We start from the raw sequence: 72,089 nt of genomic DNA on the forward strand, positions 1-72,089 counted from the left end.
TAATATACCCATTCTCCGTTTCATTTATTTTTTCAGGTGTTCAATCTGGATATAAACAGCAATTACTCCACAGCAAAATGAAAAAGACATTTCATCCTGCCATAAATCTTAAATGTGTTTTAACAAACAAGCTGACAGCACAGATGTAGCAGGTAAATCCAAATTGTTGAATTTAGATATAACAACATTTGAGAACCAGAAGTCCATTAAATAGTTGTTCTGGGGCTTTTAGTAACTTTATAGTGCATCACACTCCCATTAGGAGACACAGTTTAGCCAATATGAACTCGCAGATGTTCAAGTTTCCATTTTTCTAAGTTCCCTTCCCCATCTTCCAATGAAAACTGTGTGACAATCTAAGACATGTATAAAAACAAAGCATTTTTGTAGTTCAGTGGTGGATCTAAGTGTAAATACATACAGTACTGTGCAAAAGTCTTGAGCCGTGAAACCATTTTTTTAACACTTTGCTTCCAAAGAGTCAGACTTGCAATCTTTAAAGTGGTCTTAAGTAATAGTTCTCCATAGTTTTCAAGGTCTTCCAAAGTTTTTTGTGACATTGACCATCTTATCAGTCATTTTCAGTCTAGTCCTTGTACCCGAGGATTTTCATAAGATTAATGTATCTGTGTATTTATTTATTCTGTTCAACCACTTAACACTGACCTATGAAACATTTGTGTAACAAAGAAAATGCACCTCACTTGAAGGATGAACCAGAACCACACTTTATTACTAACTGCCTATCACAAACATATCCATAGATTCCAAACATACCGCTAGTGCGGTAAAAGCATACCTGCATGGAACCCCCTTCCCCAAAAAAGGCAGCCAACATCATAAGTAGTGCTTTTAATGTCCTTCAAGAAGCTTGGAAAACTATTCCCAAAGACAAATGAAAGAAATTACAAGGGAGCCTTCCTAACAGAGTATAGGTTGTGTTGAAGAATAAAGGTGGTCATACCAAATATTTACTTTCGAGCTTGTTAAATTTGCACAAACTCTGTTTTTGCCTTCTGTGCTGTATTTCCATGTGTGATTGCACATGTTTCAATAAATTGCTGCATCAATTTCCCATTTTCCCCAAAAATATAAAGAGATGAGGGGTGGCTCAAGATGTTTCGCAGTACAGTACAGTTGTTGAAGACACACACACAGGCGCACACACGCACAAAAAAAAGGCCCTTTCATTGCACGGGGACACTGAGCCCAAAAGTCATAAGATTTTCTGTCAACACTGGTAGTTTCATGTGAGCCAGAGTTCTGAATCACATTCAACTCTGATGTCTTGACATCACCAGTGGTCTGCTATACCACACCAAAGATGGTTAAGCCAAGAAGCTGTGCCAATGCATTTCATTGTGGTGATACTTTTTGCATCGACAGTGGGCTGCCTTAATGTGGAAATAATGAATATTTTTCTCAAAATATATAGGGCTGTATGGTGTCTATTGTGTACATTAGCAGCAGCTGAGGGTGTGGAAGCAGGGCATGTAAATGTTTATGAAATATGAACATCTTCAGAATGAGTTTGTGATTCTTCAAAATACGTGAGATCAGATTGCTCTGTGACCTACAAACTAAAATATGTTTGAGACTTCTGCATTATGCAATTAAAGCAGTCATCATTTTTATCTGGATGATAGAAACACAGACTATATTGTTTTATCTTCTTTGTCACTGATTTAATGAGTCACATTTTCACATATACAAAAAATCAGCTTTTTATCTCACATCTAAAATAGTCTAGGTCATACTACGGCACATGATTACCACACAGTCTATTACTACATAATACATAGAAATAGAAGCTTGAGTATCTTATTGGATTCATAATTTCTAATAAAGCGCTCTCTATTTTCATCCATCTGCTGCTAAATACCACTCAGTCCCAGCCATAAGTAGTGATGCGTTTGCGTCTATCGCGTAAAAGAGAGCTTTTATTTCCTGCCGTCACGTCACGTCTCCGTTTAGCAGCGGCTGTGGATGTGGAGGCGGGGAGCGGCTGTCCGTGGTGCTGATGGGAATGATGCTCTCCAGTTCTGTGCAGCCGCTACTGCGCATGTTGCATGACAGGTACACGCAAGCCTCCATCTTGGGCATCCCAAGCTGAGGCGAAAGGGCAGCAGCCATATACACGTTGATTTAAAAATAACAACAAACGGGCTCGGAAACCAAAACAAAACAAACAAAAAAAAAAAAAATTGGCAATTTGCCGAGATGTAACTTTTCCCCTCAAACCAATTGAACTAATCGCTTCAGTGCAGGAAGACGGAAACAGAATGGAAAAGAAAGGGAGCGAATGGTCGTGGAAGCTCTGTTAACCACTGTTTTCACTGTCAGCTTGAGTGGATCGAGATTTCTGAGGAATTGACAGGTGACAAAGCCAAACGGTAAGCAGAACTGCGTACCGTGTTTCGCGAGAGATGACTTTGTGTTATTTATGTTCATAGCGTGCGCTCGCATGTAGTGAAATCGCATGCTCGTGTTCATATGTGTTGGCATCTTCTTTCTGCATCCCCCACCCACCCCCGTCATGGTGGTCGCTGTATCCTCTGCTCTTCTGATGCTCAGGCTTCGGGCGAGTGTCAGCCTCTCTTACTTACTTTTCTCTTGTTAGAAAGAGACCGAATGCGACGTGCAGCCACAGGTTGTGAGAACACCGGTAGTGTGCGGATTTATTTTGCTTTGGTTCCATTTCAGTATTTTTCTTGAATACATCTGAGGTCTTTCCTCGTGGATTATTGGATTAAGCAGTAATAAATAATAATCTAGTTTTAAGTGGTGATATTACCAGGAATATGACCTATACTTATATACATATCTCAGTTCCACCAAATGACATGGCCGGACTGTTATATCATCAACATTAATATAATAAATAAATATTCGTTTATTTACCTAAATGTAAACCCTCTTCCCGGCAGAAATAATTTTAGGTGTTTTGTTTAATGTCCAGAATCTTAAAAAAAAAAGACACTCTGCTCTAGTGGCAGATTGGCTTTAATTGTTTATTATCCCATGACCCGTAGGGCAAACCATGTAACCCGCTTGAGTCACTGTCAGCCGTTGCATGACAAAGCCTCTGCCGTTTTAACTTTGCCCCTAGTAAAACAGAGCTAGGGCAATGTTCTTCAGTGGTGGCACACAGATGAGTCAGACAGTGCCAAGGTCGAGTTATAGTTTCAGCTGAACTCACATTTATGCTTTAATATCAGTCGGATGGACGCGTGATTGAGGGTTTTGTTTTTTTTGTTTTTTGATTGTACACAATTATATATCGACTGGCTTCTCTAAGCTCCACTTTGGGACTGGGACCCAAAAGAGATGTCAAAATAGATATATTTTGACAAAAGCAGATCACTAACTTCTCTCTTCAAGTTGTATAGGTACACGCTTCAAAAGAAGACAAAATAATGCAACTATGATAAGAAGACACATGCATAAGGATTAAGCTTTCACAATCCCAACAAATATTATGAACCAGTGCGATAATGTTCAGCACTATCAAGAATTTCAAATATGTCTTATTTGGTATTCAGACTCTTTTATTCGCTACAGTGCAATGCATACTAGTTGTATACCTGCCTCTGCTTCATCCTTCTCCTTATCAGGTAGAATGTGGAAAGAAGCTGAGATTTCACCTACAGAAGCGCAAAGGGGAAGATTGCATAGAGAATTTGTAGGTTGCATAAGAAATTGTTTCTCAGAAATGTGGTTGAGTTGTGAAGTCCAACATTTGACACTGCTCCAGCTGTTGCCATCTGAGACGTGTGGATTAGCTTTGACATTATGCTGGCCAGGCGAGTAGTATCCAGCCCTCTGGTTTTCAGAAATCTTCCAAATCGATAAACCAATGTTGTCTTCGTTTGGGCAACTTGTTTGCATGGAGCCAAAAGGCATTGCACTCTGTACAGTTCTCAGTGCACTCAGGAAAGGATTTCTGTTGAGGAAGATGATGATCGATGTGAAGGCAAGGAGTAGACAGGGAGTTGCTGGGTCAAGGCAGTGAGACAAGGAGAGAGAGACAGACAGAGTATTTCTGTCTAGACGGCCTCAGTTAATACACAAGATATATGTTTGGATGAGTGTGTGTTTGTAAGCTGGTGTTGCTGCCTTGCTGTTGGTCTCAGTATCCCAATGCAATGAAAGGGCAACACTTCTAGATGGACAATGAATCACACAGGTACTGTGGTTGCAAGGTGATTAATGGCCTCTATCAAGAAATGCAAAAATGCTCTGTGTGTTTGTGTAAGTGTGCATTTGTATAGTTTTGTTACTGTAAATACACAGGACCATATTATCTGTTAGTTGCCTTCACTTTAGTATGTTGTAAGAAATGACTGACCAACAGGGAGTGTTGGTCATAACACTCCAAGGGTTAGAAATCTAAACATGATTGTTGAAATCTAAAAAATACATTTAGAAAAAAGTCCTATTGAGCCTTTTTGATGTAAGTTCTGGACTAAACTGAAGGATATTGTAGGCGATATTTATTTCAGCTATCCTTTAAAGGTCACATTCAGCTGACGAGTCCTCAATGACCATTGTTATTCAGGTGCAATGCTTCAGTGATTGAATTTATGCTTGAACTTGCTCTGCTTTATTAAACCTTGTCAGACTGATTCATCTGTATTTCAGACATTTACTGTATGTGACATGCATCTAGAGGAAATATGAATCGATGATGTTAAAAAGAGTAAGGGGCAAAGTTGCAGTGTTCAGGAAACAACAAGCTCTGAAGCTTTAAGCTCTAGCCAACAAGGAAGCCATAGAATTACTGTCACATAACAGCTGAAATGTGGAATGTGAGAAAAAAAATTATTGGATTCACAATTTCAAATCATTTAAAGCTTTCTTCTTTTGTTCTTGTCCCTCCGTTTTTATTTTATTTGTTCATTTTATTCACAATTTTTATTATTATTATTTTTCTTTTACACAGGTTCAGAATGGGCACAAGGAAGTTCGCCATTATTCTCCTAGTTCTCTTTCTTTGCTTAGACGGAGGATTTGCCAAAGAAAAAGGAGCAAAGAAAGGAAAGAAGAAAGGGAAGCATGTTTACTGTCCATCGTAAGTACCGTGTGGAATAAACAACATCGTGTTGTGTCATATTGGCCTCTGGCGTATTGACTACACATGTTAGCTTGATGGCTCTATACACAGTAATGCATACGTTTTTCTTGTATACAAGTCGAATAAAGAAGTAAGTTTTGTTGTTGTGAAATTTGTTTGCAATCTCTGTTTTAAATCCATTCACTTTAATCTCTTAGAAAACCTAAACATTTTCTATGAGTAGAATTTGGTTCTGCTTGATTGGTTTCAGTCAATCAGCATTAGCTCTTGCTAATGATGTTTCTTCAGCCTTACATGTCCATGAGAGCGTCTTCGGATCTAACTGTTCTTGGTGGAAAGTTGACTAGTCAGAGATTCTTATGGAAACACCCTGCTCTGTGCAGAGGCAGGCACCGTTTGTCAGGACGGTGCCTGCCTCTACTTTTTGGATCAGGAGCGTATGCAGAGACTTCCTTGGATACCATTTATATGATTTTTCTCCACTGAAAATGCTCAGGAAGGACTTAGTCAACATGTTCATCTGAGGCAGCCATGGCCAGTGACCATTACAAAATGTATGGTGCACTCATCTAGGAATGGAGAGCAGTTCCTCAGCAGATCGGGACACTTGTGGAGCCAATAGACAGATGGGGAACTACTGTCCTTTGTAGAGGAGGCTATACCTCATATAAAACATTTTCTATATACATATATTATAGTGTTGGTCTATTAAATCTATTAAAAACACAAACTTGCATTTATTTATTTTAGTTCTGAAGCATATTTCTGACCATTTGGTAAATAAATTGGAGATAAATTATCTGAATACCGCATCTCAATTCATGTTTAAGCCATCTGCCTTTATCTACTAAAAATGTTGTCAAACCTAAACTGAGTATGTGGGTACAGATAGTAAAATGGTTGTTATCCTAATAGCAGAACAATTAGGAACGTAGGTTTGAAAAATCATATTACGAAGGTGCATTGAATAGCACCAGCAGCTCAAAGCTAGACGGTTCTGGGTTTGAAACTGCTGGCCAGGACTTGGAGTTTTAATGTTCTCCTGTGCCTGTGTGGGTTTTCACCAGGTGCTCCCACCTCAATGACTGTAATTAGGCTAGGCAGTTAAGAAAATGGATGAATGGCTATTACAGTGCCTCTTTTCTATTTGGGTGTAAAACATCTTAGGGGTGGACAACAATTACCCTTTGTAGGAAAAACCCTGACCAATGTTGTCAGTTCAGCATGGAGCTGAAGCATGTCTATTTTACACCTGATGGATCTTACTTTCCAGTCTCTCCACCATACACATACATAGATCTCAGGTTGTCATTGCCTCTTCAGTGCATGCCAAAAGGTGATTCTCAGGTTATGGTTTAAACTATAGATGTAAATACTGTAGATCACAAAAGGAATGTAACGTAATTGTGTCCTGCACGCTGAGTTAAGTGTAATGTAGAGCTGCGCTATCTTCTTCCTTAAATGGTAACAAATGTCTCTACAATGAAGTCTTGAAATGTGGGATAAACTGTTTGATGTAGAAAATTGGCAAGTGGAAGCTGTATGACATGCTTTGTGTTTAATGCTGCAGATGCCTTTGCGGATCAACTAAAGCACTTGGTTCCAGTTTAGCTCTTGTGCTTGAGATTGTCAGGAAGGTCTCTTAAAAAAAGAGGAGGAAAAAAAGCGGTTTAGCGGATGGGAATTGGGTTTTACTTTGATCAGGGGAACCGCTGAACATATACACACTGCGCAGCATTCTTGTGTAGCACTTTAGCCCATCCTCAGTGCATGATAAGGTTTACATAATAATATGTATTGAGAAGGGGGAATTCTTTGGCAGAAGCATTCATTGCCACCCAGGAGGAGGATTTTTGTTTCCCCTTTCTCTCTTGCCAGATCCCCTCCTCGTCCTTTTCTCTCTGTCCCACTGTATTTTTCATTAGTCAAGCACATGAAAACAAATGATGTTTGACTGATTGTCGTCATGTTGTTGGTGATATTTTTACCAAGCACTGTTAAGTTTTTTCAATTTTGTAGGAACATTTGAAGTAGACTTAAACAAAAAGAACTACATAGCACAAAAATAGATTATTTGTCTTGACAAGTCATTTATACTTGTCACCTGTGCGGCAGATTGATTCATTCAGGGGAAAATCATTTCAGTGGGTTACTTATTGGCTTGCTTACTGAACTAGTGCTGTTTTTATAAAGATAGTATAATATGTGCTTTGATCAAGCGTTTCACTCATTTATCTTAAAAAACCCTTGAATGATTTTAAAATGAAATATTTTTGCATCCTTTAGAATTTTTCACATACCCACATGTTTTATTTATGGATGATTAAATGTCAGTACAACTTAAACTGCCCTGTGTTTACTGCTCAATAACATATATTTGTATGAAAACATGTTGAGATGATGAACACTGCAAATATTTCAAAATTCAGCATGTTGAGAAGAGTCTTCCATTAGCCCAAGGGATCTTGTCAACTTCCTCAGTCATAATCTGGAAACATCCCATAATAGCAGCACATTTCATTTCTAAACATTGTCTCAGTCTAACAGTTCCTTGGTGGTCCAAATCTTAAAAGCCAATTTAATCCCAGACTGGTAGCTCTCCCAGGTTATAGTTTAATCAAAGAGTATACAGAGTAGAAGTGAGTGCACTGTGCACTTTGTCTGTTCATCTGCCAGGAATTTGACCTGCTAATGTAATCGTGCCTCAAGTTCTCTCTCTGTCTTTTTATTTGCAGACAGCTGTCATCTGAGGATCTGGCCCGGGTTCCTGCAAATTCAACCAGCAACATCTTGAACAGGTTACTGATCACCTATGATCCCAGAATAAGGCCCAACTTCAAAGGCAGGTTTTCTGTTCTTTATCTGTTTCTGTCTCGTTTTTAATTTACATTCTAGCTGCAGTGCTGTCATGCTAATTAAAGAAACACGTGCATGTGTACCTCCAGATTTCTTCTAAGAGTTTAATGCTGGAGGTAGGAATGTGGAGGCATTAATCAAAATGCATTCCCTTGCAAATGTAACTTGTGCTTAAACAGTTACAGAAGGCTTGTGTTCCTGGGTTGACTTCTTGCCGATACTGCTGCATGGACAGATTTTAATAGACACTCGTGCATAGGACAAGTTGATATTTCTAAAATCTGTCTAAGGTTAGGAATCAGATTAATCAAAATTACTAAAGCTAGCTTACAGACAAATGCACAAGTAAAAATTTGATTTTGAAGTGGAAGCATGCCTCATCTGTTACCTTTGTACAGTCATTTCTTTTTCATTTTTCATTTTTCAAAGCCCAAAAACCATCCATCGTCAGTGTTTATAGTGTACTGTACACATCACACTGCTGGGAGTACTATGTTTGTCTCACAGAAACAGCCATGAAAATAACAAAGAGGTGGCTGGTGGCCTCTTTGTCTGACTGATCGTCTCCCCAGTCTTCAGGTGGATCTGTAGTTTCCTTGCTCTGGCACTTGGCACCAGGAGCTGTATCTGGGACTTAATGTTTGATGTGTAGTGAGCCGACTTAGCATTCTCCCTCACTCCCTCCGACTGGTCCAGCAGCCAAACATCTGCTCTCCATTTCAGGGTGGCCTGAAATCCTCATCCATTAGCATCCATATCCTAATCTCCCAAATTAAGAACTAAACTATGCCTTATGCATTACTTCGCTGTAACATGGCAAGCTGCTTTTATGGGCCCTATAGAATAATAGAATATAGTAATAGCAGCATTACCTTTGAATATTAATTCAAGTTAATTTTTGATTTGTTACATTAATGCAACAAAGATGTGAGCTCTATAACACGCCATAACTTGTGCATTAATTTTGTGACCTGCATGGTAGAATTTATCCAGTGAAACTTGTGAGCCTCAAGTAAACAGATCAAAGGAAATAATTTATTCAAAGCAGGGTGAGCAGTCTGCATTCATCAACAGTTTTATTAGTTTATGCAAAAGGATGAGTGGGGAGGGGTGCCAATATACAGTAAATGTTTACAGCGTGAGCTTGGCAAGAAGATGGGATGATTTTGAGAAGGGATTTTTATTATTTTGCAATGCTGGGCCTTTCACAAAACCTGACCATTAATATAATCAATTAAATCACTAGGTACAATATGTATGGTTTAGGAATGCATTTACAGGGATTTACAGAACAAATGTATTGTAAACTGCGGGCGCAGTACTTGATAACTGCTTTGCTTTGAGACATGGGCGAAGCAGTTATTAGACACAGGGAATACAGTTTTCAAAATTACAATTTTCTTTCTCTTTCTAAATCCAGGAATTCCTGTGGAGGATAGAGTGAACATTTTCATCAACAGCTTTGGCTCAATCCAAGAAACAACCATGGTAAGGACTTGCTGCTGCAGCTTGACAGTATTGGTAATCAATACTTCTGCCAATCAGAAGCAGTGAATGAGAGCTGAAAACTGCTTTGGCCAGCAAGTTTTAGGGAGAATTCATGAGCATGTTTTCTAGATGGTATTAGATCATTTAGCAGTGAATCATTATGAAGACTGTGGTTTGCATGCCTCATTTATCTGATGGCTTAATTGCTGATCAAGAAATGCAGTTTGAATACTAATTACTAGATTAAACTCAAGGACGAAGCTGGGTTGACTCTTGATCACTTAGAAAGCAATAAATGGAAATTCCCAGTTTCTAATAAGTCTGGTTCACCTGGTGTGATACATCCAATCATTCAACAGTGTAATGTCACAAATTACCAAAATCAACAGTTTTATTTTATTCTTCCATGTGTGTTTTACAGAAATTAATCCAGGATGTTTTTATTACAAAAAACAAACCTTCTTCCCACTTAGCGTTAGTATGATTTGTCACATTGTCACTCATAAATCATTTTTGTGAGATAAATTTGACTTTTTTTTCCATATAAGTACAATCACATTTTTACTCAAATGGAAAGTTGATTAATAAAAATGTAAAATTTGTAGTTGTTCTAAGGCTGACACATGTAATATGTATATGACCTTCTTTCAGACATTTAGCAGTATTTATGTGTGTGGCAGCCAACATGCATTTCAGTGTCCTTCTCCATGTCCTGTTATTTAATGTTGTATAACTGATCCTATTTTAGTTACAGAACCTAAAGTTAGGTCCATCATTATTTTGACAAAGAGACATTATTTGATTATCGATTTTTCTTAACTTTGCCTCAGTACACAAACACTGTGAATTTAAAATCAAACATGTGATTTATATGCAGATTTTGAGCTTTAATTCAAGGGCTTTTACAGACTTTTTGCATCAACTGTTGAGGGATTACAGTTATTTTTATACCTGACCACCCATTTTCAGAGGCTTACTTACATAATTTTAAGATTAGTTTTGAATATTTTGATGAAAACCCTTTACAGTCAATGACTCCCTTGAAGTCTAGAGCCCACTGACATCACCAAATGTTACATTTAGTTTTGTATTAAATATCAGAAAAGCGATCTCTGTTTGGTTGAGATGGTGGAATTGACTTACCCATCCAAGATTTTTTCACTGCTTGGCCTTAAAAAAATTCTTGCATTTCTTTTGTGGTGTGCTTCGGCTCATGATCAGTTTGCACTGTGAGAGTTTGCCCTATGTTTCACAGCATTTGAATAAATCTCTGCAAAGAGTATAGAGCTGTACACTTCAAAATTAATCCTGCTACCTCACTCAGCAGTCATATCATCAGTAAGCCCTATTGGCCCGGTTCCACTGGCAGCCATACATGCCAATGCTATAAAATTGCCTTCCCCATGTTTGATAGGTAATATAGTATACTTTGGCTCGTAAGCTGTTGCTTCTCTATATTTTTTCTCTTCCCATCATTCTGGTAAAACGTAGTCTTGGTTTCATCTAACCAAAGGTTTTGTCAAAACTGTGCAGGCGCTTTTAATTCTGGCAAAGTCTAATCTGACCTTCTTATTCAGGAGTTTAAGTTGTGAGTTATCTTTTTGACATCTCTCATTTGATTGCTCCATTTTTCACAAAATATCAAGGAAACTGGCCTTACATGGCTATTAAACTGCTTGTTACTCAATTTTCCAATTAGTTTTTGAGAACTATGTAAAAAATGGTTTTAGTTCCTAAACATTTTTTTTGTAAAAACCCCTTCAATTAAAGTTTAAAGTCTGCATGGCAACCACATTTTTATTGTTATATTTAAAATACACTGTGGTGATGTACAGAGACAAAATTACACAAATGTCTTCGTCTTTGTCCAACAAATTATGGACCTTGCTGTATTGCCATTGAAACAACCAAATGTCCAAGAATGATCAGTGTTCAGCAGGGTTAAGTGTTCCATCATGCTCACTTTTATGAGTCATGGCACTCTGAACAAAGTCTTGGATAATATATCCTGGAGCTGGCACTGCTTGAAAATCTGCCACACGGGGAAAAGATTGGCAGCAGATAGGTAGTGTGTATTTGCTTATAAAATACTCCAGTCAAGAGTTTCACTCTATTATAGACCACTTAGGATGATAAGTGGAAAATCCTTACAAATCACAGGACCCAAAGATGGTGGAAGAAAATGAACACATCAGGAGGAAACAAACAAAGAAGAAGGGTAATGAGGAAGAAAGACCTGAGGAAAACAAAGACCTCGAGGAAAAAGTTTTGACCAGTGAAGGAAAGTGTGAAAAACAGACACCATGTTAGAGAGAGAGAGAGAGAAAGACAAAGGTAAAGTGAAATGGATGGGAGAAAGAAGATTAAATCAGACAGTAGGAGGCCAAAGATCATTAAGACGGATAATGGAAGACAGGGATGAGGAAATTGAGTAGTGAAAAAGAATAAGATAGAGGAAGCGGGAATAAAATTAAAAAGTGTGATGGTTCAAAGTGTGATGAAAGCAAAGGAATAATAAAGACCGCAAATGGCGAGAATAATCTGAAGAAAGAGACCATAACAGCGAAGACAAAAAGGGAGGATCAAGAAAGCAAGAACAAGAGCCAAGAAAGACAAAGTGGAAGAGAAAAATGCACAACTCTCAAAAGGGTAGCTTGTTCCTTTCTTCCTTTTTCCCCCTGGACACCCAGCCTAGGCATAAACTGAATGAAAGTGAGGAAGGTTTGAAACAAATCTAGCAGAAGGAGGAAGAGACAGCTGGTCACCTCTACCCTCAATTTTTCACTCTGTGGGGTATCTGATCTCAGGAAACCTTCTTTCATTATTCACACCTCCCTCCACCAAACACTCACTATATTTAACATACCTATTTTCACATTATGATTATAATCTTTAGAAAACAATGACTAATTTTCTTCGGAGATGGAATAAATTGTCGCTATATATGTTTTTTTACTGCTTCTCAGCTTTAGTTTCCCTCAGTGGTTATAGAAAGTTCTTGTGTTAAATCTCTCTGGAATCGAATGTTGTACTGGCAGCTTGATTGTGAGCCAGAAGCAAGATATATTTCCTTGTCTCGTTTTTAGAGAAGGAAAAGGTGTGGGAATTGGCCCGTGTCTCCCTCAGACAGAGAAGAGCCACCAGAAGCTATTCATGTTGTAGCTCAAGGACTAGTTCGACACAGGTGTCTAAAATGTGGTTGTATAGAAATGACATCTTATAAAATAAGATATCAACAGCTTGATTGCAAGATTCCCCTTTCAAAAGAAAATAATGCATCATATGGGCCACTCCTTAACTGTTTATGCCAAATTCTGACCCTGCCTCCGACCCTGCCAAGTATTTGCATATTTTGGTTATTAAATAGTGGTTGAGTTACTTTTGCCTCCCTATCAGGTTAAAACAGTCTTTTCATTCTCCTCTCACCTCTGGCATCAACATTGGATTTTTACCCAGAGAACTGCAGCTCATTGGAGATTGTCTATGTTTTGGACTGTTCTCTGTAAACCCCAGAGATTGTTGTGTGAGAGAATCCAAATCCAGCAGTTTTTCAAATACTCAGAGCAGCACAACAACCTAGAAAGGCTCAGAGTCACTTAAATCTCCTTTCTTTGCCATTCTGATCCTTGGTTTGAATTTCAGCAGTTTTTTTCTTTGACTAACTCTACATGCCTAAATGCACTGACTTGCTGCCATTAGATAAAATATTTACACTGGCAATTTAACACATGTACCTAATGATTTGGCAAGTGAGTGTATAAATGCTGATGGACAGTGGAAAATTCCTCAGTAAAGTTAAAATTTGTTTTGGGGTACATAAAAGACACAAATAACCCTTAAAATCTACAATTTAACTGTTTTTGCTCAGCGTTAATTGACATCTCTGCACTGGCTGAAATAATAATAACAATATCTATGTTCACCAGCTAGCTAGGTGCCAAACCATGTGAGAAGTGAGTGACACGCAACGTGTCACAATCATATCAGAATTTCTATTGGCCCAAACTTGGCAGATTTGTGTAGTCTATAAACACGTATATTCTATTTATGTCAACTGCTGTATTTTGACATTGCCGGTAGCTTAGCTGTAGCATTTTTACCTGAGGGCTTCAGCTTCCGGGTAACAAGGAAATGACGTCATTCACGTAGATTACTCGAAATTTTAGTGGCGGAAATGGGCTTCCATAATTTTGACATTGCATCATTTATGTATTGCAAGTGTAATGGCCATGGGCAGTTTTTTTCCTTGTAATAAATACTAACATGTTTTAAATTGCAGTAGATGCACATACAGTGGGGCAAAAAAGTATTTAGTCAGCCACCGATTGTGCAAGTTCCCCCACCTAAAATGATGACAGAGGTCAGTAATTTGCACCAGAGGTACACTTCAACTGTGAGAGACAGAATGTGAAAAAAAAAATCCATGAATCCACATGGTAGGATTTGTAAAGAATTTATTCATAAATCAGGGTGGAAAATAAGTATTTGGTCAATAACAAAAATACAACTCAATACTTTGTAACATAACCTTTGTTGGCAATAACAGAGGTCAAACGTTTACTATAGGTCTTTACCAGGTTTGCACACACAGTAGCTGGTATTTTGGCCCATTCCTCCATGCAGATCTTCTCGAGAGCAGTGATGTTTTGGGGCTGTCGCCGAGTAACATGGACTTTCAACTCCCGCCACAGATTTTCTATGGGGTTGAGGTCTGGAGACTGGCTAGGCCACTCCAGGACTTTCAAATGCTTCTTACGGAGCCACTCCTTTGTTGCCCGGGCGGTGTGTTTTGGATCATTGTCATGTTGGAAGACCCAGCCTCGTTTCATCTTCAAAGTTCTCACTGATGGAAGGAGGTTTTGGCTCAAAATCTCACGATACATGGCCCCATTCATTCTGTCCTTAACACGGATCAGTTGTCCTGTCCCCTTGGCAGAAAAACAGCCCCATAGCATGATGTTTCCACCCCCATGCTTCACAGTAGGTATGGTGTTCTTGGGATGCAACTCAGTATTCTTCGTCCTCCAAACACGACGAGTTGAGTTTATACCAAAAAGTTCTACTTTGGTTTCATCTGACCACATGACATTCTCCCAATCCTCTGCTGTATCATCCATGTGCTCTCTGGCAAACTTCAGACGGGCCTGGACATGCACTGGCTTCAGCAGCGGAACACGTCTGGCACTGCGGGATTTGATTCCCTGCCGTTGTAGTGTGTTACTGATGGTGACCTTTGTTACTTTGGTCCCAGCTCTCTGCAGGTCATTCACCAGGTCCCCCCGTGTGGTTCTGGGATCTTTGCTCACCGTTCTCATGATCATTTTGACCCCACGGGATGAGATCTTGCGTGGAGCCCCAGATCGAGGGAGATTATCAGTGGTCTTGTATGTCTTCCATTTTCTGATGATTGCTCCCACAGTTGATTTTTTCACACCAAGCTGCTTGCCTATTGTAGATTCACTCTTCCCAGTCTGGTGCAGGTCTACAATACTTTTCCTGGTGTCCTTCGAAAGCTCTTTGGTCTTGGCCATGGCGGAGTTTGGAGTCTGACTGTTTGAGGCTGTGGACAGGTGTCTTTTATACAGATGATGAGTTCAAACAGGTGCCATTCATACAGGTAACGAGTGGGGGACAGAAAAGCTTCTTACAGAAGACGTTACAGGTCTGTGAGAGCCAGAGATTTTCCTTGTTTGAGGTGACCACATACTTATTTTCCACCCTAATTTACGAATAAATTCTTTACAAATCCTACCATGTGTCTGTCATCATTTTAGGTGGGGGAACTTGCACAATCGGTGGCTGACTAAATACTTTTTTGCCCCACTGTATGCTAAAATTGAGTTATTAAAAATTCTAATGGTTTCTCATTGACTTTACTTTAGATTTAAACAAGCTGCCATGTCAAATAACAAAAATGTCAAGAATAATATAGTTTCAGGTAATAAAAACTAAAGAATAGAAGGGGAGAGTATACGTTTAAGGCATATTTCCTACACAAGACTGAACACATGCAAAGCTGATATTTCAGCCATTGTATTTGACATACCATCTGTCTTCAACCTCAGCTTAATAGCTCACCTGCTCCCAGAACAGCTTGAGGCCCACCATCAGTGTGTGCACAGAGATGTGTCCCAAAGCTCACAGTGATACTTTCCCACCATCAAGAATGTGGACATTTTACTAATATGTGCACTAATGAGGTACTTGCTGTTGCTGTGTTGATAACATTTGACCCTTGGACTGTGCAGTTTCTTGTGTGTTGACCGCTTTAAAGGCATTATGTTGCAGATGTAAACTGTCACTCTGCACTTAAAGTAATCTATATGTTATTATTCATTATTCAAACATATTTAGCAGGCTTAAAAATGTTTTTGTTACCCTGTTAAAGCATCTCATTCATTCCCACAGAAAATGCACTTTTTGTACCATCCCCCTTAAAGCTTCAGAAAATGTTAGCAGAAAGATTAGCATATGCTTTATTTTATTCCATTTAGAGAGTTTGCCTTTTGGGCATCATTTACCGTGAAAGCACCCAAACTGTGTCCAGTTGAGTTTACATGGAAGTAACATTAACTGTGTTTGTACTCGCCTGGTGTTACACTTAACAGGATTACAGAGTCAACATCTTCTTGCGGCAGCGCTGGAATGACCCCAGGCTGAAACTGCCAGACGACTTCAAGTCTGATTCTCTCACTGTTGATCCCAAGATGTTCAAATGTCTCTGGAAACCCGACCTGTTCTTCGCTAATGAGAAGAGCGCCAACTTTCATGATGTTACCCAAGAAAACATTCTCCTCTTCATCTTCCGTAATGGAGATGTCCTAATCAGTATGAGGTAATTTATTTACTTTTTTTTTTTTACTTGTTTTTAATCAGTGTACTTGAAATGTCGTTCAGTCTTATGTGATTCGTTGAAAATAGTCACTTCATCAGATATGCAATAATCCAGGAAAATGCAGCATTACTGTAAATTTTGCTATGACTTAGTATCTGGTTTAATTCAAAAGTCCTTTCGACAGTACCACTCAATTTTAGTTTGGGCCATAAGTCATGAATCTTCAAGTTTAAAGCTGATGAAAAAAAAAACTTTAAGTTAAGTAGAAAGGATTCTGTCTGCAAACAGATCTCATACAGTCTAGGAATGATCTTCACAAATATTTTATCAATACCAGCATTGATTTATGATACCAAAACATATAGCTTATGATATTGATATAGCATTCTATATTTTTTACTAAATGGCTTAAACAGGGTGTATTTATGCTTTTGCCATATTCGCTGATCTTTATTTCAAGTAATTATGAGGTTGTTTTATCACTTAGATCTGGGGTCAAGCCCTGTGATCCCTACAGTTTAAAACAATTGGAGATAAAGTACCAGAATTTCAGGAGTGGGACCGCGCCTCCAAACACGCTCCTCCTGATTCTTATCTATGTAGTTTCCCCCAGTTCTACAACCTGTTAATACTCGTTTACGTTCCTCACCCTCCCTCCTCTTTTTAATTCTTTAACTTCTTCACTTCTAATTAGTACACGGGGATCTGCTGGGTCCGGGAGCCACCACCAGTGGCCTTCCCTAAACCCCAGCTCAATTCACGTCCTCGGCATTCACCTTTATCTACTAATACGCTTTCAAACCTAAAATGAGGACGTGGGCCCAGCTAGTGAAAGTAATATAAAATGTGTTCTTTCTGTTTTACTACCTAGCAGTTAGGCTTTTTGCATTTCTAAATATTCGGTGACAAGCATACAACAACTGAAATAATTTGACTCCAATTAAGGAATGAAGGAACAGCAATTCAAATTTCCTGTCTAGTTTTCTCTTATCTAGTTATTGAGACTGGAGCTCATTTGGTTGTTTGAGTGTTATCCATTTATACTGCACTTAAGCGGTGGCTGTTGCCTAAGTACTAATTAGAAACATCTACAAAGCACTAAAAGTCAGTTCTGTGTCCTGCATTGATAACTAGAGACTAATTTTTAAAAAAGGATAGCGTAGCGTTACCCTGCCTATCTTGAAGTCAAGTCAGTCACAACTCAATTGTTGGAGCTGGGAGGCCATACTGAAGACACAGCCTTTTCAGCAGCCTTTTAGCTAAAGGAGTCCAATATGCTAGATATTAGAGTTATTAAATCTTGTATTTGAAAGGGATCATTAGGGTGTTACCTTACATCTAGCTTTCTATAAACAGTATACATTAAGCTGTATTTCAGGCTATTAGAGTTTATTATTGGCCATAGAACAAAGAATGCAAACACTTACATGACTTCAAAAGTAATCACTTCATAATGGCAGCTTCATAGTGGAATATTTAGAAATTTGTAAACCATGTTAGGCCTCAGTCCCAAGCTGGCGATTCCCTGACAACCTCTGCTTGCTATGAAAGAAATGTGTGTTCTTTAACTGGTTTGCAAGTGGTTCTTAGGTGTTGCTGGATTTTGCTAAGAGAAATCAGTTGCAATGAAGATACCCCTTTGTGACTGCTTTGGTCACCAGCAGATCATCAGGGTCACTTGTGTTTTCCATGGAACAAACCGACTTATCTGCAAATTCACCACCCTGTAGTAAAACTTGCAAAATTGTGGCACAAACTGGAATCGGAGAACATTGGCCTTCAAAATAAGAGTTGTGCTTTACCACTGAAACCAACACATTTCAAAAGATGCATCTGACTTCATGAATAGTCTCTTCACAGTTTCACTACACTTCCATCCACACTACAGGGAACCATGGCAATCATGGCTTATCACTACTTATCAATACTTCAACCAGTTATCAATACCCACTTCTAAGTTATTACCTGGTTGTGTGTGCCTTGAGGGCTGTATCCCTGGATACAGAAACAATTGACCATTAAGATTGTCATATTATGTCAAAACACTAACTGTTCTTTTTAGGCTTTACTATGGCTTTTATGTCAAATAAAAAGGAGACACCTCTTGCTACTATTTAGAGCAAAACAACCTCCCCTGAACAAAAAGCTGGCTAATTTGGCATAATTTCAGACTGAATTAATGTAGCATCAACCTTAATAGTAACCAAATGACTGCTTAGTGTTCTCAATATTAGACTACATAAAAGTGCAAAATTATATTATGTAGCTGTGGACACATCTGTAGACTGAGCACATTAAATAATTTTTGACCCAGCTGCATAGAACTATTACCTGTAGTGCTGCCAATGTATTTAATCATGGATCATTTGTGTCTATGACCTGAAGTACTGCAAATTCACTCTGATATGTTTTAGTCTATACTGGAAATATTTGCCCGTGTTTTCTGTCCTTCTTTACTTTATTTTAATCTATTTTCTTCAGTAATTAAGACTGTAAAACTGGAAACTCAAAAGATAAAACTGTTTACATGCACAAGATTTAGTGGAAAATAGATTTGTACCCCGCCTTTTATCTTACAACAAGTAGAATAGGTTCCAGGCCCCCATGTAACACAAAACTGGATAACCAATAGAAATGTGAATGTACAGACTTAATCTTCAAAGGGATTGCTGCCAGGTTTTAGTCATCTCCAAAGAGAATTGTCTGTATGTTTGCATGTACCATTTTATTCCATGTTAATATATCACTCAGAAAAAAAACCCTTTCGGGTTAAACCCTTGGCTCCAGTGTAATCTAGAGTTTCATCTTGTGAAGTGTATACAATAATATATGCAATGAATACAATAAAGCAGCCATAAACAAAAAAAATAAATATCTTCTTCCTCCGACAGGTTGTCCGTCACCCTTTCTTGTCCGCTTGATCTGACCTTATTCCCTATGGACACACAGAGGTGTAAAATGCAACTTGAAAGCTGTAAGTTTTCCTAAATTAACAACTCTTTAAAGTATCTCATCAGCATACACATGTGCTTGCTGATATTTTAGACATTCAGTATTTATGAGTTGGGAATATAGTTGTTGTTTTTGTAAAGTAGTTGGTTTTAGGGTAAATAAGAGCATTTTGCTTGTGTTTAGCAGCCAATTCCAGTGGTGAACACTTAGTGCAGTAGAATAAATCATCATATTTTAGGGTTGTTGTGAGAGTCTCATAGCTAATTGAGCTTGACATGTCTTTACTGCATCTTGTTTACAAAGCGGTTAGACTTAAATAAGCAACATAACTTGAAGCCATTACCCTGTAAAGCCAAACCTGACTGCTGAGATGTATCATATTCTGGATGGCTTCATGCATTTGAACTGTTATGTTCATTGGAAGGGTGGTAACGGTGGGCTTAAACTATATATATATCTGTTGTGTTTGACTGTTTTTCTATCTCTGTATCTGTGCCCTCCTGATTTCCAGTTGGTTATACAACAGATGACCTGCAGTTTATGTGGCAGACAGGAGACCCTGTGCAAATGGATGCTATTGCTCTGCCACAGTTTGATATCCGACAAGAAGATATTACTTATGGAAACTGCACCAAATACTATGCAGGCACAGGTACTTTCATCGTTATGAAACAATATAAAGTGATAAGAAAGTTAAAAAGTTTTGACCATCCAAAGAAAGTAGTTACGCTCAGCTGACAGTAAAAATGTACAGTAGAAGTCTGAATGGGTATATTGAACTACTAAATTACTTTTTTCCCTGCGCTGGCTATGAACATTGTTTTAAGCAATATTAATTTTTTTTTTAAAGAAAATTATCCTCAACCTAAAAGTATAGTCATATGGATATGTCTGCCATTAACTGTAGACTATCTCCCTCTTGGGAAGCCACCAAAAATCACAGTCACTGAGCAGACAGATGTATCAGATAACTTGATAAATATTACAAATTTACTTATTCATGACTGAAAGGTTACTCTGACTCTCCTCAAAGTAAACAAAATAATAATATTAGCACACGCTGTAATTTGAAACATGGAGTGACTTTGAGTTGTCACAGTGCAAACTCCTCTCATTCATATTATTTCTATTTCATGATGTGTTATCAGTAGTCAAACCTAATGTGCAAGTTTAAAGTGATTTAGAGTTTAAAAAGACAAACCACAGGGAAGGTTTTGCTCATGGTTAAATAAAATGTAAAGATAGAAAAAAGAAACAAAAAACCCATTGAAATGTATTTAATTTTTTATGTGAATGTGTTCCCTGGGCCCAACACACCAACACAAGTCGCTGTTCAAACTAGGACACAGATGACTCTTCTCTTAGTATGCTGGCTAGCTTAGCATTGGCATGCTGTCTGTGCAGACTCTTGCAAAAAGCTGAAGTTGTGTGACCAGCATAATGCAGCTTTTTCTGTCCTGGATCTATTTTTCACTTTACCATGAAAATCTCATCCGTTTGTACAATAAGAATAAAAGTAATCTCTGAAGAATGTTTACAGGATTTTGAGAAATCTCTGCTATGAAGATTTATGGCAGTTGTAAAGGCCAAAGTGGGGTGAATGTAGTACTAGCAAGGTGTAGCTAATAGGTTGTGCACTGAGTATAGTAAAAATAACAGTGGTAACATTCAGTTTTCCAAGAATATCTTTTAATTATTTGGCTTCAATATGTCCATTACAGCCTATTATTTTAAACAGTCACACGAAGGTGGTTTCTTAAGGAAGTTAACCAAGTTTTTTCTAAGTGTGTTTTACCAAAAATTCTGATGTTATCATCAAATGGCCAAATGTACAACAAGGACTACACAGGATAAGATCTGTTTGTTCCCATTTGTCATGAGAAGAATTAAAAAAAAGAAAAAAAGCTATTTACTATATAAATATGAAATAATAAAATTGTTTATTATTTCTAAAAATCAGATTTATCCCCAGGTGGTGATTTTATGTTTTCATCTGCCGTCTTGAACTGTGTTTGAAGCTAGCAAATTAGGTGTGCAGCATCAGTTATCATGACAGTGTGCCCTGCCAGAAGTGAACCACCTACTGGGTTATCCTTCTTGGTCCTAAATATTGAATTGCATTACAGGCCTCAGTACCCTTATATACAATTATGTGGTCCTTACTGAATATTGTTGCTAAGAGGTTTCTTCTTTTTTAAATGTGTCTAAATACCAGTGAAGGGTAGCAGACAGCTTGTAAAAGTTGCCATTTTCCAGGCTGCTAGCCGAACTAAGAATAATAACTAATCCTGTAATAAAAGAAGTAAAACTGCAAAAAAGAAAAAGGTAATGGTACTGTGGTATACACTCATGCAGACTTATGTGAGTACAAAATGAATTCACAATGAAATGGAAAAATCTCTATCAGCCAACAGAGCTGGTATGACCTCAATGCTCTCACACTTGGGGAGGCATACTGCTGGCGATGAGTCAGGCTTTTAACTGGTTGCCATGGCTACCTGGCCAGACACAAAGATCACCTCTGTCTACGACTGGTTCAAGCCTGCTTGGCGACACAGGCGGCCCTTATATGCTGTATAAAAGCTCCAGAGATCCCTGAGCTAGTTAAATATTACTTCAGCCCACCCACTCTACCATCCCATTAGACCGACTAACTAGGCTCTATATTCAGAAACAAAAGGCTCCTGGAAAAGGTCTGAATCTTATGGATTCTTATTCCTCAGGCTTACTAATGATGGCTTTACTTCCAACAGGAATGAGTGATTGAAAAATAGATAAGTTATTAGTAGGAATGTATATAGTACTTTCAAGCAAAATCACTTAAAAAAAAGAGAAAATGGAAGTGCCAATTCTAACAGTAATAACTCGAAGGATTTGGGGCAGGTTCAGACATCCTACACATTTGGCACATTCACAGTAGGAAGCAGTATTTTCTGATGTGCGACCTTGAGTGCTCAAATAAGTCTCAGCTTTAACAAAGTTATGTGAAATTATATTAAAGTCCTTAGGCCTATTGGCTGTTGTCTTCTCTTTTTGCTTTCTCCATGACAAATGATGCACACTACTGCAGTTTGCTTTTCTCTTTGGCCAAAGGACGAAGTAGAGTGCATAAAGAACTTACCTTACCTCCTAATGCCTAATGTGGCTTTTATAGACCGTTCAGTGAAGTGCCAGTTCTCTCACCTGCTCTGTTTCAGTTAAGGGACTGGATGCTCTGAAGACCACATTTCAACCAATACGTAACATTTTATTTTTTCTTATTGATCTTAAAACTACTGCTGGCTATTGTCTCTAATTAATTATGCTTTATGGGAAAAAGGTAAGGTGGAGCATGGGCTTCATATAGTGCCATTTCTCTGAATTGGGACACATAAATCATGTGCATGAAGGCACTGCCAGTGCCATCAAGCACATGCCTACTTAACTACCTTAGCTATGTTTTGATGAAATCATGTTTTGATATGTACCCATTGTTTCCATTGTCATGCAGGGTACTACACTTGTGTAGAGGTTATCTTCACCCTAAGGCGACAGGTTGGCTTCTACATGATGGGTGTTTATGCCCCTACGCTGCTCATCGTAGTCCTTTCATGGCTTTCCTTCTGGATTAACCCTGACGCAAGTGCTGCCAGGGTTCCTTTGGGTATGGATTACTTGATAAGTTTCACCGATCTTTATCAGTACACATTATCTGTGAACTATTTCTTGTGCTTCCATCCAGGGATAAGTGCATAATTAGATCAAAAAGAGTGATGGGTGAGAGTGGATTTTTTTTTTTTTTTTGGAGGAATTAGACATTTAAACTACTGTCTAAAAGGATTTCTATCGGGCAAAAGGCTATAGTAAATAAATAGAAACCACTCTAAAGTATTTGGATGTTTGTATGGATCACTGACCTTATCCATCACTTTGACACCATGAAGGACTTATCTGTCGAGGTTGGTGTCATAGCCATCGTTTTTCTGTATGTGACAAATCATTGAATGTCGCTGTAATTGACAGATGGGACCCATGAAGCAAGAACCCTTGTCCAGTGTAAACTAAATACACATGAATCAGAGCTGAGAGCTTAAACCCATGTTTAAGACCAATAACTGCCCCCTTTGCTGGTTAGCCAGTTGGTTTATGCCTAATTGTCATAACTTTGGTTTCTCTTTGCTGTTATGTTTAAAATCTAAAACATTCATCCACTCAAGCTATTTTTCCTATTTAGACAAGAAGCTGATTCCTATAAACATCCACTGATAAAATGCCTTTTGGTAAATTTTAGCTTATTATTGCTGGAGGCAAGGCCAGGCTCTTGTCTTTCACTTAAATTCTTATGTTATTGCGTGCAGTCAATAAAGTGTTACGGAGACAGTGGGAATGCAGAAGCTACTTGAGCTGGCCAACAGGGCACACCTGATCCCTATTAACCAAAGTAATGAAGGAGTGTGCTGAAGCACACAGGTGCTGTTTTTTTCCAAATTAAAGAAGCACACGTTGTATCAAGCCTGAGGGAGGTTCAGGTAGATTACTAGTGTGACAAGGATTGTCTGGTACTGGTAGTACTTAGATTATAGTGTGACTTCGTATATGTACTGCATAAATCACAGGACCCAGATGAACAATATCTAGTGGCCCCCTTTTTATAACACTGATTGTTGACACAATTTGTCTTTCGCTTAGGCCTGTATGTTGGAAAAAAGGAACTAGGTTAATATATTCTAAGCACAGGCTGGCACCACTGGCTAATATGAAGTTGTCAGTTCTTTTTAACAGTCGTTTCCTCAGCTAAAACACACTCTTCTCATAGCATCTTTATAGTTTTTTTTAAATTTCTTTGTCTTGCCCCGTGGATGCCCTTCTGTCTTGTGTCTCTACTTAATGGATGTCCTCAAAACATGTGACACCTGGAACTGATTAACTAACCTGGTCAAATTGTAGCTTAATGTAACTTCTAATGTGGTATGGTACAATACATAACAGTGATAAACTTACCACTCAAATGCTCCAAATCACAGGCTCCACTGTGATTTTTCACATTCAGTTTAATGAAATAGCTGAATAAGTAATTCGGCTATTTCAGAGAAGGCCATCTCTGAATGATGTTACAACTTGAAATTCAAGTCCTGAATGTAAAAATACTCAGATAAAGACACTACTACTGTCACATGAATGAATGTAGTGAACTAACAATCTTAACACTATTTGTACAGCAGACATATTTCAAGTATGTCTTACATGTACCAAATATAAACATTTTGGCACACCCTTATGTGTTCAGATTAATTAGAAAAATGCCTCAAGCAAGGTTATATATCACTGTATAGATGTTATATTTGCCTATTTCTTATAGATGTTTATGCATTATCTTTCCTTCATATGCTGTAAATGCTTATATACTACACTTTACAAACACTACGCTTTTCAGAATTGACAGAGTATTTGTAGATCTTGTGCTGGCTTGAGAAAAAAATCTTTCCATTTGCTTGTCCCCCTCCTTCATAATTCAACCTGTGTGTAATATGTCAGTGTCACCCACATCCAGTGTCACACTGGTACGTCTGTGTGTGTGTGTTCAGGGCTGCACAGATAAGATAATCCATTGTTATCCCACTCCAGTCTTCCACTGCTTCCTTTTTTCCATCCTTCCCCCAGTTGTTTATCACCACTTTCATTCCATCATCACTCCAACTCCTCCTGGAAGCCTCCCCTGACTTCTCTCTAAATGGGATCAGTCCAGGTCAGTTAGCACCCAGGTGTGGGAATACTCTCATTTATAGCTCTGTGCTGTGTGTGTGTGTGTACATGTGGATATACTGTATGTGTCCATGTGCTCATTGAACTGAGGTGTGTGTTTTTATGTTTAAACAGCATGTATTCCTGCCGCATAGGGAGTGTGAACAGATGTAACAATATAACTTGGTTTGCCATGACACAACAGAAATTTTCTGTACAGTATGTTGTTCCTGTTTTTCATTCTCACATAAAGCCCAAGTTTGTTTTTTTTTGACTGATGAACAAGACACCAATATTGCCACTTTCATATTTCTCTCTGTTCATTGTTAATAGGTAGACTTCCACGATTCTGTAATTAAAGTTTATTCCAGTGAGAAAGAAGCAATTTGTTTAGAAATCCTGAACCCAGTATGAACCTTTTGTTGATGAGTGACCCATATGAGGCCTGGAGGCAAAACCTAGTAACTATTTGTGTTTTTTATTGTGTCCCTGAAGCAGCACTATTATTTGAAAAAAAAATGTGCAAAGCTCTTTGTCAGTTGTTAGAACACCCTCTAAAGGCTGGCTGTAATTATTTCTGCTGTATCCTGTAGTGATGGGATTTCCGGCTCTTTTTAGAGAACCGGCTCTTTCGGCTCGGCTCACTAAAAAGAGCCGGCTCTTTCGGCTCCCAACCGGCTCCCAACCGGCTCTTCAGGTTTTTTTGTTGCTTTAATGAATTAATTATCAACAACAATATAAAATTATGCACAAAAGGAATTAGTAATGTGAAAAAACGTGGTTTTCTTTATGTATGTTTATGTATAAATATTTATGGGGGCCCCTAGAGATGAAACACGTACAAACTCCAAACACATTTCTAGCGTTAACTGAACTTCCAAAACAGAGCTACCTAGATCACTTAAATTACACAATTGAAAGCATATGTGTATTGTTTTTGTATTAATACACAAACACTCATATATATATATATATATATATATATATATATATATTTATTAGGGGTGCAACGATACACAAAATTCACGTTTCGGTTCGGTTCGATACTCTGGTGTCACGGTTCGATATTTTTTCGATACAAAAAAAATGTTCATGCCTTTTTAATTTGTCATTTATTAAAATTATAAATATATATTTTAACTCAAAGGTAGTTTTTAAATTTAACCCTAACCCTTGTGCGTGTTTTTTATTTTGACAGCGAATGCGCACCTGCGGACCACTTATGTGTAGCCCTGGTTATTTAGCTCGTCATATTGCAGCCACAGAAATTCTTTTGTCCATGAAACCATAAAGCTGCACTTTCTTTTTGCCTTATAGTCTGATTTGTCATAACTTCTCCGTTTTGTGGTAAGCTTTTCTTTGGCTGTCACTTCTTCACCCTGACCTGTCTTATTTGGCTCAGCAGAACTAAAATATATATCGTGCTGCTTTTACACGCGCACTCACATAAGCTCAGCGATTCTCTGCGCGATCAACCTCTCACATGTTTAAGCTTGCTGCGGGAGATTTCACTTGTCATGTTTGCATAGTAAGCTAACGATTAATAAGACGATGTCAGAGGAATTGGTACACAAATTATCATCACTCACAGATCAGTGCTGTCGCTCTCTATACACAGTTCGCACGATTGCAAAGTGAAAGCAAAAAAACAAGCCCAAATTCAAACGCGATTTCAATATGTCACATATTGACAGTGGCTCACCGATGCCAATGACATAATTACCCAGCTACATTTCTGAAAGAATGCAAAAGCATTGACATATATTTTCCTTCCTACAATAGCCCGACGGGCAGGGCAGAGATAGATTTTGGTAAACCGACTGAAAAAATCGCTAGCCCCGGGACGTCGAGCTAGCGATATTGCAAGCCCTGTATCTGATTGAGGAATCACTCATCTTTGGAAAAGAGAGTTTATTACAGAGAAATGTCTCTTTCCAAAATAAAAGCTATACTATCCGCTTCTTCTGGGCTATATTCTCAGCAGCATATTAAACATATAAGGAGAATCATGTGCTAACAGCTGTCTAAATGACTCGGCTAAAGTTAGTAGCATGCTTGTTGTTTTTGTCTTTGCACTAGGATGATGTCGGCGTAAATGTGCAGTCATATTCGTTGTGTTCCCACTAGTGCTTTCAGGTTAATCTCGTTGAAATGACCTTAACGCCACAACACGGCAAATCTCCGTTAACGAGCTACCGCCGATCGCCCCGTGCATGGGGCTAGACGGCCAACACGTTAACGAGCTAACTGCGCTAACACACTAGTTCCCACCCATGTAATTGAGCATTGCGTGGCACATCCAACATACTGTTTTACTTTAGTCCATGACTCGCTTACCTTCAGGGTCATACGTCACATGAAAACCAAAATAATTCCAAACGCCAGATCTGAATGAGAGTGGGGGAGGTTCATGTTAAAAGGTGAGCTTAACTTCTGTCTCGCTAGCTTGCCCTGCGCTCTTCCTTCTGACGATGCTGTCTGTGTTGAGCGCTCAGTGAATCTGTGTTCGACTACTCCGCCTAGGCTGCACTGTCGAGCGCAGATCCACTGAGCGCTCAACACAGACAGCATAGTCAGAAGGAAGTTGATAAAATAAATTACAAATGTTGTATTGTTCGATACATATGCGTACCGAACCGAAAGCACTGTATCGAACGGTTCAATATCGATACGAATATCGTTGCACCCCTAATATATATATATATATATATATATATATATATATATATATATATATATATATTCAAATAATTAAAAAAAAAAAAAACTTCATTTACCTGTTACTACCACACACCCAATCCGATTGTTGGTACTTCCTGGCTTGTGTAGCCACTAGGTAACAAAAGCTCAACACGGCCCCTAGCATCCTGGAGCACTTCCGTTGTGTTTTGGAGTTTGTACGTGTTTTGTCTCTAGGGGCCACTGTAAATATACTTTTATTTATTCACTCCACATAAAATGTAATAAATAAATTATAAAATACAGAAACCAACTATTTACATTCCATACATTTCAACTTTTAACTACTTAAATTTTGAGCTTTTTCCTTTTAAACAAATTTAAAGTGAAACAACACAAAACACTGCAAACCACAACACAATAAAATATAAATTAAAATATGGGGGAAAAAAAGGGTGAAAAAAAGAACGCCCAGATCTTTAATTAAGGGAAAGGTTGGCATTTAGAAATATTAATATCACACTCAACTGACTGCGTTTTATCTTCCCATTGCACTGATGGGTGGACAGTTCTTAGGTGCATGTGCATGTTGTTTGTGGAGCCGGCTCTATATGATATCCTTTTCTTGTAGACTCTACGCTCTGCCTTTGTTTTGTCACTAAGATTGAAATGGTTCCAGACTTTGCTTCTTTTCTTGGTGTCACTCATTTTCTTTACTGTACCTTTCCAATGTGACGGTGTTGTCTCTTGTTGTTGCTCCCGGCTCTCTTTCTTTCCCTCTCCCTCCCGCTCTTGTTGTGTGCTACTGCTGTTGCGAATGTAACTACCGCCCCCTCAGCTCAGCGCTGAGCAGAGGGGGAAGGGGCGCAAACGCAAGGCTCTGTTTGCCATCTCTGCTCAGCGCAAACACACGGGTGACTTGCAGCGTGAAGCGAAAAACAAAAAACCCACGGCTCGCATCGTTCACTTCAAAGATCCGGCTCTAAGAGCCATTTCGTTCGCGACCCACCCATCACTAGTATCCTGTAAGGATGCTTTGGTGCTTTGCAAAGGAATCTCTAACCTGTAAAAATGATTTAAAAATGCTCTTTCATTAAAGGCTCTTTGAGCTCTTGGAAATGTCCTAATAAATGAGGTAACTCCGACATTCTAAAAGCTTTTTTGCAGATTAGTGTATTACTAAATGATTTTTTATTTTTTTATTCATTAAAGATGAAACGTATTAGTGTTCCCTCCTCAGCCGTAAGTTAATCAAATGCTTAACCTCTGTGATAAATAAATATTTTTGCTATACAGGGATGAAGGTTTTATGTTTTGATTACTAGCTGTTTTCACAGGGACTAAAATGTGCACATATCTCTCAATATAAAAAACAAAAAAATACCTCATCTGACTATGATGACTGACAAGGTCTCTTGTTATAACTCTCCATACAGGCATCCTCTCAGTGCTCTCTTTGTCCTCTGAGTGTACCTCCTTGGCCTCAGAGCTGCCTAAAGTATCCTACGTCAAGGCTATCGACATCTGGCTCATTGCTTGCCTGCTGTTTGGTTTCGCCTCGCTGGTGGAGTATGCTGTGGTTCAAGTGATGCTCAACAGCCCAAAACGCATTGAGGCAGAGAAGGCAAAGATAGCATCCAAAGAGAAGGCTGCAGGAAAGAGCCCTGCTGCCCGGAACAACACGGTCAACGGAACCGGAGGGACACCGCTTCACGTCAGCACCTTGCATGTCAGTATATTTGGTTTTTGATAATTTGAGTGTGTTTGTATCTGTAAGTCACCTCTAAGTAGCCTTCGTATGAGAGTTTGCATGTAGTATAACAGGAGCAATTCAAATGAAAATGCACCAGAGGACACATGCTTTGCATATGGTGCTCAAACTAGTGGAATCCAATTTTTGCAGTCCATTTTAGATCTTTTATCATGATCATCAACAGCTTTTACTTTTCAGAGTTTCAACTTTGCATATGCGTAGTATAATTTCAATGTCACCATTTCTTGTCCATCTATATGAGGGCAGTTGGTATAGGCGTGGCCACATTATGCGTAAAAATATATGCCTATGTTTGGAACGCAGAAACTCTGGTGCCAAAATGCAAAACCTTTTGTCTTCAAATACAAGTAGAAAAAAATCAATTTTTTGACACATCAAAAGCTTAAAATTTCCCATTGAAAGGCGTTTAAAACCTCTGATTTTGTTCTTTATTCATTTATATCTATTTAGTTTTTGCTAAAGAATATTTGGACATGGAGGCATAAACCAAAACATCTTTAAATTGCCTGAAACCCTAAATAAGAACTCATACATTAGACATGAATATTTGCATCATCCATCAAGATAACATCGAGGGTATTTATGTTATGTGGGACTTGATTTCAGTTGCATTTTGCTTAATGAGAGCACAGACGCTTGTGTAATCAATAATGATGATATCCATAACGACCTCTTTGGGTTTTGATGCCCCAGTAAACATTTTAACGATGGTGCATTTTTGTTGTTGAGTGACTGTTGAGTGTTTGGATGCCTGTGTATAGTTTTTTTGCTTTTATGTAACTCCCAAACCACATCAACAACCAGATCCAGTATCTGATAGGAATATTACGGCACTGAAAAAAGGGAAATCCAGTCATTAATAATTGGCATTGTGTCTGACATACACATATGCACAGCTTGGTCAGGGCTCAAGTCGGACACTTACATGCACAGGGAGGATGTTGCATGGGTCTTCCGATTGTATGCCCTAATTGCAATTAATTTACTTCTGAGTCTATGTTAGTCCGAACCACATTTGGTCTGAGAGGATTACATTATTCCATTGAGGTTTAATAGGTTTTCTTGTCAAAACCAAATCAAAATAATGAAGCTTTAATGAGCTTAATGACTTCAGTGAATAAGCATCCTTAGTCTGATTAGATCCTGTTCACCCCGCAAGCCTTTAGGGAAGTCGATGAAAGGGATTTTTTTTGGATGACATTAACTTAAGTCCTCCTGCAGATTGTTTTGTGTAAGCACAGGTTGTGATAACATGTAGAGGCTGTAGAGGAGTCACAAGAACCTAGATGAGAGAACAGCCATATTAGGCAAAATTTCATAAAACAAAGCAAGTCTAGTTTTGGCTCCAAAGATATTTTTTCCTCTTAAAATAGCCGTAGCTTTGATTTAGCATCAGAGTTCTATCCAAGTTTCAAGATCAAACAGCTCTTTTACAACATTTTCAAAGGGTCGTCTGTTTCCAATTGAGTCCAGCTATCTTGCATAGCCTCATTTCAATGCTCCTTTCAGTTTGGAGAAAAACCTCCATACAGAATCAATGTGACATCATCACTACTGTAAAGGAACAGAACAGTTTTTAATGTGTCAAAGAGTAGTTAGAGCAAGTGTGGCATTCAGTTACCTTTTGCCATAATAAGAGGTTTAAAAATGGCACAGTCAAAAATGTTTCTATATGCTGTTTTGTGCTGCTTGGTTCGCAAGAAAGCTATCTATACAAAGTACAGACGTAATGGAAAAGGGTTTCAGTTGTAAACCGCATGCAGTCTTAGTCTGATAAAGATAAATTCCAACTTGCAGAAAAATGCATGTGTCTGTATTTGTGTATTAGAAAATACTCTTATATCTTATGTGATGTTGTTGGGTACACTTACCTTCATAATTTGTTGGACAAAGACACAATTTTGCAGTTCTGCTTCTATACGCCACCACAGGGGATTTTAAATCAAGCAATTCGGATGTGATTGAAGTGCAGACTTTTGGCTTTAATTCAGCGAGTTTAACAATCAAGTCTTTAGGAATTACAGACATTTGTATACATAGTCTCCTGTTTTTAGGGCTTACTAATAAGCAGTTTTGTGGCCAGACCAGGCCCATTCCCTCATTATTTCATGACAAATGAAGCATATATAATGTGCTGGTATAGACTGATCAGCTCCATTAAAACTGCTCCTGTGCATTGTTCGCTGGGAAAGGCCACTTCCACTCAGGGTGTGCTTGGCTTGCAGCCGTGCTTCAGCATCGAAATAACATCCAGTTAAATGGCAGGACTCTGGGTTTCCTGGTGGAGCATGTTTTTGGCTCAAGTGACTGGATGTAATAGAAAACACTTTTGGCAGCTACTAAACAAGTAGAGAACGACTGATTGTGCAGCAAGAGGTAAGTGACAGGCATGAGGAAAGATGTGCAGAACTTAAACTAAAGTAGCAGATGAGTTCTGTCTGCTCTAATAACTTAACTTTGGTCAACATGGGAATAGTGTTCCAGTGTGAACTTTGCAGCTAACCATCCTTATTTAATTTCTACCAAGCTACAATACACTACAGTGCAGAATAATGCAGTAGAGGTATGGTTTCATTGGTTTAAAGTCTTAAATTAACTGAAGAACTTGCTGTACAGGTGGAATAATCTTGGGGCCACTGATAAAGCTACAAGCCTTTATGGATTGTAAAGTCAGTCTGTTGCTCACTCAACCAGTTTTGAACCACTTTGCTGTGGCTACTCTGCCTTAGAGGCTGCCCGTAGCGCTTTCGGAATATTACTCTAATCTTATCATGTCTCAGATGTTTCACACAGATAAGCGTATTTTTAGACAGAAATGATGCAGAATTCAATAATCAAGTCGGTCTGTGTCTGTGTGTGCTTTTGTCCACCCAGGTTGCTGAGACCCGCTGCAAGAAGGTATGCACCTCTAAATCAGACCTGAGGACCAATGATTTCAGCATTGTGGGTTCACTCCCACGGGACTTTGAACTGTCAAACTTTGACTGCTACGGGAAGGCCATCAATACTGGTTCTGGTCTCGGCAAATCCCAAGCAAAGAACAACAAGAAACCTCCTCCCCCAAAGCCGGTCATCCCCTCTGCTGCCAAAAGAGTTGACCTGTACTCGAGAGCTCTCTTTCCTTTCTCCTTCCTCTTCTTTAATGTGATTTACTGGTCTATATATTTGTGATTATCTTCAAATGATCTTGTATTATCGACCCCCCCCCCCCACACACACACACACACACACACACACACACACCGTCACAAGTTTCTTAACTGTCAAAGTGAACTTAAAGAAATGTGAAACCTACCCATACAAAATGATTTTTGAGAGTCATTATATATTACTATAATTGTTATATTTAACTTAAAAAAAACACACACATTGTGACCATTTGTGTATAAAAAAAAAAAATCATTCCAAATCAGTCTTTCTTATCTTTCCTAAAACGTAAGTACAAAACCTGAAGCTTTGTTTTTGTAGTACTTAAGAAGTTAATACAGGATTGCAGATAAAGCAACTGATGTGATGCAAACAAATCCACAAAGACTGATTAAGAAATAAACTGTAGACGCGCAGATCGATTGATGATGCTTATGGATTTATTAATTTATTTGTTTGATTAATTTTTGCCATTGCCCAGTGGGAGTATGCTCGCAAGTTTAATACGTTTAAGCGTTTTATTTAAGCTTTAATGCAACGTGCAACATTATAATTACCTTGCATGTTAAAATAATGCATGTATATGAAAACAAAGTATAAAAAAATATATATGTATAGAATATATATTTAATATATTTATTTAATATTATTTTGATTTGCTCTTGAGAAGATATGTGGATGCGAAACACTCTATTCCTGCTCAGACGGCCATGTGACACTGCCACTCCTCCAGCAAATGTAATATTTGACACTTTTATTGTGTGTAAATGGATCACTACTGAACTGGGACCATATGTTTGTGAAATACACAAGCAAAGAAAAATAAATGAACAAGCAACTTTTCACCATTTAATGTGATTAAATTGAACAAAGATTTAAACCGAGAACTGTTTTTCATTAATTGCTATGCTCCAAATATTCATCTTCTTTACCTTTTTTTTTTTTTACTTGTTTGTTGATTCTTACTCAGCCTACAGCTGGTTAACATATATTTGTATTGCTTACAATAAGACAAAAACGGTCTATATTTACAACATTTTCCCTTCTGCACTGTCCATATGCATTCTGAACATCATGCGACATCTGTTTCTTCACCTAGGCTTGACCTCTCCTAATCTGCTAAACCAGCCATCAATTATTCATGAAAACCTGCTTTGAAAATGACCCCAGACCATCACTGTGAGACTTCTCGTATGAAATCTGTCTCTGGCTTAATGAAGCAAGATAAATGCTGACCTCATGTCATGACAATAGGGTCATATTAATGAAGTTCGAAGTCATTTAGGGCAGGTTTGCTCATGTAACGGAACAGTTAAAGTGTTATTTGCCCTGATCTCCTGTTTTTCTTTTTTTCTTTTTTGATTTCACTACATGACAAAAACATTTTTTTTTCTTCTTCTGCAGCTGCCATGGTTACAGACAGACTACAAAAATCAGCCTATGACACAGAATGGTAGTCAGACTGAGACGGGGAAAAACAGTATTTGAAGCTTCTAAAATAACATTTAAAAGCATATAAAGTATGACTCATAAGAAAAGTATATATTTTACTGATTACATATTTGAGGTTAGTTTTAATAGCTCTGTAGACTCTTTCCAGGTCTCGCTGAATCACAAATGAAAAAGATTTTGCATTGCAGTGCCCCCCAATGGCGGCATCTAGATTTCTTTTAAGTGATGAGTCGATAAAATGCTCTCCTGGGAGAAAAACAGATGCAATGCCAGGTTTTGCACTAGAGTACTGGTATCACTTTAAAACAAAGAGTTGGATTTCCACTCTATATTTAAATACATATGAAATGCTACATGATATTTGCTTGGAAAGTTTATTTTTCTTCAGTTTTGTAAATAATCCAAGATTATCAGATATTTTAAACCTTTGAAGCGTTTTAGCACTGAATTGTCTTTATAAGCAGTACACATTGCAGCTGCTAGCTGAGGCTTTTATCTGCTCCAAAAATAAATATAATGATACATCTGCTAATAGGCTACCAGCAGTGGAAGCAATAAAAACAAAAAGATTAATGATGTCATTTATAGCACCGCAACAGTAGATGCAGCTCTTGTTACAGGTGTGACTCATCTGTCTGTGGTTTTGCGAGTGTGTGTGTGTTTATCTGTGTGTCTGTGTGTGTACTTGTGCTCCACCCCCACAACCCAGCACCCTGCTAGTAACACAGTGCAGTAACCTATATCACGCAGGGTGCTTTCTAATCCAACATGACCTCTCGCCAGGCACCCACCCAAGGCACCAATACAAGCACCATGACAGTCAGGCAATGATTAGTGGAGGAAGAGTTTGGGAGAAGAGGCCACAAGGCTTATTGGAAGCTCATTTACTTTAAACAAGGTTTTCACACATGAGTGTTGTGCTTTTAGAACCTTTCCCTAGGCACTGAAATAAAGAAATAAAGTCTAGACAATGATTTTCTTGTCAGGAAATTTATACCATTGCGTAACATTATTACCACAAAAAAAAAAATCCATTCAAAAGACCATATCGTGCAAAGAGTGCCATGTTGTAATATTTCAGTAACTATCACATCTATCAGCAAATAAAGTACATTCTGTTTACTTTTACTTTTTTCTCATGTTTGCACACTGTCATTGGAAATGTTTTATCTGAAACCGAAGACATAATGGAGTATTTTTTTCCCCAAAGACCAAAACAGATTTTGGGTCAGCTACAATTTTCCACTACCTCACCCTTCACAGGTACCATAGCTGTCTGGGTTTTGGCAGTACCTTAAATATGGTCGGTTAGGAAGTGTGGAGGATGCCATTTCCTGTCAGAGCTCAAAGTGGCTAAAAGCTTAGTTCCAGCCAGACTGAAAAAATCTGTAAAACAGCCTCAACCATGGGTCCCATCATTAAAGTTAGTTCTGCACAAGAGCAAAAAAGAGTGAGGAAAGACAGGGATGAAATACTGTCAAGTCAAAAAAGGCTGCACCTGGAAGAAATAGAGGGTAAGAAACAGTAAAAGCAGAAATTGAAGGATAGTAAAAGCTGATGAATAAAATAGTGAACTAGAGATTATAAAAGAAGCTAGACAATTAATTCCTTTAAAATAAAAATGTGGAGTCATCAGTTTTATCCAGCTCAGGAATCATGAAGCATCTTATTATTTTTAAGCATTTGGACTTGCAATGTTAAATTTACATATCACTTACATTTTAATTGTGTATGAATGACTATATTATAATAAAACAGGTGTTTAGGCAGAGCTATGTAAACCAGTTAGGTAGAAAGGAACACAGAATCCCGTGAGTAACATAATGGTATCATTAAATGATTAATTTAATGTAATGAATGACATCTTAATCTTAACCTTCACCTTTTCACCTCATTTAAAACCATAATGCAACAGCCTTAAATGCATAGATATGCAAAATGTGCATGAAGTAGTATGCTATGTAGCTGAAAAACAAACAAACAAACATACATCAGACATGGTCTTAAGAGTTTGAAAATGGAAGGCAGTTGCCATATCTTTTCAAGCTCTTAACAGTACCATGACAACCTACAGAGACATGCATCAGACATAATTTAGTTAGGAGAGACAGCTAGAAACCATTATAAACTTGCTTCTCTTTGAATGCAGTGTGGAGTTAGTTGTTTCATTACGGGAACAATCCACATCAAAGATCACTTTAAGTCTACCAGTAAAAGCAGCATTTTTAACTGTTTGGCCTGAAAACAGACTCATTAAAACAAAAATAAAGGGAACCCTGAAGACAAGATGACACCAAATACTAATAAATTCCTAACAGTGTCAGTGTCTAACAGTGTCATATATTCATATGATTATTATTATTTTATTTAGGTATTATTGAAGCATCTTCCTAAATGCTTTAAAGCTCAACACTTCACATTTTTCCTTAGTTTAAGTATATAATTTCTGCCACACAATTTCTCACACATGAAATATGATTCATAACTAAAGGAAACATTTTAATTACAGTATTGTACAAATGTCTTGAGTCACCACTCATTGCTTTGCTGGAGTCAGATATTAAAGTAGTCTTGAGCAATATTTTTTCAGGCTTTTTGGAGGTCTTTCAAAGTTTTGAAAGTTGGACATCTGCTGCTGCTTCCACACATTTTTTATTTGGCCATTTTAAGAAGAATGTTTGTTTGTTAACCCACGTAACCTGGACCTATGAATCATCCAAGCATAAAAAGGCACCTAACTAAAGGAGAGAATCAGTGACATATCAGACAACTCAGTAAAGCACTAGTTTTAAATTGCATTTTTAGTTACTGGTGCATATGCATATAATTTCTTCCCATTTCTTCAACCAAATCTATGAGACAAATGACAAAACTAACATTGACATGCATTTGCACCAACAAGGTGATTCCCAAAGCTATTAGCTGAAAATGTGGCATATCTTGGCATTGTGTCATTATAAAATATATGGAAAGTGGAGAAATAAAGGATTGAAGACCTTAAAAGTTGGTCATACCAAATATTGACTTTCAATCGCTCTGTTTTTGTCTTCTGTACTGTACTTTCATGTGTGAATGTACACATTCTAACAAATCACTGAACCTCATTTTCCTACAAAATACAAAGAGATGGGAGTAACTCAAGACTTTAGAACTACACTGTATTTTCTCTTACAAAACACAGTTTTTATATATTACATAATATTACTTACATAAGGACTAAGTGGGTTTTGAAAACTTTCATGTGATTGAAGGAAAAGTATTTTAGAGGCCATGTTGTAAGTGCATATGTGTAAAGATTGATTGAATGCTATCGATGCAAGCATAGGCAGTCAGAGTGTCCAGTCTCAGCACTCTCCCTGACCTTGGGACCGATCCCTGCAGGTTTAACTCCCCAAAATAATTCTAATAGCAGGATATGCTTGGCTTAGCAACTTCTGTGTGACCAAAGGCCTTGTTTTGTATTCACATCACCTCTTTACTGTATGCACAAACAGCCCTGAAGTCAGTGTCACATCAGCAGCAGCTGTAAGTCACAGAACAATGTTGTTTTCTATTTTCTGATCAACTAGCACAAGAAAACTAATCACTAAAATAAAAAAATAGTTATTATAATAATTCCAGTTGCATTTGTATCCATAAGTTCCCACTTTTAGTTGCAATTCCATTTATTAATAATAACAATACTACAAAAGAGCTTTTCAGTAGCTGAATTCCAAGATTACCAAATCAAGTCATCCAATCCAGTTTAAATGTAGTTTGCATTCAAAATTACAGCAAATGGTCGTCTTGTTTCCTTCCCACATATTTAAAAAGAAGAGGTGGCTCAACACAGTAGTTAACAAGCCCCTCCCTTTTGTTTTAAAATGAGTTGCTGATGTCTCATTTTTCAAAGAGCATATATCTTTTAAATAATATCTATATTAATATGTTTTATTTATATTTTATTTATTAAATAGCCTATAAATTATTACCAGGTCATTATATTTACTTTCATTTTTATATTCAGTTGCATTTTTCACAGTCTTTGAACATTTTTGGAAATGCTGCAAATGCTAGTCTAAACATCTGTTTGTGGGTGGGTGTTCTCATGCTCAGCTGTTTGATACCATGATGCATTTATTAGCGTTTTTTTCCCTGAGGTATTAAATATTTTACACACATAAACAACATGTTAACTAAGTTATATAATATAAAACGTGTGTCGCACAAAAAACAGCACATATGCCAATGCACACATTCATTGCTCGCAAATTTATAACACTGAGTTCATATCCTCCTCCTATGTGCTGTGCTTAGATGTGGATCTTGGAGTTCGCCTTTCTTGAACCAGAGGAGTGTTGAATTTTTCACTCTACACAATGTAGCCTGGAGGCAGCACACTTGCTTGGCGGTGGAGACTGTTACCTCATGATTTTAAGGAAAGACATTGGTATTATTTTTTAATATTTCCCCCATGTTTGGTCTAAATTCTTAACAAGATCAAAAATGTTTGGACCAACCAAACATTATTGTCCCTGTCAATTATTTAGAGCCCAAAAGATGGGAAGAAAGGGCTTATATTCTAAAATATCAAACTTCCCTTGAAATACAGGATTAGTCAATAGAAATATGGTTTAGCTGAAACTTGTAGTCTCGAAATTTGACAGCAGTGTGGTCATGTCTGACATTTCTTTCTGCTTTCTGTGCTGGGAAGTTCCTTAGAAATAGGAAAAGGCTAGAGTAGATGCGACCCTGCTGATTTTTCAAGTAAGAACTGAACAAGAATATTCGATATTAATTGCTTTGTGTTTTGGTCGTATTTACCCAAGTGGATGCACAGTTAACTAATTTCTAATTATTATTTTATTAAACAAAAACATGCCAATGCTAATTGTCTTGAAATTCTGCACACACCTGCTTTTAAAGTCATTTCAAACATAGAGTTTCAAAAATATAGAATAAAACAATGCAGAACACAGAAGACATTTTGCACACTAACTTGCCTTTAAATCATCAGTGAACTATGAGTAAATACATGCAAACACATACAATAATAGCCAGTAAATATTTCATACTGATCCTGCTTACAGAACAATAAAAATCAGCATACTGTTGCAGAAAGGAAATGTGCTACTTCATTAGTCAGTGTGTGGCCATCACAGCTTAAGTGTCTTCTTGAAATAGTCATAAGTGGGACACTAAATTGCTGCTCGGTTGTGCTGTGTACCTCTCGAGATAGGGGAGCCAACTAAATGTCAGAAATGTAAATGCTTTCTAGAATGTGGTTTTAGAGCATATCTGGAACACATACACCTTAAGAGCTAAATAGTTCTCAAAAGTACATTGAGTTAGTTTTACCAGCTGTTCGCAATGACGGTTTCACAAGGCAGAAACAGTTTTATTAGCATATGTAAAATTCTCATTCTACTCTTTTGCTTTTTTATGTAAAGATACCCCATGTAAACATTCTTACACAGCTTGTGGGGTGATTTGATTAAGAGTTCTGAGCTGTTGATTGTGTTTAAAATGTTACTCACACCCCTAAAAACTAATTAGATTACACTTCAGCATTGTCACAGTTAAATTATCTCACAGGCTGCCAATTCTGCACACTGGCAAATGTGCTCTAAACTAATCACACTGGAATTGAAATTCTTACTAACAGCAGCAGCAAAAGGAATCCATGCGTGGCAGAACCTTTAGACAAGGTCAAACAGGAGAACATATGTGTCCCTGTGGAACACAAGCAGTTGAGTATAGAATTAAATTGACAGATGAAGATACCATAAGAAAGCAAAGTTTTTGGTGTTTGGTTTATTTACATAAAACGAAGGAAGTGCAGAAATACATAAAAAAAAATACCAACAGGTTGAAAGGAAATAGTGGTGTCATACAATTTAATTCTATTGTAATTTGGGGTATAATTCTTTTTGGTAACTAAGACAGCAAAATTCTGGCACCACAGTTTTGCAGGATTATGACCAGGCAGCAAACAGGATTTTGCTTTGATGCTCCTGGTTGACTGGAGTCTGCCTGTCTTCCTTGTGCTCCTTGTGCCTGTGTAGTTACTCCAGCTAGCGTTAGGTCAGGTTAAGTTAATTTGTGATTCTAAATTGGCTTTAGGTGTGAGGGTGAGTGTGAATGATTCTCTGTCTCTCTTTGTTAGCTTGTGATAGACTGGTAACCTTTCTAGCATGTACCCTTCCTCTCAACATTCAGTAGCTCCAGCTTGAATAGTTGGAGATAGACAGATGTTTACAGATACGAAGTTGAGGATGAAGAAGGATAAGGGTGTATATCTTTCTGATGTCTGTATGAAAACTCCATCTTTGCATTTTACTTAAACACAAAGAGCTACCAACAGAGGCCTGGTTGTCCCAAGCCAGCGCCTTTATAAAGGGCACAATGACAGGAGAAATTACTTTTGTGCGTAAGGCAGCAGTGCTAAAACACTAAGATACTTTATTCTTTGTCAGCCATTTCAAAAGTGAGTGAAAATTGGAAATTAAAAACATACCATGGGAAATTAAGAATTACCTTCCTAAAATTAAACTGTAGCCTACTATAAGTATCACAGACATGCACACAGAGCTTTTTTATGTGTAATAATAGCTTATTACAGATATTCTGTGTTAAATTTCAGTCATAATTTCATCTAAAGCCTTGATAAACTGCAGATCTTTCGAACTGAATTGTACTTGTCTGCTCATGTGGGTAATTACACTCGCTGGCTACTTTATTAGGTACACCTATTCAGCTACTCATTAAAGCAAATATCTAATAAGTCGTTCAGATGGCAGCAACCCTGCATTTTGCCTCACAATCCTCTCTAGGGTTTACAGAGAATGGTGTGAAAAAGAGAAAATACTCAGGGTAAAAATGATTTGCTAATGCCAGAGGCCAAAGGAAAATGGCCAGATTGTGCCAAGCTGATGGAAAGGCAACAGTAACACAAATATCCACTCCATACAACCACGGTATGTATAAGAACATATCAGAATGCACAACAATGTTCGAACCTTAAAACAAATTGCAGACTTAACAAAACACAGACTTACCAAAATTAAATGCAGGAAAATATATATATTTTTAAAAACTCAGCACACTTAGGTGTCCTTAGTACCAGCTGAGCATTGTTTAAATACCAGAGCTTAAATGTCAATCCCTTTATGATCAGAGTGCACCCATCTTCTCATGGCTGCTTCAAGCAGGATAATGTGGCATGTCATAGAGCTCAGATCATCTCAAACTAGTTTCTTGTTAAAAATGACTGCATGCAAATTGGCAGTCACCAGATCTTGACACAACAGAGTACCTTTGGGATGTGGTAGAACAGGAGATTCACATCATGGATGTGAAACTGACAAATCTGCAGCAACTGCATGATGCTGTCATGTCAATATAAACCAAAATTTGTGAGGAATGTTTTCAGTATCTTTGCCACAAAGAATTCTGGGGGGCAGAAACCAGCAATAGCACTACTGCTGTATATACTACTGTACTTAATAAAGTGGCCAGTCACTGTATGTTTTTTGCTCATTTGTACTTATCCTTGCCACCAGATTTAAGAAGTTACCTGCAATTTCCAAAAATATTGTTGTGATAATCAATTAGAATCATGGACAAAAACCAAAACAAAAGATGTTTTTTCTTATAGTATCTTGGATCTTTACCACCCCTACGTGTTCTCATTCACCTAAAGACTTCTCACAACAGGAGACAGTATACATGTTATGTGCTGTCCATGGTGCTGAAATCTGCCAATTTGTTGCTTATAACTGCCACTGCCCTCAGCTCTAATTCACTCTCAGCCTCATTAGTTTGCTCCTAGACTGCTATCTTGCATTGCCAATGATTAATATACATCTGTCTGTGCAGGTTGAGATATGCATATCATAAAAGCAGGTGACAGGATTGCTACTTATTTCCTGCTGGCTGCAAGGCAAGCTCTCCTCCATTTAACCCCATTCATAATGGCACCCAAGACCAGGAATATATTTGCATCAGATTTGTATGCAGAAGGTGGAGATAAGCACTAGATCAAAGTTAAAGAGGAGATTCATTTGATGGTTATTCCTGTAGGGCATGAGTGATGGCCTCCAGCTGATGCACTTGATGAGTTTTCTCAGTAAGGAATATTGGCCTTGTACGTGCTGTAGATGAGGCTTGTTTTTTAAGTGACCAACTATATTCGAATGTCTCAATCCAAGCTGTCTAATATACATATGTGATATTTGTCAGTCAAAACAGTGACTGACAAATACAGTCAAAACAGTGTCCTGTAAATATGTATTAAAGGTCTATATTGGATAAACTACATGTAGACTTTTGTAACCCTTACTAATGCTAATATAAATCCTTTTGTGTAACTACATAAAGTACACTCGTATAGTCTTAAAATCTAAAATATATTGTCACATCCATATTTCTCATGCCTTTTGGATATCATCCGTGATTGCTGGAACTAGCTGGAGCTAAGTACTACAGTGGTCTGAGGAGATATCTTTCTTCGTGATCACTTGATGAAAATTCCCACAGTGAACACAGATTAACTTATTACCTAATCAACAGAAAAAATCAATCAGTGGTTTTGCTGATATAGACTGAAAAGATTTTTAGTTTTGGAGAAGGTTTAAATGTTTAGATACTTGTAGTTGTTTTGAGTCCAGCAGTAGCCCTTTTCGAGATAACATCACAAATTTACATAGTTCTACCTTCTTTGTTTCCTTTTTCTTATTGTAAACTGAATATCTTAATGTTATGTTTATGTTTATATGCACTTGAGTTAAAGTGGTTATAAAAATATCTGTAAAATGCCCAAAATGCACACTTTAAACATATATGTGTGTGGAGAAAGTAGATGTGATGATCTAATGTAAAAAAGCATATGAGTGTATGGAAATTGTACTAAAATCTGCTTTTATACTGGAAGTCTGTTTGTTGGTTTATTGAAAGTTCATTTAACATAAACTTGGTGGCAACGATGCTGAAAAGTGGACAGACTTTAAAATGAATTGGGACACTAACAAAGGAAAGTTGAAACGTACATCAGGAAACGAAAATAAAGTGTCACTTATAACTCTCGAATGTTGTGAATAAAGCATATTTGTAAATGTAACTTCTTATTTTTGCAATGTTAGGAAAAAGAGAAGATTACATTGTTTAGAAGAAGCGCTTTTTCAAAGTGTCGTGTGCTCTCTTGTCGCCAAGTGGCTCATTCTCGGCTTTTTCCGTCTCTGTCCGCCTTCTCATTAACATTCCTCACTTGTGGGTGTGATGCTGAGAAGATCTCCTGCTCGCCGAGCGGAGACGCGCAGTGTGCCTGTGAGTTAGAGGAGGTATCAGCTGGCGGCAGGAGGGGAACGACAAGGAGGAGCGGAAGAAGAAACGGCAAACCTACGTTGCAGGCGACCATTCCTTCACTGCCGGTGTCCTTTCACTGCTAGCCACCTGCAGAAAACGGTCCTTTCCTATTTTTTTTTTCTCCCCAAGACTGAAGGTGTCCAATATGTCTGGGATCTAATATCTCTGGAGAAACAGAGGAATATCATAATACCTTAGTGGATGTGGACAACTAAACTGTCGACATGGAAATGATAGTGAATTTATTCGTTTCACTTCTCCTGGTTTTATGGGGATGCGCGCTTGGAGGCTCGCCCAGTGTTCAGATTGGTAAGCACCCATTAGTTCAACCGAAAAAGCCAGTTAGCTACAAACATTTTTGTGCGCAAAAACCTGTGAAATTGGTTCTAAATATGTTGTATTAATCAAATATTTACCAGTGTAAAAAAATTATTTGTATTTATTTCAGGGGGACTTTTTCCAAGGGGCGCGGATCAAGAATACAGCGCGTTTCGGATAGGAATGGTTCAGTTTGGCACCTCGGAATTCAGACTGACGCCTCATATTGACAATTTGGAAGTGGCAAACAGTTTCGCTGTTACCAATTGTTGTAAGTTAAACATATTTTAAGTGTACTTTTATTGAAATAAGACTTCAATGTCATCTGTGATATAATCTCCACCGCTGTGCTGTTTACCATAAGAGTTTGGATACACGTTATCAGCTCTTAGGATGTAATGATCTGAGCTGTCTAATCTATATTCTGTCAGCAAACACATCCAGACTGTGAGCTGGGTAGTTGAGGATGAACGAGGCTCGTGTAGGCAGGGGAAAGTTGGTTTCCACAGAAACAGTCGGTCACATCCATCCCATTTTCATTTCTTCAGATTTAGAGATCAAACAGACTGTACTGCAAGAATATCGATCCTAATATTTATTATGATCCTGCTTTCATGCAAACCAACTTGTTTTTTCGAAAGTAACTGAAGATGAGGGGGTGGTAGAACTAGACTTAATTTCAGTATTCTCTTATCTGTTTCTTGTAACAAATGACATTTTAAGCAGCCACCTTCATTACTTTATATTTAATGTTCACTGAAAGGATCAACTATACTGAAGATAGACAGGTTAACTGGATCGGTATGCATTCGCTGTTTTCATCTTTCATCTTTCAAGACGAAATCTGAGATGTAGGACTTGCTGAGACTGACGTTTTTTCATTGGTTACCGCTGTCACGTCTTTTCTGAGCCCAGAAAGAGCGGTGCTCAACCATTGTTTGTTCATATAGCCTTTGACTGCGCTTCAGGCATTGCCTAGCGACTAGGCGAAGCTTTAACATTCCTATTGAGAACTAATGATACCACGAGGCAGCGAAAACGCCAAAGGTTCTTGTGAAAAACAGGACAATAGCTCTCGATGAAATTTGAATCACGACATTCGAATTGTCTGCCACATTTATCTCTAATACTTCTTCTTTTTCGACGAGACGTCAGTAAACCGAGTTTTGTGATTAACATGCATTTACTGCTTTAAAAAAAATCCATGGCCCTTTAAAGCTTTATTTCCTTAATAGGTTCGGAGGTCGCTATTTTAACAGCCACAGTTCATACATTTCATTAAGCGGTTGCCAAGCGACTGCTCCTCTCAACAGTCCCTTAAACATAAATCAAACGCTTCTGATTGGTGCGCGCATCGGTCCAATCGATTTCATTACCATATAAAAGCTTCCTGCTTAGAGATCCTCACTGCGCGTGACAGATCACAGCGAGGGTCATGTTGATGATTGAATTGTTTACAGCAGTCTATATAAACCACTGTTGTTTAGCTGACTTGGTTTAAATGCATCTCACACGTACAATTTTTTGTGCAAAGTATATCCTGTGTGTATTCTTTATACCCACCCCCACCACACAGACATAAACATACACACTTTACATACTTTACTCTTGAAGTTTGTCTATGTTGTGCCACATATATATTAATCTGAGCGATTAGATGGGACCAATCTTGTTTTGGAAAACTATATGCAAACTATATATCTACTTATAATAAAAACATGGAGTGACCCGCACCTGTTTACTTGTTTAACTTAGGCTAATGTGTGGGCAAATGAACTGATTCTCATTATTTTAAATGAAGTAAACAGAACTTATCGCTGACTGGAAGGAAAACAATGGGCTGCAAGATTTGCACTGAGTTAATCTTTTAGTTAAGCACAGTATTTATTTATCCTTGTAATTCATTTAATGGACTTCCTGCATGATGTTTCGTCAGCTCGTGCAGTTTCAGATGGCAGTAGAGACTATGACCTTGGTTCACATCCACCTTAATGACAGTGACTTCAGTTCATTTACTGCTGGTCCAGAATTGAACTGAAAAAGTACTGAAAGATGCATAAAGTTAGCAGTGACCCTGAAGGGTGAACAAATGGTTACACAAAATAGCAAATAAATGGATAGATGTAGACTGTGTTATGCTGCACAAAGGAAGTCACATTGTATACGAAAAAGGGGACACATTTATTCAGAGGTTTTGTGTCTCATACATAGTTGCATGCATCTGGTGATACCAGATTGCGTGTGTATAAACTCCATCAACTGACTTTTTGAGTGGGAGTGAGAATGAGAAAAGGTAGGACTGGCTGGGGTAAGGCGTGGAGGGCGAGGGGGGGTCGCATTTAATCCAGTAGATGGCAGTCTGCCCCACAGTCCACCTCCCTCTGTAATTACAGCACATTGATGCCACTACCTTGTCTTTTGTTAACTATACTTTATGAAACACATGCAGGGGAGAATAATGGGAGACACAATAAAGCCAATTCTCAATCCTGAAATCTAAAACATTGTAACAAAAGGTTTTTATAAGCTGTATGTTTAGTTCTGTGAATGCAATAATCAGACTCTTCTAATCTCAAACCAGAAAAGTACATTAGTCTTTAATAACGAGGGGAAAATGAAAGACAATATCCAGCTATATATAAATCGATCTTAGTGGACTACAGTATGTACCCTGAGAGACAGATTAGCTTTAAAATGTGTTCCCTCAATGTGAAAGTAGATAATGTCATCAGCTACAAAAAGAGCGCTAAAATTTACTTGGCACACACTGTGTTTTGCATTTTTCATATGAGATATATTCTAATGTTCACATATCATATTTGAGGTAACTGGCTACTGTATTGGTGGATAAAGTATCTTCTTTTATTTCCTTGCAAAATGTGGGACTCAATATATGGACTGGTATCTCTCACACTGTGGCTGTACTTCTGGGCACCAGCATACTTCATCAATGTAGTGTGTCAGAGACAGTGGGAGGGAGGATGATACATTCCTCCATCAATAACAGTTCATCTGGTCAGGCTGGCATCTGCTGCCAAGACTAGGGGAGTTGTTGTTACCATGTTATGTGTTTGTGTGTGTGTAGTCAGGTTGGTGTGCTGTCTACCCAAAGCAATAAAATTTAAAAAAAATGTTCGAACACTCTAGATTATAACCAGCTGTCTGTCCCCACATGACATACACACCCTGAAACTCTTCATCACTGTTAAAGAAATAATGAGAAAAGAAAAGGAAAAATGGTTGACTCATACCAGGACAAGTCAAAACAAAGATTCCAATTTCTGCTCATTTTTATCCATTCAGTAAAAAAAAAAGTTTCTCTAGTTTATTTATAATTATAGATCCATGATGTGATAAGTAATTGGGAACGTTACCATAAACGAGACCTGTGTAAATATGTATCTTTTGTTATTGTATTTTGTTTACATAATTGCATCTTTTATTGTGTCTTAACTCTTGTGTCTGCCTTTGATTACAGACATGGAACAAGTCAAAGCAACATTGACATTATGTATTTCCTTTATACCTTCATGAGATAACATTAGCATTCTGTCCCAGTCCCAAGAAAATATATATCCAATTTTTTACCTTCCCTCTTGCCTTTGAAAAACCCCACTGTTGTTATTATTTAACTTACGTGAATCAAGTAATTTAAAGGCTGAACAGCTCACAGACATACATACTTTTAAGTGAGTTTTGAGTGGGTTAAAAGTGGCTGCATATTAGGGAGTCACAAACAAAACTCCATCTCAAGCAGCTACAGTTTGCAGCTTTGTCAATGATAGTGCAAAATATCACACCCTCTATGACAACTTTTTAGTTACTTGTACGTGAGAACTCACACCACATAATCTTTCTGTTTTTTTCTCTCCTGCCTTCACAAGCAGTGCACTGGAGCACTGAAAGCCAGTTTGGACATAGCAAACAATTTATTCCAAATAACATAACCAATTAATACTAACAGGGCAAAGTTGTACAGGGAGCAATTATAGTCCATTCACATATGCACTTTCAGTGAACTCTCTAACCCATAACATTATCCTTTGTCACACCTGTTTAAATAATCAATGCTACTTTTTGCTTCTCTCTTATTTCCCATGGGGCTGCTACAGTAGTGGCTCCACATATTTGATCTGGGGCAGATTTCATGCCAGATGCCCTTTCTGACTCAATCTTTCAATTTATCTGGGCTCGGGACTAGCAGTATAGTGACCCCTGAGGGTGGGTTTGTGCCTACTCCTGGTCACCTGGTCTTGATCTGGAGATTAACTAAGAAACTAAGGTTTATTAAGGAATTCCACAGGTTCTGTGCTGGGACTAATAATACGTAGAGTATACATATTTCTGTTAGGGATTATTATTAGAAGAAATACCATACATGTTCATTGGTATGCTGATGACACTCACCTTTATGAAGCTGATGACATACACCAGTTAGTTAAAGACAAAGACCTGGATGGCTTCTAATTTCCTGCTTTTAAATTCAGATAAAACTGAAGTCATTGTACTTAGCCCAAAAAATATTAGAAAAAAATATTAGTAATGTGGCGACTAACTAGATACTTACTTTGGATGACATTACCATAGCCCTGAGTAACACTGTGAGGAATCATTTTTGATTCATTTTGACAAAATATGTCCTTCAATGCACATATTAAAAAAAAGATGTTATACTGCCTTGCATTTGTGCAATATCTTTAAAGCTTGAGTATTGTAATTCATTATTATCAGGTTGTTCTAAAAGCTTTCTAAAAAGCCTTCAGCTCAGTGAGAGTACTAAGGGACTAAAAAGAGAGAGCATATTTCTCTCCTGTTAGACTCTATTCATTGGTTCTCTGTTAAATACAGAATTGATTTGCTTTATTTTTTCACTCATTATGGGTTTACACACCAGTTTGCACTCTGACCGTCTCATACATCTTTTGTCCTTTCTCCATCTCACCACACCCAACTGGTCACGGCAGATGGCTGCCCCCTTTCCTTTATGAGGGTTTATGAGGGTTCAAATTGAGGTTGTATTATTTCTGACACAATTTTAGAGCAGTTCATTATACCCTAAACAGACAAAGAAGTCCTAGCTGTAAATTCATGTGCTGAAGCTGGAAAATATCAGTGTGAAATGAGAAATTTGGCACACTGGAAGACGTTGCAGCTCATTTGGTCTTTATCAATGTTTGTCAGACTCAGTGTAGAAATGCTAGTATATAACAGTAAGCCAAAAGTTGGTATTAGCTAGCCATTAGTATTATTTTAACTGAAACATTTCTGCAAAGCTTTGTCTCAGCAGTTTTCTTCATGATAATTTTCTTTCTTTTGACTTGAAGAGCCTTTTTTCATTGGCTTCAAAACTTATTTGAAGTTAAGAGCAGCACAGTTAATAGCCACAAGACAGATTGTTATTTATCCCTGTGCACTTGAAAAGGAACCATCCAATGTGAAAGTAGAATTTAAAAAAAACGCTAAAACTATTTATAAATCCAGTAGTATTTAGCAGGTTAAAGACATTCATTTAAAGAATACTCCAAAAGGTTGTGGCCCTAATAACTTGGAGTAATTCCACTATTGCCATTACTAGGATAATCCATCTTTTCTGGCTCAGCCTTCTGGTTTTATAGTGTTAATGATAATCTTTATGTGTGTTTACTTAATTTCAGTTCAAATGCTTCCATTGTATATTCTTGAGCTGTTATTTCTGTTCCCTACCTCTTTTCAAGCAAACTGCTTTTCTAAGACCAATGGAAGAGTTTGAGGGCACTGACAGCCAGCTGGTGATTTTAACACTTCAAAGTTCTTGTTTGTCATGGTTGAATCATGTCATACTGTAATTTCATGCATCTGAATGCACACAGCATTTCTGGGACGAACATATTCAGGGACCTGGCTGAATGATCAAAAGCCTAAACCGGCCATACATGCACTGCGGTGAATTGGTTATAGCCAATTTATTGTTCACGCTTAATTAAGTGCATTCTCCTCCATTTCAGAGAGTGCTGTGAAATATTAAATAGGCCTGGGAGCTGGCCGGTCAGAAAATGAGGCTAAAAACCCTCTGTGGATCTTAGCTTGCCCTGAATACAGCCCTCAACCAAGCCCTTATGACTGTGTTCTCAAAAAATACAAGCTTGAAATATTATGTGTTACAGTGTAATTCAAAGTTCTTAGCTGGAAGTTTCCAAGTTATTTCACTGACTTTTATTATCATAACTCAGTCTTAAACTCCTGTGGTGTTTTGCATTTCACTCACTGCATCAGTGATAAGTCTTAAACAGTTTGCATTAATTTAACTAATAAATAAACATTTCCTGCATGTGTGGTAATAATAACTGGATTGATATGATTTGATGAATATGATTGCCACTCTCCTGTCTGAAAGCCTGCTAGAATCTAAGCAACTAAGTCATGTGAGCTGATGAAACAGTCATGAAATACTGTTATGAAACATCTGAGCTTGTAAATGTTCCAGCTCCATTCATTGAGTAATTTAATGCAAATGTATGCTATAACATTGACATTACCTTGTGCTATACAGTAGTAAATTATGTAAAGCAACATGATACAACACATTTTAACATGTATGAATGTCAAGAAGGAAAATAATTTTATGCACCGTGTCATTTGCGTGAAGTATTCTACTGAGAAAAAGACTGCAACTCCTGAGAATGGCTTCATTTTCATATACAGTGACTCCGCCTTCCACCACCCCCACTCACTTGTGCTATTTAAAACAGTTTTGACATTGTGTCTTTGTGAAGGGTTACACACTTTGAATTGGTGCCAGTGAATATTCAATGTGAAATACATAATACTCTTAGTTTAAAAGGAAGCACACTAAAGTTGTGAACTTCCACAGGCCTTGGCTTTTAACAACAGAGAAAGCATTAAAAAGCAAGATTTAGATTGCAGCTGCACTTCTTTCATGGGATTTGATGTCTTCATCACTATTGGGGATTTTCATGCAAATTTGACTATTTTTGACAAGCACCTCTGTTATGCACAAGGCTGTTCTGTTGTGCAGACATGACAAAAAGTCAAACTTAGTGTGCTGACACAACACTGGACCAAATATTAATATTTGCTTAGAAGTATTTGTTTGTATAGATGAAAAATAAATACAATGATATAAATGTATTAGTGTATTAAATGTAAGTAGGACACTAATATGGAATAAACTTTGATCATTCTGGAGGGACTTAGTCTACAGCCATTTTCTTACTCTTTGTCTTTCATAAAATAAGGGCAGCTTAATGTAGAAAATTTAGAAAGTAAGAAAAAATGATACAAATATGAACCCTGGATATGTAAAATGAAACCACAGAATATAAACTGTCGTGGCTCTGTTTTATCAGATGTTTTACCCTGACTTCCTTTCAGATAGAAACCGTGAAATCAGAAAATATCAGATAATTTATTCAGCTGCCCCCCTTTTCTAGTGTTTCTCCTGCTGTTTTAAAACAGCAGGGTGGATTGTTGAGCTGCCAAAAATGCAAGGGCGGTTTTCTTATCCTGTATAATTTTGAAATATTTGGGCAGAATATGACTGCTAACATTATACTGTAAGTCTCCACACCAAACTCAGAAACTACCTGTACACAATCAACTTCACTCTTTTCCATTAACTTTATCTTCATGTTGAAATCTGAGCTGAAAGTAGTGAACAGTCTGGAGTTTCTTCTTGCCTTATTATTATGCTCACTGTCTGTCTGCTGCCCAGGCATGTACATGGGCAAGAATATCTGGTACTAGTGTGTCAAGCATGTGTAGGTTTGTTTGCCCACTCTTTCATACACCTGTCACACACAATGTTGTCACTGGGCATGTGTGCATATCAAGCTTTTGTTGATGCAGCTTCTGGCTGAAATCCCATCTCTTCTTTCCATTCTCATCATGTTTCTTTATTATTTGTTTTCTTATCTGCTTCTAATGTCCATTAAATTGTTTTGACCTGCTACCCATTTGCTTCCTGCTGAATATTTGGCTGTCCTTGTGACCAATCTCTCATTGAATTTACCATTGTGAGTTTGTCCTTATCTTAACTGTAGGGTTGATGCTGCTGCATATGCTAAATTGAGCTAGAGCCACTACTGTCCTTGACTTCTGTTAGCATTTCCGAAGTGCCTAGAAACCAACCAGTTTCTAGAAACCAGTGATGTACTGTAAGTCCACATTTCTGTATACACTACTGCTCAAAAGTTTAGGGTCAATTAATTAATTATTTCCTTTTAATATTTTGTATTAGAAGAACTGAGGCTCATTTTCAACGTCACTCCTGTGTTTCATCAGGTCAGGTTAGCATAGTTAAAAATCATTGTAACTAATAAAGACTGGCTAGTTTAGTATTGATATGTTTTGGGATTTGACAGTAGTTGTTGTTGATGTCCCTCAGTAATTTTATAATTTTATAACTAATGATGAGCTTTCAAAGACCAACAGAACAGTCAAAGTTTTTATACAACAGTGTATACTACTCCTTTCACAAACCAGCACTATTGGACACTTATGGGTACTATTAAATGAAACTAACAGATGAGGAGCTGTGAGGCATCTGCTTGTTAAACTTGATACTTACTTGTTGGAGTCCCACTTCTCTTTTTATCTCAGTAAAAGACAGATTTTGAAGAGTTTTCATACACACCATTGTATAATTTTTTTTGTTATTTTTTTTCTCCACACGTACCACGATAACCATGATTTTTGGGAGCCAGACAACTATGTTATAGTTACTTGAAATGGTCCTCTGCTCACCTACATAGATATTCCACTAAAAAAATGATTAATCATTTATGAAAAATCTGTCCATTAATAATGCTTTTTTGGGCAATATTACTGATCAGTGTAATTTTATATTAAAAAAAACCACATGCTTTACTTAAAATAAAGGAACTTTTAATGTGACCCACTGTCTCTTTATGTTTTCATTGATAGCTGAGCCAGTAGGCCCGGCAATAAATGTCAACACATTTTGCTGGCAGCTGTAACTTTAAACTCTCTGCCAGACAATCCTTTGTTAGGTTTAGTATGAAAAATAACAATCATATCATTTAAAATATAAGGAAACTAGCCAAAACACGTACGTTATTGACAGTCATTGATAAATGACACATAAAACGTATTTTATTTTAGAGAGTCCATGTAACTGTAACTAATTTAATTTGTTATGATGTAAGCAGGGAAATGCTATCGACACATGAGAAGAATTTGCATGTCATTTAACCTGTACAGTCAATAATTTATCCTTTTAATCTTCATAAAGCAGTGGGGTAATAGACCAAAACTGCACCTATTAAAACATAAACATAGCAGGGCAATAGGTGAAGATGAATACTCCCACACACCTCTGCATAAAGAGAGAATTTGACATACACTGCACAGTCACTTTGGCAAGATGATTCTCTGTCCAATGAAAGAGGTAGATTAAAGAAACTGCTCAGGGACTGTGGCCTTACAAAACTTTTGATCAGGAAACATATGAAGTTCCTTTAATGGAGACAAACATCAACGCAGAGCAAATCAGCAGGGGGGCGACTGCACTGGTGCATGGCTGAAAACCAAAATCATCTTGTGATAGTTCACTCAACAGCCCAAACACTTATACATGTAAAAGATAAACAGTTTTCAGCAATCAAGTGTTATGCTTAGAAATAAATATAATAAACCAACATATTCATATGTTCTATGTAAAACAAAGGCTAATATTTATAAGTTAAATGCAAATCTATATAGCAAAAAACAAAACACAGAAATATTGTTTTTAGCAGTGTAGGCAGGCTTAGTTTCACAATTTCAACCCTTTGGTGCACAAAAAAATTCTACACAACTGTAGAAAAAGTGAACGACAAGCCAACAGCTGCTGAGAGGCTTTGGCTACCATCCAGATGAAACCTTTTGTTTAAGCAGGCAGATCATCAGGGAGCAAGTTGTTACAAGAGTACAATACCGCTGTCTGTAAAACAGACAGCAGTTAACAGCAGTGCTGACAATATAAAGAACTCTTTCAAAGGGATCAAAGCTGCAAATGAAGTGGGCAAAGTGAGCTCTGGTTGAGAGACAGGGCTGGGAAAAAAAGGCATATGTGCTTTTTCAGCAGGAAACAGAGAATTAATTCCTCTTCTTCATGTGACTAATTTACGCAATTAAATAAATTTCAGTCAGTTACAATAATCAGTGCAATTAATGTAAATAGTATAGTCAATTACTTGCTAAGTTTGAGTATTTATCTATCCTTCCTAATAGTTTACAGAGAAAGTATGAAATGCTAAGATCACAAAAAAAAGACCCAGATTCCCTCCCGCCCCACCACTCTTATCTACCTTTACCCTGAGTCATCATGCCCTTTTTTAAAGGACAAAGCCAGCCTAAAGAAAGTCTGTCCTACATTTACATTACATTTAGATTTTGCTCACTGACACATAACGGTGGAACAATAGAGAGAACAGAGACATCTATAAATGTGCTGCTCTCTGGCTTATCAAACTCTTAAGACATTCTCATCCTATTGTGTCATTTGCATTTATCATTTTTTTTTATTTCTTTATCTTTCCTGTCATTTCGGTTGTATTTTTTTCTTTTAGTCCACACACAAAATGCCCACAAATACACAATCAGATTTAAAAAGCTTGACAAAAACACCCATTAAGAGTAGACAAGGCAACCAGATCAAATCGTAATCCCACAATGATAGGAAGCACAGGTTCTCCTCTATGCATGTTGATGAGTATCCCTCTTAAGCAGTAAACATTATTTGTTGAAATAATGAAAATATTCAGTTAAATGACTTTCACAATGATTGTAATTAGATTTGAAGATTCTTGTAGAAATATAACAGCCACTTGAAGTTCACCTGCGAAAGACTAGCTCCTTTTAAAATGTGTGTTCTTTGTTTTGCTTTGTGTCATGTTCTTTCAGTAAGTTGAACGTTGTTAAATTAGGTCTCAGGGAAAGATGTGCACTACAGGTTGCTGGCAGTTGTCAGGGGAAATCTGTCACAGAGACGGTGCTGCACCAAAAACCTCAGTGAGATTGGCTTGGTCACTTGCAGATTGCCACAGTCCCTCATAGTTAACATGGAAAATGCTGATTTGTCTGCAAACACTTGCTAACTAACCATCGAGCAGAAGGGAAACTCAAAAAACTTCAGTACATACTGGAAACTGAGAATGCTCGTTTTCAAGTTAAAGTTACTTTACCTTTACCGTACCACAGAAACCAGCATGTTTCAAAAGGTGCATGTATTACTTTGAAGGTTTCTTGTTACATTTCACTCCTCACAATTTCACGACAGCTCAGAGAGTAGTTTGTGACAACAAGACAAGGCTGTGTTTTCCATACAAATTTTGGGAAACCGTGGCAATTCCAAGGAGGTTTTTAGTGCAGTATTGTATATGTCTTTGCTACCAATTTTACTTAGTGACAGCAAGTATCCTCCAGCAATCACTTGCCTTTGGGGAATACACATTTTTAGTCCCTGAAAGAGTCATGGACCAGTTTCTAGGCATGCATGAGTGGGGTTCTATAATCAGTTTCACAGCAACTGCCAACAACCACTTGTAACAGGTTGTTGAAAACTCATCTTCCCCTAGGAATTAGTGGTTACCAACTCCCAGTCACCAGCTGTTCTCTAGGCTTGTGTTACCGGGGCTTTAGGTTAGTTTTAAGATAGTTTTGTTAAAGTTTTGAAATGTCCAACTTAACTACTGTCTTAAAAACTGGTTGTCTATATTGTTTTCCTGGTAAAACATTCTTTATAATCTGGAGCCTTAGTTGAATAGATGATGTAAATAAAGCCATCTTAAATATAATTTTACGTTTCTTCAAAGTTGTATAGAATTTAAAAAATCTAGTCAGCCCACTTTTCAGAGATACAGTGGTAACAATATGCTCTTCATCAACTGTGATCAATTCTCGATGGCAAAGTGAGATAATCCATAATCATTTTGGATACCCGGCATCTGACTCATGACAAATTTTCCTTCTGCCGTGGTGATACAGTAGTTCCTCTCTCTCACACAGCTAGTTCTCATAATAAAACAGCGAGGGAAAGGGGTGGTGTTAATATTAATGCTGTTGTCACTGCAGTATATAAGCTTTTATAACGGTAGGAGAATTTTTTTTCTTTATTTTTCAGATTATAGATATAGGAGGGGACATCTTGATAGAGATCCAAGGATAAAGCCTTGGTTGCATCTTTTGAGGATAAGAATCTGGGCTCTGTGGATACGATCTGCTAATCTAGGTCTTTTGTGACACTGGTGCAGAGATAAAGTGCTTGCGTTAAAAATAAATTATTAAAACAAGGAAGGATAAGTAAATACAACATAATTCTCATTGACTTTAGGCAGTATTTTTCCCCCCTGAAGTCAGTTTTCTGTGCTGCATGGTTCCATTGATCCCCTATCTGACATGACTATATTTTATATATTATAGTGTTTTTAGTGTTGGAGACGTAAAATAACAAACACAGTTTCCATACTATATTCAACAAAGACTTCTAACCTCTGTTAATTTTATTTTCAATCATACTAATAGAAGTGGGGAAGGAGGACCCAAACGCAGGACTCTTGCGATGAACAGTGCACTTTATTTACAGTGGAGTAAATGAGACAACACAATAATCCCCGTGAGCTCCCTCGACTCCTGTGTTGTGTCTTCACCCAAAACTCTGTACTCTGTTCTCACTCCCCGTGCTTGTTGTCCACCTGTGCTCCACTCTCCTCCTCCTGGGGGAAAAACAACAGAGGCAGCCGTCAGGACACCACACTCCAGCAGGCACACACTTACTGCACGTCACTACACTTAGGCACACTAACTTGGAGTCGACTTCAATCATCCAGCCTCGGTGGGAGCGCCATCATCCTCTTAAATAGCTCCCCCGACGAGCCTCATCAGTAGCAGGTGCGTGGCATGGTCTTCTGGTGTGGCCAGCCCCCTAGCCGGGCCACACAGGTGCCTGTCACCCGGCCTACAGGACACCACCACATCCGCCCACAGACAGGCACACACCCGCACCTGCCTAAACATACACGCGTGGAATGCACACACAGACAGCAGCACAGTGCACACACATTTCTACAAAATATAATAAAGTCCATAACTGCTCAGGGACCCTGGGTCGCTCAAGCCCAGGTCCCTGACATTAACTACTGTATCCTCTACTTCAATTTGTATTTCCTTTTAAATGGTGGCTATGATCAGGTTGTTGTTGTAGTTGATGAATATGTGTATAACCCGAACAAGCGGTTGCTGGAGGTTTCTGGCTGTTGCCGGGTGAAGGTCTCCAAGGGTGTGCTGCAACAAAAACCTCCTTGTGATTGCTTTGGTTGTTAGAAAATTGCCACAGTTGCCTTATGTTGGTGTGAAAGAGCTGTCTGCAAACACTTGCTAACTAACCACTTTCAACATAAAAGTACTGCCTTACCACTAAAGACAGTTTGTGTTGCACACTTTGAAGTTTCAGCATAGGGAATAGTTAGTGAGTGTTTGAAGATAAGTCATTATCTTACATACAAGCTTTGGGTGATTGAAGCAACCTGGTCATAACGAAAGCAACTGCATGATAACTGCTTTATAACCAATTTTACTGAGTGACAGCAAGCAACCATTTGCCAAGTGGAATAAACACATTTTTCCCAAGTGATCGGTAGTTGCAAGGGGCTGAGTGACCAGTCTCTAGTAGTTTTAGCAACTGATTTCACAACAACTGGCAGAAACCACTTATTTTTTTCTAGTGACCTGTGGTTGCCAAGCAGTCACCAATCAAACTCTAGGCCTATGTGACTGGGGCCAAAGTAAGGCAATTTGATGACACTGGGGGACTTGGCATCGTCAGCTTGCACATCTGTGAAGGCTCCGTTAACGCTAGTCAGGTTACACAGACATTGGAGTAAAAAGATTTGATGTTTATGAAACATGACAAAGGACAATGGAAGCCCAGAACTGCTTAACTGGCTGTAAACCAGTATAAAGAAAGACAGAGGAAATATTATCATTGTACAACTACACTAACCGGTCTCTTTAGTCTCATTTACAAACCGCATTGGTTGTGTCCCGCACCGACTGTGACATCACCATAATCCTGACACTGTTCATACTGACACTTGAGGGCAGGCTGCAGCCTTCTTCTGAACTATAGGTGTCAGCACTCAGAAAAACGTTCCACATCAGCTGGTAAATGATTAGAAAAAGTCAAAACAAGAAGCAAACTAGCCAGAAAGTCTCATTATTTCAAGCTGCTGCAGTATCTCTGTCCTATATAACCTGGGGGTCTCTTCAAGTCAGCTGCATCAACTGTGTCGCTTGACAGATTAAAAAAACATGACAACCCTAAATGACACACAGATATGAGATGACTTTTCAGCACAGCTGTTTGCAAAGATGTCCGGGGCCAAGCATAAACATGTCAGTTCTCAAAACCTGACAAAAAAAGGTGGAAAACATGCACTATTTTCAAGTTTACATTATTTACAAATCATTGCATTATCTTAATAGTTACACATTTTTTGGTTTTTTACCACTATTAAGATGTAAAAAGTATGATAGCAGAGCATAGTATATAGTGCAGATTATTAGTTTGTGACATTATATGACATAATGACCAAAGACAATGTTTGATTTTGATTGGTAGGGGGATGGTCTTTATTTTTTTTATTAGTAATTACACAAACTGTTTACTGTTATTTTTCTGTGAACATCTATGAACACATTCATCAATTGCTGCAAAGAAATGAATGATGGATTGTTGTATGAAAGTCAGTTTAAGAGGAATGAACTGAGGGTCAAGGAAAAGATGGTTAGTCTGAGGTTAAATGAAGATAATTAGCTGGTGAGAGACCTGAAATTAGAAGTTGACATTCAGTGTGGTGATATTGTATTTTCTCTTTACATCCCTCTAATGAAAGAGATTAAAAGAAAAAAAATGAGAGGATTCTACAAAAAAAAAAGAAATTAAAAAAAAAAAAGAAAACAAAGCAGGTGCCAAAACTTTAGTAGCGTACTTGTAGGCTACCACATGAACAGTAAGTGCAGGATTATGTGTGTTAAATGCTCTTTACTTTGCCAGACCTCTCTGAGTTGATCCCTATATATCTACAGCAAACACCGAGTGTCTGGTTGCTATGGCAGCTGCTCCCTCAGATGCTGGATGAGGCTGTGTTTTTATAGATAACTAATTTTGCTCTGGCAGGTTCCCAGATCATTAGAACATAAAACAGCAGATCCAAAGTCTGCTTTGGTATTTCCACTAAAGGTCACTGGACATACGGTGTGTTTTATTATGGGAGGCAGATGAAGTGCGAACAGTGTGTCTGATGTATGACTGCCTTTGCAAAATCAATACAACTAAAGAATTCTGTATTGTGCTTCATGAAATAGACTGGTGTGTGTGTGCAGTAATACAACACAGTCTTTAGATCTAAATGCAGCCAGTTTTTTAACAGTAGAAGTATTTAAAGATCTTTTAATCAGAGTGCTCCATGATTAATGTGAATGAGGTACAAATTAGTCTTTAGAGAGAGCAGGTTGAGCTATGGAATTTTCTTTGATCTTTGTGCAAGATAAACATTCATTATGTAGGATTTCTTTGAAGAATATGTCTTGCAGAATAGGTGTCTGCAAATGGTTGCACATGTAATTGATTGCTGAATTGTATCTAGCTGTTGTAATGCAGTTAGTTTCAGGGTGACCAAGAAACTGAATTCAAGATAATGTAAAGGCAAAGTGGAGACCCTAGTTTTATTAGATAATATATAGATAATATAATGTATTAGATAATGTAATAGAAAGGTGTCTTCTATTTTGTATACTGTGATAAATTATTCCACATAATTTAACACTGTTAAATTGCAGGAGAGTCAAATTCATAAATACAGACATCACAGGGGTCTTTGATTGTTCTGTTTATTATTTTTGCTCTTTTTAATGGGGTTCCTGTTTTCAAAAAGATGATTCTGAAAGTGTTATGTTTGTTTGCTAAAAAACAGTCAAATACAAGACTCGTGAGGCAGGTAAAATGAACAAAAAGTCAGCTTTAATTCCAAACACAAAAAAATGGGAACATGATGTGGCTTAGAAAAATTAAGGCTGGCAAACAAAAAGGCTGGGTAATCAGAAATAGCAGAAAAACTAAAAAGAATGACATAGCACAGTAAAAAATGGCAATTCACGTGGGAGATGAACATGTTGCAAGCAGGCAGATACAGGACAGACTGAAAATTAACAAGGGAAACACATAAATAACGAGAGCTTTGTAAACCAGTAGAAAGGAGGGAATCAGATGAGAGAAGACTGATCAGTCACACGATGTATTTGTAATAGTTGCATTTGTTGTCTAGAACATAGACTGTAAATAAAAGATGGCTTCCTTAAATTTGCCCTGATAATCATGGATTCTGCCTGAAGCCTTGATTGTTGCATTTTTCCCAATACCATGTTGTCTTGTAGGAACTAGAAATTAAATTTGGACAAGAAGTAGAATTGTATTGCCAGCTAATGCTAGGAAGTCTTGTTCACAATTAGCTATAATAATAATAATAATAATGGATTGGATTTATATAGCACTTTTCAAGGCACCCAAAGCACTTTACAATGCCACTATTCAATCACTCTCACATTCATACACTGGTGAAGGCAAACTACAGTTGTAGCCACAGCTGCCCTGGGGCAGACTGACAGAAGCGAGGCTGCCATATCGTGCCATCGGCCCCTCTGGCCAACACCAGTAGGCGGTAGGGTAAAGTGTCTTGCCCAAGGACACAACGACCAGGACAGAGAGCCCAGGGATTGAACCGGCGACCTTCCAGTTACAGATACACTTCCCAGCTCTTCCCAGATATTGAAACCATTTCTGTACCCTTCACCTGTCTGTAAACGTTTCCTTTATTCTAGTCTTTGGTGGCTGACTCACTGGCTATTATTTTACTTTCTCCTTTGTTTCAATTTAAGGTTAGAAGGATAATATCTATCTAATAAGTCAGACTCGTTCCCGGTGGGTGATGGGCTCCACCAGGGCTGCCCTTTGTCACTGATTCTATTCATAATTTTTATGGACAGGATTTCTATGCGCAGCCAAGTGGCGGAGGGCTTTCACTTCGGTGGCCTCAGAATCTCATCTCTGCTTTTTGCAGATGATGTAGTTCTGTTGGCTTCATCGGGTGAGGGCCTCCAGCTCGCACTGGAACGGTTCACAGACGAGTGTGAAGCAGCGGGAATGAGGATCAGCACCTCCAAATCTGAGGCCATGGTTCTCAGCCAGAAAAGGGTGGAGTGCCCACTCCGGGTCGGGGATGAGTTCCTGCCCCAAGTGGAGGAGTTCAAGTATCTCGCGGTCTTGTTCGCGAGTGACAGGAGAAGGGAGCCGCAGTGATGCGGACGCTGCACCGGTCCGTCGTGGTGAAGAGAGAGCTGAGTGTAAAAGCGAAGCTCTCAATTTACTGGTTGATCTACGTCCCTACCCTCACCTATGGCCACGAGCTGTTGGTAGTGACCGAAAGAACGAGATCGTGGATACAAGCATTGGAAATGAGCTTCCTCCGAAGGGTGGCTGGCCTCTCCCTTAGAGATAGGGTGAGAAGTTCAGCCATCCGGGAGGGGCTCAGAGTAGAGCTGCTGCTCCTCCACATCGAAAGGAGCCAGCTGAGGTGGTTCAGGCATCTGACAAGGATGCCTCCTGGGTGCCTCCTGGGTGAGGTGTTCCGGGCATGTCCCACCAGGAGGCAGACCCAGGACACGCTGGAGAGATTATATCTCTCGGCTGGCCTGGGAACGCCTTGGTGTTTCCCCGGTTAAGCTAGAGGAGGTGGCTGGGGAGAGGGAGGTCTGGGCTTCTCTGCTCAGGCTGCTGCCCCCGCGACCCAGTCCCGGATAAAGCGGAAGAAGATGGATGGATGGATGGATGGATGGATGGATGGATAATATCTAATATAATGCTCAAAATATGGATTTTGAGCATTTGTCATTAAGCCAAATAAAACGAGTTTTGTCTTGTCTGACCATAAAACTTTCCTCCTGTTCAAGTGGACATCTGCAAATTTCAGTCAAGCTTGTAGAGTTAGACGTCAAGGCTTTCTTTTTTGGTCGGCACTGTTTTGGCCAGCACTGTCTCAGTGATGTAAAACTTCATGGTGGATAGTGAGAGTGGTGTTTAAATTCATGGCACTATTGAGCCTTGGTGGTTCCTGGGTTGTTGGTGAACATCCTAGCCAATTTCATCTCATCCGATGGTGGGAAAGGTGTTAACACATCCAGATCACTTGTGCTTACATACAGTTGTTTGATAATCTTGAAATCTGCAGTTGTTTAGAAAGGAGTCTCTCCCAAGTCAAATCAGTTAATCTGTGAAAGTTCTTTGGACTTTCACAGGTTCTGTTGGCCAATCCAATGAGTTCTGCCAAACAAATTGTTTTAATGCTGGCAAAGAACAACCAGTTGTAGTAAATCATGATCACTGATAAGAAGTTAATAAGCATTAGTGTTGTAAAGTTTAAAGAAACTTTAGAGTCTGTATGATTTTTTGACCCTGTGTGGATTAGAGAAAATCCTAAATTAATTCAAACTTGTCCACCCAATTCCTGTTTTTTACTCATTAAAGATGTACGCTATACAGTCCTTCCACCCTGGAAAAGAGGAGTTTAAACAATGCATTAAAAGCCGAAAAATTACCATCACATTCAAGAGTATGATGAGTGTATGTAAACTTCTGACCACAACTGTACTTCATTCAAAGATGCTTAGAAAGCAACAAAAGTCAAAGTGTACATCATGCTCAGGACATTGCGGGTTCTGTACTAAGATCACACACTGGGTATTTAGTATAGGGGCATTCAGCAATCTCTGTTCTTGTGAAAACTACATCTATCCACGGCAGAAAGCCTGCAGGAAACAGGTCAGTGAACAAAAGCAGGGAGGGAGAAAGAGAGGAGACAGAGAGAAATAGGATGGGAGATGGGAGGAGGGGGGTCAGAAGTTGATAAGAACTGAGCTGTACTGTTCTACTAGAGACCAGCTGCCGGAAGAGCTGCTCAAAGGCAGACAAAAACAGTTCCCAGTCCTATCGGCCACTCAAAAGCATGACTGAGAGCTGTCACCACGGCAACAGCCTACAGAGATTTACTACATGTATATCCACATTAGCAATACAAAAAGTGAGATTTTTCACATACAAGTTTGGTCATATAGGAAATATGAGTTTATGTAACTGTAAAATTCAGGAAGAACAATTTCTGCATGCATAAAAATTTGTTGAAATAATAACTGCAGGGATCTTACCCATATTTCTAATCCCCTTATCCCAGAGGTTTTCAGAAAGATTTTAGAGCCTAAACACTACATTTAACTGTGTACTGTGTTTCCTGCTATGTAGAGAGAGAACATGGCTGAAATACGTTACCCTGGCAACAGTCTACAGAGGGAATTAAACCAGATCACGCCTTTATGGGCTGCAGACAAGTCATAAAGCACACGAAGTACATATTAATATTTTGCTTTCTGTAAGTGTTGCACGTTTTACAGTCTATATTCTTAAGTTGCAGATGAATAGACATTTTGTAACCTAAGTGTCAGGATGATAGCCATAATAAGACCATCTCAAATTCTCTATTTACCAAAAAAATTAATAAGTCAGTGCTTCCTTTCTTTCCTCTTTCAGCAAAGGATACACTAGACCGTCCCTTACAAAAGGGAATGAGCTAATGCTGTCCCACATTTTAAAGTGGCACGTCATCCATTCATTCAGAAAACCATAATATCAGCATGACTGATGCAGATCATCATATGAATTACTTTTGTGCTTTAAGGCTTGTGCCATAACTTGGTAATATTTTGATATGTTTTGAACTGTCAACAAGGTAAATAGGCAAATTCAGTTTTTTTGTCACATACTGTATATAAAAGATTGACATTTTATTGGATACCCTGCATTACTGGCTTTGGGAAACAAATGGTGACCGCAGTGTGCAAAATCATATTTTCAGTAAAACAGTAAAACATGAAATTAGTAATTGAGACCATTAACTCACCAGGATCCACAGTGATTGAAGGAGACTACAGTGAGTTCTCTTAGATTTCTATACAGTCAGAATATCTGTTTATGTTCTCAGTCATCCAGGTCATTGTAGTTTAAGGAGCTTGGAAAGAAAGCACCTGGACTTCTTTATTTTTCATCCGAGAAGCTTAAAAGATTCTCGGACAAGAGGTGAAACGTCTTCAAGAAACTCTTCTTCAAGTCAGAAATATTTTTGAAACAAGAGGACCAGGCTCATGCTGATCTTTTGAAACAATGCCATTTCAAGGCACGTCTTCACTGGAGTCACCTTTCAGGTATAGAAGCTGCATCCATCTTTCTTTGCAAAGTCTCTGCTGGTCAAATTGTTGCTTTGTGTAAGACAGTTTGCATAATGGATTTAGAAAGGACTCTCCATTTATAAAGATCAATGTTAAAAATAATGTTACGGTGGAGTAACTCACTTGGGCTTCATTGAGTCTTTATTTTGAGAGTTGTTGTCAGCGTTTAGCACTGAAATTCATAAATTTTACTTCAATCAAATGATGAAAGCCTTAATAAAAGAAATAATTCAACTAGAGTAACTGCAAAGGAAAGAGAAATTTAGCAGTTTATCAAGCCTGCATTAAGCAACACAATAAGAAAGGGGGAAGTATGTCATATTGTACGTTCTTAATCCTTCCTTCACTTACTTCCATGAATTCATATTGTTTGCCACTGAGGAGAAGTGTCTAGGAAAAAAAACATGAGGTCATTTATTTGACTCATCAACCACAACCACAGGCTTCAACTTAAAGAAAATGTCTGGGAATCAAAAGAGTAGGAATTCTGTTCTGCACTAAAATGTGTGTTAATTGAGAAAAAATGCAATCTCAAAATTGTTCCCGTGTCAGAGCCTTAAGTTAGAAACCTCTTTCCCATTTTCTATATCTGAGCCACAGTGATAAGGATGCAAATACTTAAAAAAAAAAAAAAATCCAGTACTACAAGAGCATTTAGGAACACAGCAATAAATTTAGTTAAAAAAGCTGCTTGTAGCTGTCCTTACATCACCTACAGCACTGTTGAACACACAGGAGGACTGTGCAAGGGCCTAAAAAGATTGAGTTCACCCAGGAGAGCCAATAAAGATGTTTTTTAGGTGCTTAAAAGCATCTCTTGTCTAGAATGAAGAGGAAAATGAAAATGCCATTTTTATTTTAACCCTGCTAATTGCAGTTGGAAACCACATTCTTTCTGGTAACAGTGAATGGTTCTTATGCAGTTTAGTAGTTATTTGGTTTGTTGAACACTGATTCACACATCTTTATCTCTTACTGTAAGCTTAGCTTATCATAAAGTCTGCAGTCTGTTAGTTTCTTGGCAGCTGTTCTGAGCAATAGTTACTTAGATTGGTTTATATAATGCATGCAACAATCATTTTTAAATAGAATTTAAAGATGCTTTTAGGCAAGTTCTGTTTGCTTTGTACTACAGTGGAGCCTTTGAATCTAATTCGGCATTTTGATTGTTCCCATGTTGTTTTCTTGAAATCAGATCAGACCCAAATTTAACTCAATATCTGGGGACAATGCATAAGGTAGACAACCCCTAATGCACAGGATGCTTTTTCTTCTATTTAATGCTTAGTGGTACCACCATTTACAAGGTGGAATTAATGCTTTATAAAATACAATTTGAAACTCACCATAAACCCACAAACAAGAACATTTACTGAGGTTATAAAACAAGTGAAAAACTAAATTTTGTCACAGATGTCTAAAAAAACATTTTACTTGCCATCTACATCTAATATATTATATATGCTTTGCACAGCTGTCCAATGCTTTGCTAAGCTAACCAGCTGCTGGATTCTGCTACATACTTATATATTACATAAACTGATCATCAGTTAAAGCACATGGCTTATGAATTTTAATTTTCTAACCTGTATGCAATGGAATTTTATATTAATTACCAGCATAACAGACCCCACCTTATCAGAAATCTTTACAAAATGAGTAGAGTTAATGTTGTGATCTAATACGCAACAGGAAAGTGAATGCATATAGCATATAGAACAAGAATTAACCAGTGAAATATGTTGAAAAATATGAAAATATAACTCCCCATATATGTCCCGTGAACCTCATTTTTTGATTACTTGTCAATGAATAGTATGTTTATTAAATATTTCATTTGCATTTACTGGCAAAACTTGCCTTTGTTTCTTTACAGCAGTCAAAATATAATAAATAAAGAAAACAAACCTGAAAAAGGTTATCAAAACAACATAGCAAAAAGGGAATAAAATTAAATTTAGTTTTTATTTGCTGAGAGGAAAACATATTATAAGTTATAAAAAGATTCCCTACACTCTATAAATTAGATTAAAAAATTTTTTCTTCCCACGAGTGCCGTGAATTCTATCTTGATGAAGTATGTCCTTCACTGCAGTCCTTTCTCAACTTGTCCTTTTTTCATTATTAAAAAAAAAATACAAAAAATCCCTTCCATCTTCCAATATCATTTTCACAAAACAGTAGCATGACCACTGGGTTGTTTTGAAAAGCCACAAGCCACCAGGTTTCTCCAGTGTTTTGTAGACGTCCAAGGTCAAAATTTTCCTGTGCAACAACTATATCAGTGACAAATTTCCTTGGGGTGCTTTTATGCTGTGCAAACTGGTGACATATCAGTTCTACATAAAAGCCCTAAGGTCTCGAGGCAGTTTTTTATGTGGTGAGAACAGAAGTGTTGGAGATGCTGAGATATATAACAGTGAGTTCTGTTAGATGTGACTGGACTGCTGATGATTATCACCACAGTGACGTGGCATGTGCGAATGCATGCATGTGCATTACACTGATTCATCAGTTTGCTGAAGCACCTTGCCAATTTTGGCCTTCTGTTACCAGATGGTTTGTCAAATTTGGATGCCTGTTTTAGTCAGTTTTTTCTACTGAATGGGAAATTGTGTATTTTCTTTATGTAGATATTAATAAAAAGCACCAATATGCCAAAGATTTCTGTTTACTGGATTTGATATTTTCAAAATAAAATACGTTGAAACTATGTTGAAGCATAAATATGATTAGATACTTATCACATTTAAAATGGTGACAATATTAAAAAATAATAGCTTTACTATATTATTATTATGGGCATACTTTGATAGACTTAAGTATGTTTTGATGAGATTAACTGAATTTGCAGAATTCATCCATGTTGTTTGGACAATTTCAGGGCATATTAGATGTCAGCTGAAGTTGCAAATTTATGCAAGTTTAATCTTTGATCAGTGACGGAGCAGTCATGTAAACAGTGGCTGAGCAGCGAAGTTGCCTTCAGTGCCACAGTGGTGAAAACGAGGTCAGCTAATTGGGACGGCTAAATATATTTCAAAGGGTACACCTTCTCTTTGGAAGGTGATAAACTGTGCCAGAGTCACTTTTGCAGCACATTTAACGTCATCCTGTAATGAAGGGATTAGAACCTTCTGATGACCACGGAGTGCCTGATGAGTGTTTATGTAGCTGTAGCACAAATAATGTGGAGCAACTGCTGGGTGAACTAATGGAGTTGTTACAAGAAATGGCATATTCTATCCATTAGATTAACTCAACTTCAGGCAAAACAAATCAAACAAAATACAAAAATAAAAACAAAACAGTAATAACACATGCTGTTTTCTGCTTAATGTGCCTGTGCATCTGCTGCATCTGCTGTGGATATCAAATTGGTCAATTAATCAGCATCAAATTACTGCAGATAATGTACTGTACATGAAATAATAACTAAATTTCAATGGAAAAAATATCTAACTAACTGTGTTCTGATAAAACTCACATTTAATCATTAAATTAAAGTGTAGAAAAAATGCACACAGATGCAACAGTGTTGCGTTGGCATGTCTTGATATACAGTGAAGCTCAAATTTAAGAAAACCATCATCTTCATGGCAAAGTGTAGCATGTTTGAAATGTGGTGAAGAGTCTAAATATTAAGATCTCAGGGGTTTCAGTGTATATTTGTGTAATCTCTACGATGATAGATGTGTCATTTTCTGTTCAAATAGTCCAATACAGAATGTGCCCATGTATAGCGATCCTCTATTCAACACTTTAAGGAAGCAACTTTCTTGTTATTGTTCCCTTCTGCTCTTTTCTTTCTGTTTTGTATAAATATTTAGGACATTTCAGAAGCAGCTGGATATATCAGAAGCATACAGCAACATGCTTAATTATTGTTTTTATGTAAAGATTAATATAACGACTGCCTTATGTTTTACGTTACCTTGATCAAATTTTAGTTTTTTATTTGACATTACTGGTTCATAGATGAACGACTTAAAACTAAATGAATAAATAAGTGGGATGCATAACCAAATGCAAATAACCCAGATAAACATGCACAAGCACAGACACATACATAGAGAGATATATTATTTATATTATACACTATTGTCAGTAACAACAATATTAGGATTACAAGTCCCCAAATCAACAGTCTGTTTATCTTGCTGAAACATTCCAAAATTTAGTGAGAACTGAATTTTTTCCCCATGTTATCTTCATAAACAGAATGATAGAGAAGAAAAACTGGCACCATGCTATAATTTTCAGACACAGCAGTGAGCAATAATAAGATTTGTTTCAACATTTTGCTCATGGTGCATAATTAGGGTGACCTCAAGAACACTAGAAAACACTAGAAAAAGAGATTTACCCAATCACTCCTTTTTCTGCGTTTGGAGGGGGATTTCTGAGGGTGAATACTTGCTGGTTTCACTGAAAAGCAGTCAGATGTGACAGAGGCTTAATGGCTTTTCCAAAATCCCCAGTGTTTCTAAGAGTTACTGTTTGTGGCTGGCTTTTCTTTCTTAATTAAACATTTCTAAATTCCTTATTGAAGAAGTGCACGTAGAAGTCTCACCCATTAAAAACCTTACTTTTTATTCTTTTTCTGTCACATTTCACAGACGGCAAAGTCCTTTGAACAGTCCCTGCACAGACAAATAGACAGCGCATTGCTTCTGGATGTGAATTTCCATATTTGGTAATAAAGTAACATGTTGTCAAACTGTTCTCTCTGGCATAAGCTGCAGCACAGTCATGGGGATATCCAGTTTCTAAGCACGAGCTCAGTGAGTTTTAATCCTGGGCAAACTCAGCAAGCTCACCAGCAAGAGTGTCAGCATAGCAAGGCTAGAAACATGACAATGGACAGATGTGACACAACGACAGAAAAAAAGAGCAGCAACTCTCTTAGCTTCTATAAGTGCCAGGAGACCTAGAATATGGTACATTTTTAAGAAATATGGAGTTATAGAGCGGGTTTTAAGTCTTACAATTATCATGCCTTGGAACAAAATATGACATATACTTACAAATGTATTTCACCAGCTATTCTGAAATAGGAAAGGGGGTGCAAAGCAAAAGAAAAAAAGAGGCTGCAAAGTGAAACAAAACTGCATACATATATGGCATTCTCTTTGTGTGAACTGTAATTGTCTAGAATATGATCAGTATTTTATCTTATTTAAGAAAATATCTCAAACAGAAAATAAGAAAAGAATATAAGTAATACAAAATTCAGATTTAACAGCAAAGGCCTAAAATGAACAATTCAGCAGCAACTTCAAAAAGCAGTGTTTTAAGAATTTAATGGAAGATACTTACTGTGAACTACAGTGGCTAGCGTCTCCATGCACGCACAGTACCACAGTTGCACATTATCTGTATATTACAACTATATTTAGCTTATCTCAAATGTAATTCAAAGCTCTCCACCTGTGTCATATTTCCAGACTTTGTTCCTTTAAATTACCCTGACTTATTTAACATGTAACCTAACTTCTTTTCTGACAGACATTTACTTTTACTTCATTGACCTGTACACTATCATTCTCAGGTTAGACTGTGACAGTTAACAGTCAACACACTTTAGGTTCTGTTAGCTTGCACGGAGACAAAAAATGAAATTAGATTAGTGAGGTCTAATCTCTCTGTGGCCACATTACTGGCCAGTGTCATCTGCTAAAAAGATTAGAAATGGTGTCACAGACTGATGGAGGTGATTGGACTGTTAACAGTTCGGCTCCGGTGGCTGTGATGAACATTTAATTGCTCATGTCAATGGATTGTTAAAGATATTTGAAGTGCATGAATGATGGCGGTGGATGAAAGCGAGTCACTGGTATTCTAGCCAGTTTTTAAAGGGCTGTGTGTGCATTTGACTATGGGGTGAATGTTTTCCAAGGAACTCTAAACAAACTTAAAAAAAAAAATGTTTGACAAGTAAACAAGTAATGTTTTCATTGCCTCATAAAAAAATCATTTGGTATACAGCATTGAGCAATTAATCTACTGTTAAATATTTCAACTCACTTACCAAAAGATGAGGAAAAACTACTAAAATGATATTTTCCAGGAAAAAAAAAACAGGAAGGCACCACCGTGAAAATCTAGCTTCTATGGACCTCCAGTGGTTTAATGAGGTATAAATTAAATTTAGCCTGTGTCAGTGCACCATGACTTTAGTGTTGGCCACATTTCGAAATACACAAACTTCAAGCACTTCAAGCACACGAGCAAACGTCTCTGAAGTTTTGAGTCATGGTCAATCTTATTTGTTTTTTTAAAAAAAAGCTTATTTTTGTGTGTTTTCCATGTTGGTCGTTGTGATTGTTTTAAATATTCCAGTAACCTGAAAACAAAAGTAGTGACACACATGGTAACAATAGAGGTGTTATCTTCATTTAGGATGGAAACTGTCTTATCAGTTTGCTGAAATAGCTAAAATTGGACTCAAATTGTTGTTTCATTCAATAAAATCATGTAAGATATGAGATTTTTGAGCTCAGAGCTTGGTAATGAGGCTTTCCTTTCCAAAATGCACATTGAAAATAGTAATTTACTTTTCATCAACTGATTGTTGGGTGTTTAATTTGACCAAATTTCAACCAGATATTTTAGGAATTGACCCAAAATAACTTTTGCAATTTTACAGCTCTGTTGCAGTCCTATTCTATTCGATTCGATCGTGTTCAGCAGGAACAAAGTCTGACTGGACAATAGTAAGTCATTTGCCAGAGAAAGAATTTAATTAAATTAATTTCAGCTGAGATTTCATTAATGAAGCTGGTAATATTTAACAATATGAAAAAGTGGCTAAAGAATACTCCCTGTGTACATATATGAAGCATTACAGCAAAAATAAAGTAAACCTTTACAAACACCTAGTAGCCTGCAGAAGTAACAGATCAAACTGATACTCACACCACGTATCTGTTACACAGACTCCAGTTCCCTTTGTCAATGAGGCACCTCACAATGATACTGGACAGAAAAACAAATCACTAGATTAATTACACTGAAAGAAACATGACAAAAGTCAATAACCCTCATTAACTTACATTTGATCAATACACATTTACAAGGAGCATGCAAATCTATCTACTCCAGTAAAATGTTTAAAAAACACTGCCGAAAGCAACTAAAGGATAAGATAGACATTTAGCATTTATGTTTACAGTCCATTGAGTTTTCAGTACTCTCTTCTGATCTTTGCATAATGAATGCTAGAAGCCAGTTACATCCCTGGTGTTATGTGGACCAGAACATATGTCCTATATTATTGAATACGGTGCTTTTGGAGAGTCAGCAGAATGAGGATGTAGTACAAGTAATCTAATATAAACACAGAGTAATCACACAGTATATAATTAAATGGTTGTTAACGAAGGCAAACATTAAAATCTAATGGCATCTAACAATATATTGTGGATATTAAATATTCTACAGATACATCTGCTCTTAATGGTAAAGGTGGTGAAGCAGTGCACTGAAGCATATTTGGATGCCCCATAATCATACACCTGTGAATATGTGGAATAGTTACTTTTTTCTCGGGGCAGTGTTACTATACCATAAAACAGAGAACATTTAAAAAGTTGATATAGAGTTTTGAAGAATCTTTAAGTCAAACAGAATATCAATCACAGTCATTATCACTATATCAAATAAAGCAATAGGTCATTTCATAAAAGTTTCACAAAGTGACTCGCTCAGATTGGATCTGCTGCTGTTGAACACAAGCACTCCCCTGACAGAACTTATGGGAAACTATCCATTAATCAGCCGAAAAAGAAACTAAAAGAGATGTCCCTTAATGGTTGTTTCTGGCCCTAATGTGCACTAACTGAGGGTAATAAAGGTCTTGGTTATATACATTGCTACGAATTATAGCAGGGAGTACTGTATGCTTCCCAAATAAATGTCAGAAGAGTTTGTTTCAAATAAGATATGACATTGCTCTGGCAAATCATCCGTGGTATAAAAGACAGCAACTTGTTTTCTGCTAAATAGTGAAAAGGAAGTTTTTAAAAGCAATGAAGTAAACATTCAGTACAATGTCCTAACACAATTTTTTTTCTTCAGTCTGTTCACAGTTCTCTAGAGGAGTGTATGCCATTTTTGGATTC

The 72,089-nt window shown here is 37.7% G+C and overlaps 2 protein-coding genes across 7 annotated transcripts in view; both read left to right on the plus strand.

Annotated features, from left to right (window-relative positions):
• Window positions 1-2,003: 2,003 nt before the first annotated feature.
• Window positions 2,004-32,729, plus strand: glrbb (glycine receptor, beta b). The gene is made up of 10 exons (XM_040010396.1): window positions 2,004-2,393; window positions 4,943-5,071; window positions 7,810-7,916; window positions 9,351-9,418; window positions 16,027-16,253; window positions 19,145-19,227; window positions 19,717-19,857; window positions 22,696-22,848; window positions 29,042-29,334; window positions 32,254-32,729. The coding sequence occupies exons 2-10, from the start codon at window positions 4,950-4,952 to the stop codon at window positions 32,548-32,550; spliced, it is 1,491 nt and encodes a 496-aa protein (XP_039866330.1). The 5' UTR covers window positions 2,004-2,393; window positions 4,943-4,949; the 3' UTR covers window positions 32,551-32,729.
• A 10,514-nt stretch (window positions 32,730-43,243) lies between these two features.
• The window catches only part of gria2b (glutamate receptor, ionotropic, AMPA 2b), a 51,536-nt gene continuing 22,690 nt past the window's right edge, over window positions 43,244-72,089 (plus strand). For 4 of the 6 annotated variants that reach the window (XM_040010341.1, XM_040010342.1, XM_040010343.1 and 1 more), the window contains exons 1-3: window positions 43,244-43,629; window positions 43,769-43,909; window positions 72,046-72,089. The exon at window positions 72,046-72,089 is cut by the window's right edge and continues 196 nt beyond it. In XM_040010341.1, coding sequence (XP_039866275.1) covers window positions 43,545-43,629; window positions 43,769-43,909; window positions 72,046-72,089 — 270 coding nt within the window. In that variant the 5' untranslated portion in view covers window positions 43,244-43,544. The remainder of the gene's footprint in view (window positions 43,630-43,768; window positions 43,910-72,045) is intronic. The other 2 variants (XM_040010345.1, XM_040010346.1) reach the window with 2 other exon arrangements.

The sequence above is a fragment of the Simochromis diagramma genome, unplaced genomic scaffold, assembly GCF_900408965.1.
Source record: "Simochromis diagramma unplaced genomic scaffold, fSimDia1.1 OVJJ01000585.1, whole genome shotgun sequence".
Classification (NCBI taxonomy): domain Eukaryota; kingdom Metazoa; phylum Chordata; class Actinopteri; order Cichliformes; family Cichlidae; genus Simochromis; species Simochromis diagramma.

Excerpts from the sequence above, each read along its gene's own strand:
- glrbb (XM_040010396.1), top strand. The coding sequence starts at position 4,950 with ATGGGCACAAGGAAGTTCGCCATTATTCTCCTAGTTCTCTTTCTTTGC. Across the intron at positions 5,072-7,809 it reads AAGCATGTTTACTGTCCATC|ACAGCTGTCATCTGAGGATC; the intron begins GTAAGTACCGTG and ends TTTTATTTGCAG. Across the intron at positions 19,228-19,716 it reads TAAAATGCAACTTGAAAGCT|TTGGTTATACAACAGATGAC; the intron begins GTAAGTTTTCCT and ends CCTGATTTCCAG.